Source organism: Bremia lactucae (assembly GCF_004359215.1).
Source record: "Bremia lactucae strain SF5 chromosome Unknown BlacSF5_NotPlaced_42_SHOA01000006.1_337800bp, whole genome shotgun sequence".
Lineage (NCBI taxonomy): Eukaryota > Oomycota > Peronosporomycetes > Peronosporales > Peronosporaceae > Bremia > Bremia lactucae.
Genome location: NW_027152055.1, coordinates 105,776 through 177,864, shown reverse-complemented (window position 1 = coordinate 177,864; position 72,089 = coordinate 105,776). Strand labels below are relative to the sequence as shown.

The 72,089-nt window shown below is 45.6% G+C and overlaps 7 protein-coding genes across 7 annotated transcripts; 3 read left to right on the top strand and 4 right to left on the bottom strand.

Moving 5' to 3' along the window:
• Window positions 1-12,328: 12,328 nt before the first annotated feature.
• CCR75_005986 (uncharacterized protein) lies at window positions 12,329-14,494 on the top strand (the record flags this gene model as incomplete). Its single annotated transcript, XM_067964060.1, has 1 exon — window positions 12,329-14,494. One exon carries the CDS (start codon window positions 12,329-12,331, stop codon window positions 14,492-14,494), a length of 2,166 nt encoding a protein of 721 aa, XP_067820930.1.
• Window positions 14,495-14,960: 466 nt separating this feature from the next.
• Window positions 14,961-15,407, top strand: CCR75_005987 (uncharacterized protein; the record flags this gene model as incomplete). Its single annotated transcript, XM_067964061.1, has 1 exon — window positions 14,961-15,407. One exon carries the CDS (start codon window positions 14,961-14,963, stop codon window positions 15,405-15,407), a length of 447 nt encoding a protein of 148 aa, XP_067820929.1.
• Window positions 15,408-15,447: 40 nt separating this feature from the next.
• Window positions 15,448-15,867, bottom strand: CCR75_005988 (uncharacterized protein; the record flags this gene model as incomplete). Its single annotated transcript, XM_067964062.1, has 1 exon — window positions 15,448-15,867. One exon carries the CDS (start codon window positions 15,865-15,867, stop codon window positions 15,448-15,450), a length of 420 nt encoding a protein of 139 aa, XP_067820932.1.
• Window positions 15,868-16,023: 156 nt separating this feature from the next.
• On the bottom strand, window positions 16,024-22,872 carry CCR75_005989 (uncharacterized protein; the record flags this gene model as incomplete). The annotated part of the gene is made up of 1 exon (XM_067964063.1): window positions 16,024-22,872. The coding sequence occupies one exon, from the start codon at window positions 22,870-22,872 to the stop codon at window positions 16,024-16,026; it is 6,849 nt and encodes a 2,282-aa protein (XP_067820931.1).
• Window positions 22,873-37,938: 15,066 nt separating this feature from the next.
• On the top strand, window positions 37,939-42,151 carry CCR75_005990 (uncharacterized protein; the record flags this gene model as incomplete). Its single annotated transcript, XM_067964064.1, has 6 exons — window positions 37,939-38,021; window positions 38,073-38,152; window positions 38,225-38,311; window positions 38,372-38,427; window positions 38,483-38,735; window positions 38,807-42,151. The coding sequence occupies 6 exons, from the start codon at window positions 37,939-37,941 to the stop codon at window positions 39,658-39,660; spliced, it is 1,413 nt and encodes a 470-aa protein (XP_067820714.1). The 3' UTR covers window positions 39,661-42,151.
• CCR75_005991 (uncharacterized protein) lies at window positions 39,759-42,176 on the bottom strand (the record flags this gene model as incomplete). The annotated part of the gene is made up of 1 exon (XM_067964065.1): window positions 39,759-42,176. One exon carries the CDS (start codon window positions 42,174-42,176, stop codon window positions 39,759-39,761), a length of 2,418 nt encoding a protein of 805 aa, XP_067820715.1.
• Window positions 42,177-42,820: 644 nt separating this feature from the next.
• CCR75_005992 (uncharacterized protein) lies at window positions 42,821-43,128 on the bottom strand (the record flags this gene model as incomplete). The annotated part of the gene is made up of 2 exons (XM_067964066.1): window positions 42,821-42,982; window positions 43,039-43,128. 2 exons carry the CDS (start codon window positions 43,126-43,128, stop codon window positions 42,821-42,823), a joined length of 252 nt encoding a protein of 83 aa, XP_067820712.1.
• Between the last annotated feature and the right edge of the window lie 28,961 nt (window positions 43,129-72,089).

The window sequence follows — 72,089 nt, the reverse complement described above, 5'->3', positions numbered from 1 at the left end:
GCACATGACCATCCAGTAGCGTTATATTCAAATAAGCTTGGAGTCCATAAGATAAATTGGCCTGCTCACGAAAAGGAGCTATTTGCTATCAAAGCTGGATTAGAAAATGGAGTCATCACCTTTATGGCCATCAGTTTGAGATCTTCACAGACAATAGCGCCTGCTCTTGGCTGCTTCATCATCCGAAATTATCGCCGAAGTTGGCTCGATACTGACCACCTTCGCTCAATATACGTTTAGCTTACACCACACTAATGGTGCTTTAAGCGTCGTAGCTGATGCGCTTGCGCGCCGGCCTGATGATACTGTCGTGGACAATATCCACTTTCATAAGTGCGATTTTAGTTGCTAACAACGAGGTATACGCTTACTTTGTTCGCCCTCGGTGCCAACTCTGCCCCGGGAGGAGGCTGAGACTCTTAGCTCTTGGTGCCCCCATATCTTTTGCAGCGTAATTCAACGATATTCTGCGAGTATCAAGCATAACTAGAACTCCAAACTTGAATTCAGTTTGCTTTATTCTGCGCTTTTGATCGTAATATTGCTTTTGCGAAGCTTGTGCTTTCGAAAGATTTCTGCGAGCATGATCGATGATCTTTGCTCGTTCTTCGATAAACTCTTTTGCGTATACGTCAAAATCCTTTGGTTGACTATTCCAGTACATAGCCTATTGCCATCCAGAGCGTTCCTTTTTCTTGCCTTATTTATTTCAAAGGGAGAATATTCAGTGGATGCGCTAACCAGTGTAGAGTGTGCATACTTCGTGCTTCCCAAGTCGGCCCAGTCAGTGCCATGGTAAGATACCATGCATCTGAGTGCGTCTTCTACCACAAGGTTCTGGCGCTCGGTCTGTCCATCGGCTTGAGCCCGATGAGCGGTTGTCATACTTAGATAAAACCGATGATCGTCATCAAAGACTTTTAACACATGGACGTGAACTTGCTATCTTGGTCACTGATGATAATTTCTGGAAGACCATGGTGTCGAACGACAGCATCGAAAGATACTTTTGCTATGGTGCATGCATCGTCATTAACGTGCATTGCTGCGTACTTCGTGCGCTTAATAAAACTTATCGACAACAGTTAGGATGGCATCAAATCCATTAGACACAGGAAGCCCTGTTATGAAGTCTATTGACACCACTTGCCAGCAAGCATTCGGTATTGGAATTGGCATAAGTAATCCGTTTTTTCGTTAATTATCATGTTTTCAACGTGCGTAGTTTTCACAAGTTTTGACATATTTCTTGACGTCTTGCTGCAACGATTTCCAGTAATACCACTGAGCAACTCGCAAGTATGTTCTGCGATTGCCCGGATGAGCAGCTATTGCCGAATCAAGATATACCGATATCACTTTCCTTATGCACGCAAAGACGTGTAAGCTTATTTGATGTGCGCAAAAACAACAATTCTTCTTGCTTGACAAACAACGAAATTGTTTCGAAGCTTTTCCATACTTCTATAAACTCAACATCTCTGGCGTAGCCTTGTTGAAGTAGCTTACGAACTTCTGGTGATAACTCGACATACGACGCTGTCATTAGGTAGCAACTTGTAGTTCGCGGCAAGAAGGTGGGACCATTCGAAATTATCAAACTAATTAATCCTAATGTGGCAAGGCTCAAGTTACCACAAGTATGAATAGGATTAATCCAACCTTGTAATGTTGATGTTCTATCAAAGTATGAGCCGACACCGGAAAGGTTTCGAAGTCGTCCGATACCTAAAGCATCAAAATTAGTGTTCTAATTGTTCAGCACCCTTTTTTGGAATTAACAAGTAACGATACGCATTCAAAGCATGGCACAGCGGATCATCTTCAAATTATTGATCGTCTCTTGAAGAAAAGCCAAATCAATCGTCAACCATACTGGCTCGTACAATGGCATGGCATAACAAAGGAAGATGCAAGCTGAGAAAAAGTGAAATATACCCGCCACGTCTCCCACTGGAAGGATCTCGTCACCGTTTCAATCAGCGTCAACGAGGAATCAGATCGTGGAGGATGTCAGGACCAGTCAACTCGCTGAGCCCTTAGCCACTCATTTCGATTTGTTTTTGAACATTCATTTTCTTTAATTCAATTTTACGTATGCGCCATCATAAAAACAAGTAAATGTTTGCGCAATTAGGAGAGATGATACTTAGTAAGAATAAGCTTTAGGATAGGTGATACCTTAAGGAGTATACCAAAGTATCGATTAGTAAAACTAAATTTCAATTCAGTCGTAATTTACCCTCATTCCTCACAGGTATCGCATAATAATTTTGGCTAGCTTCCAATCACTGACAGGGGGCTGATTTGTGTGCGCCGTGTCGCCTTGTTGACAGCAAAGCTCACATCGGATTGGGTGCAACGAGATAGCCACAGAAGCCTCCCTACGAGCGACTAGAGATCGTGATTCGTTTGCTCGTTCTCCGTTCCCCGGTACGCCTTTAAATACAGGGTTTTCGTCTGTGGCGTTGCTGTCGTCGCAAATGGGCGAATGTGCGCCGTTATCGTTGACAAGCCCATGCTAATTCAGAATTTCTTCGATAGTGGCTTGCTGGCCTAAGATGTAGACTCCATCATTAAGCACCACACGCATGCCCAAAATTTTCATCTCTTTAGGGTCCACAATTGATAGCACACTCATGGCAATGAAGAAATTATGAACCAATTCACTCTTTGGTCAACAATAAATTATCGACGTATACGTCCACGATACTATTTTCCGAATTACAATGCTTGTGGTAGAGACACATATCGCTCAAACATCGACTAAAACCAGCGTTAGCTAATTTCGCCTATGAACTCCCTGAATTGGTACCATGCCAGTAGCCTAAGGATAAAAAAAGCACTCGACACGAAATCGATCCGATTCCAGTTTCGTAATACGGTATCATGAAGCAGTGGCCATTGCCTCGTGAACAAGTATTAGCGATCGGCAAGAATTTGTCGAGCGGGCCATGCGAAGAAGTCAACCTCCCCACATAGCTCTCCAACCTTTTGTGTGCATAAAGCAACAGGAGGATGGCGGATTGTGCATGCATTCAACAAATTGAACGCTGCAACGGTACCGGTCCAAATGAGGTAACCATTATCCTTGATAGAATGTAAAAGAAATTCGATTATTTGCATATTTCCCCCTTTTTTGTCAATGGATCTGATGGATGGATTCTATAAGATCCTTATGCGTGAAGAGTATATCACGTTCACAGCAGTAATCACCCCAAGCGCAATGCTATAGGAGTGGCTAGTTATGTCACAGGGACTAAGTAATGCCCCTGCGACATTTAACAGACGTGTAACCAATCTATTCAGATCGGTGCACCGAGTTGTTTTGATGACGTCTTCGTTCATAGCAGAGCCTTGAAATGAAAGTCGGAAGTTTTAATACATCGCACCCACGTCCGAAAGTCTCTTACACTTATGCGTAAGCATAAGGTGCATGCAAATTTCAAGAAGTTCATATTCCCTGCAAGCGAAATATGCATCTTGGGTAATCATGGTGTACGCCCTGATCCGGAAAAGATCAAGGCGATCACCGACTGACCTGTGCCAGTGGATAGAAAGGCACTTCGAAAGTTTCTCGGCGGCGTACTTACACAAGTACTCCCGCAATTATGTCAAAACGACAGTACATCTGTCTTCGTTATTGAAGAAAGTGCAAGGTGGTCATGGAACGATGATTGTCAGCGTTCGTTTAAAATATATCAAGCAAAGCTTGCTGCAATCGCCAATCCTGGCGATTGCGGACCGACATACACCATTTCATGTGGTCTGTGACGCCAGCGATTTTGCAATCGGCTGTGCGTTATTTGCAATATGGCACATACGGCGCCGAGCCCGTCGTCTGTTATCAATCGTGTCAGCTTCAACCAGCAGAATGCATCTATCCAGTGCATGACAAAGAACTCCTTGCCATGAAATATGCACTGGCTAAGTTTAGGAACTATCACTTGGGAGGTAGACCTTTCATTGTTGATACGGACCATGCGTCTTTACGCACGGACGTAAATATTTCAAATCTCTCGCAAAGAATGGCGAGACGATTGTCTTTATTCGCTGAAAAAAATTTCTCCCTGGAATATAAATTAGGAAGACTTAATATTGTTGATGATGCCCTTTCGAGCCGGCCCAATTTTGAGCCGGTTGTGCAAATCAACAGTGAGCAAAAGGCCAATAAATGTTTCAATGTCAACATTGCTTGACGGCGTTAGCAGAGCTTGTCAAGAAAGTAAGACCGATAAAGAGCTGATGAATTACCTTAAAATCCATCCCAACAATCCTTATAAGGTTTGTTAAAATTGTATTGATCCTCAACAGATCGATTCACAACACGCAATGGGTTACAGTATGCAAGCCATTCCTTGCGACAAACCTCGTGTCGTCATCCTCACCCATACTGATACGCGCTTACGCATGATGTTTGAATGCCACGATGACCAATAAGTGCTCATCGTGGACGTGAAAGACCTATCTCACGATAAGTCGTGACTTCTACTGGCTGCGCCAGAATGAATCGTCCGCAAGTACATACGTGCTTGCGAAGTTTGTCCGCGGTTAAGCCAAGTTCTTCATCTCGTGGTCCGTTACAACCTCTGCCTGTACCAGTAGGGTGACAGCTCGTCAAAAGATCTCATCCTTCGAGGATGCAGTGGATCGTCTGGTTTGCGAGAACCAGACTCTATACCGAAACTATTATGCTTTAGCTCGGTATAATTAGGCTTTGGCAGACTCCTTAGGCCGTGCCAATGTGATTCGGAATCGGAAGAAGCCTCGTACCGATGGTAACAGCAGGGATGTTTGACATAAAACGTAGGATGCGTACGCATCTTACGAGGCAGGTCGATCGTGTCTGCATTGCCTTGGCCGTGCAGTACACGAAACGGGCCGATATATTTGGGCAGTAATTTATTGCTGGCCACATTCGTCAAGCTCGTTTTAAAGTGACTGATGTGTCCGTTCGTTCGGCAGTTGATCAGTCGCAACTTGCGCACAATTTTTCAACTGGTCAAGAGAAATATTATCGACCTTCACCGCTAACTCGCGGCGACGGGCTCGCTCATGGTCTATATTCACGAATAATATAAATTATTCCTCGTATACGTAATATTTTTCATAAAAACGGGACACCCGTTACATCACCGCCCCCCCCTTAACCAACAGTCACGGATGTGGAGTGACGGATTAATACAATTATGTACTTCCTCGTCATTTTTGCAAAATTGATGTCCTATTCAAAAACTCCAGCTTTATTGCATTATAAATTGTTCAAAAATCAATTCGTAGGCTAACGGTAACAACACCCGTGCGCGTCGCCTGCGAGGCCGCAAAGCTGGCATCTGCATGGCTCAGTGCAAATGTTAGCTCTGCAAATGTTTCATAGTAGTCGCCAATGCGTCTACTTGGCGGGAAAGTCATCTCCTACTCCAATTAGAGGTGATCACTCCTACTCTCATTGCAGGTGGCAGTTACAAGTCTCCTGCGGCTCGCATCGTAGGTGTTTAGGCTGGGTCGGTGTCATCTTCCAACTCGCTGTCAACTATTGAGACCTCCGGATCAACCTGGGCATGCCCGTTAAGCCTACGGACTCTAATGTGGTGATGACGGAGCTATTTGACGCTTCGACAGACCATTTGGTGCCGAGTCATCATGTGATGACTCTATGGAAGACGACCACTCTATTTATGTCAGTATGCATCACCAGGAACGAAATGCTCGTAAATGCTACTGGCAGTGCTAGTGTGCATCACCATGAGCGGTGTGATTGAAAGGATCGCTCCGAGAGCCATGTTAGCTTTAACGTTAACATGAGCCAACGGGAGAGGGACCGCAATATTTTGCGGTTCGCTCCCGAAAGAAGCCTTGGTTGCCCTCTAACTGATATGACTAACAATCGGTACCATATTCCGTTTTTCGACTTATCTAGGCTTCACGAGCCAGGTGAGGATGAGACGGAATTCTTCATCGGTGACTTTTCCGGCATTGTGGTACACTTGTAAGCGGGCAAAGGATGCCAAACCTTTGTTTCAAGCTTGGGCAGCATTTGTATAGAATATGCCAAACATGGGACGTGAGCTCTGGCTTGATAAATTGGATGGTTTCCGTGAACGAAAACCGGACCCTAGTCGGTGCTCGCTACAAGCTGAACCGTTTGTCTAGAGAGGCAGGGATACCTTGCCACTCGTGAGGGACTCATATGTATATTGTATAAGGGTGCAGGTCATGTCTTTACGGAGGCATACTCCCTTAAAGTTTATCATTAAAGGACGATCATCTCTTGTGAGATGCGCAGAGGAATTGAGAGCCACCAGTCCATTTAAGAGCGTGAGCGCTCGTTTTCTGATGAATCCTTTGTCGAGGAGGATTTGTCTCGCCATACTGCCGAACAAGACCCGAAACGTCTATCATCAGTTGAGTACGAGGTACATAACTATCATACGAGGGAGGATTTCCTCGCCAACGAACGAGACAACTCGTTCGAGCCCCCTTTACCTTACGGTAGTTCAAGAGGCGTTCAGCAAGAAAACGCTCTTCACCGCTCCTTCAATGGATGTGGATGGGGAGGTAAAATCGGGCTCGCCTCGTTTAACGAATCCAAATTTACATTGTGATTTGGATCACACCCTTTATTACTGGAGGGATCTCCTATAAAAGGAATTAAATGACGAAGTACATCTATCGATAATTTGACCTAATAGTTCAGTATTACTTAATTTGATAATATTGAAGCAATAGAAAAACAGTTCTATTGATTAGTTGATTTAAGTTTAAGTCAACCCCGCCAATCGTTACAAGACACGATTGTGCGGTGCCTGTATAAGAAGCAAATAGAAGGTTAGTACGGAACAGGAGACGAAGTCAAGGAGATAGTCATCGAAGGCGATTCAAGAGAATTTCAGAAGAATCTTCTGGACCTTCTCACAGGCCTCGGAGTTCGCATGGATACGTCTTGAGGCATTGCAGCAACGATGGGGTGAGGAGTAGCACCTAAATGAACAAGCAACTTTCGTCAAAGAACCTGCAAATTCTTTTGACGTTGCTGGATCAGTTGGGCACTCCGCACCACTGACCCCGACCGTATTTTAACGATCTACCTCGCCGTTGCGATTTCGCAATAGCGTCGGATCTGCGTACTCCGCTATTCCTAGCGAGAAGTCGGTCTTTTATCTCAGTGCTTTTAGGCACTGGCTGTGAGGCACTACACTCGCAGGCGTAGTGGCCCATTTTTTGACATATTTTCTGTAATCGTTTGTAACTTGAACAGCAAGGTTTCTCGCTCTCTACATAAAATAAATCCATGGGTTCTGGACATCCGTTTTCTTGTCGTCTAGGTGGACGATAAGCGCCAGAGTGGACATTAGACTGTTTAAATCTAAGGCCCTCCTGTTTCGCTGTAGAGATTGCTTGGTCTAGCGACTCAAGTTTAAGCCGGAATAGGTGAGTCTTAACAGGACCGTCTGTAAGAGCTTTAATTGACACAGTTACCTGTGTTTGTTCATCTACTGGATGACTCAGGATACAACTGACCAGGTATCGTGAATGCCGGGCATAAGCGTGAAGGTCACGCTTGCCCTGTCTCAGATCCAGGAGCTCGACTCGAGTCATGTATTCGGCCATTGGCAACTCAAATTTTTGTCTGAGCCGGGTCCTGAAGACCTCTTACGACCCAAAACAAATGGGTTTTGAAGCTTAAGCCCAAGGCCCAAGATGTGGCACGTCCGGCTCAGTTGGACATGTCAAATTTCACTTTCGTCGCATCATCACTGTTACGACGAGCATCTATGGCATCGTCTAGTTTGACGAATCATCTCAAAAGGGAGTCGCTGTCAACCGCCTAAAACTTAATGATTTCGACTCTCAAGCTTTCGGGTCGCGCGGAAAAGCCGGCCCATCAGCAGCGTTTACATTCTGCTGTCTCAACGGCTCTAATTGTTGAGCATCCTGTACTCTGAGCACACCCGCGTGTCGAGAGCCTTGTTGGTGAAGCAAGGCTACTTTTTTGGGGCTCCGTCGAGTTCATGTTGTATGAACTCTGCTATGGTCGCATGTTGTTCATCTGTGTTCAGAGGGAACAGCACGGCGCCATCGGCTGGACCACCTTTGATCTAATTGATGCATTCGACCGCTCTCTATTCAAGGTATCTCAAATCAGTAAACCCTTCACTTCTTGAGGGGTGGAAAGCTCCCACCTTCTTCATCCAACATGTCCAAGTTGGATGGAACGTGCTAAGGCGTTAAACGGACTACCAAGTGCTATCAGGTGTACGGGGCATCTTTTGCTAGTACTGATAACAGTACATGTCCACCTACACTGGTTACAGTGAAAGTTAGGTGCCTCAAAATTTCACGGAAAATAAGGTACAGAGGAAGGTTTCGATGGAGCAAAGAGGACTTAGCTCAGAGGTTCTAGACTAAGGAGAAAAAGCAAAACTGGATTAATATATCAAGTTCCTACGTAACGATCTTCTATCTACTACAGACTTTATTATATTAGTAACTAACTATGTATGGCGCCTACTTCCACAGCGCACAATCGTAACTTATGACGATTAACGAAGTTGACTCAAACTTAAATCAATTAATCAATAGATCTGATTTAATTGCTACCTAATCTGGTAATATTGGAACTATCGAGTCAAATTAGTGATGAAGGTAATAATTTTGTTTTATTATTTAATTCCTTTTATAGGAAATAATATCTAACTTTCCTCTTATAGAAAATAATATTTATTAATCCTCTCATAGGAATATTTTTTCATGTAACGGGACACCCCGTTACATATTACAATAATTGCTGCTTTCACATGATGCAGATACTAGCATTTACACGAATGGATCGCAGATCGGTAATTTGGTGGAGAGCATCAGTTAGCGAATATACCCTAACATCATACACAAAATTTGTGAGGTTTAACATTTTATAATGGTGTTTACTGTTAACTGCACTGCATTTATAGTGGTAGTTTCGGCCGACCACTGCCACGAGTCGCACGTAGGACGTTACTGGATGAGGATTGGGCATGCAATAGTACTGCGCAGGTAGGCGTCATATATAGTTAGCTATTAAATAACAAAGTCAGTAGTTGATAGTAGTTCTTTACAGCCTCACGAAAAAGTAATTAAGATGGGCGAGCTCTTTGCCGATCGTTTAGGAGCAGGACATGTGAGGTATTTTAATCTCCCAACTTAGCTCTCCGACTATCTGTGTGCACGAATCAACATCAGTATGGCGAACAGTGCATGCATTTACCAAGGTGAATGCTGCAACGGTACGAGATAAAGCGCCTACCGGAAAAGAAAATAATCATTGACGGTATGTCAAAGATATCCATATTTTTGTCCATAGATCTAATAGATGGGCTGTAAAAAATCTGCTGCGTGAACAGGATACTCCGATCACAGCAGTAACCACCCCAAGTGGCAAACTTTGGGATGCCGCAGGGGATTAGTAATGCTCCTGCTACATTCCTCATACGTGTTACCAATCTGTTGCGATCGGTGCAAGCTTTCGCACAAAATTACTTTGATGGTGCCGTTGTTCGTAGCCGAGACATTCAACTAAGTCGGTCTTATGGAACATCGTACCCGCGTCCGAAAGGTTCTTACGCTTACGCGTAATCATGAGTTGTATGGAAATATAAGAAGTGTAATTCGCTGCAAGCAATATGCCACTTCTTGGATAGATCGAAAAGAAGTAATGTGTACGCCCTGATCCTGAAAAAGTAAACGCGGATCAAAGGTTGGCCTGTGCCATTCGATATCAAGGAACTCTTAAGTTCCTTGAGCTAGCGGTGAACTTGCACCTATCTGACAGTGTAAATCTCCTGTTCACTCAAGAAAATTAGAGTGGTCATGGAACGCTGATCGTAAGAGTTGCTTTCCGGTATTTTGCAAAGGTTGATACATTCACCGATTTTGGCGATTTACAGGTTAGGATAGACTATTTCATTAACCTCTATACAATTTATGGTATTGCTTTGCTTATTTAAACTAATTTATCCGGTGTTAAGGCTTCAGCCAACTCAACCATCGGCGGTGTGCTGAGTCTTACCCCGACCTCCATATGACTAGAACTCAATACGTCTGGGGGTCAAACCCAAGTTGGGGTTATCCTCGCTGTTGATTGTTGCAGCTGCCTCATAATCAGGCCGGCGCGAAAGCGCATCACCGACGGCGGAGAGGTTATTCTCCGGGAAGAAAGACAATTATCTCGCCATTCTTTGCAAGACGTGTGGACTGCTCACCATCATGCGTATTGACGGATAGTCTGTGAACAAAGAACGGTAAATCTCCAAAAAAATTGATTCGAAACATAGTTAGTGCACATTTTATGGCAAGGTGTGACTTGTCATGCACCGATTAATTTCGCTCAGATAGTTGCAGCTGATGCAATTGCAAGCAGGCGACGCGCTCTGCGCCGTCTGTGTCATATAGCTTTAACGCGCAGCCGATTGAAAATTCGCTGGCGTCCCAGACCGAGCAGAGCAGCAATATGCTACCAAATTTTTCCGTTGCTGTTCAGTAAATGAGCAATAAAGGACGTTGTGATATTTGTTCTTCTCGTGGTCACGCAAACGACCTATCTTTGGCGGACGTCAATCGCTGCTCCTAGCAAGTCAGATATTTTTTTAATTTCGTCAATATTAGTTACGCCAACAGGGTCATAGCAGTGTAAAAAGTCTGACAATTTCATGTGCTGCTTCAAAGCTGCCGAGCTCGTGCAATTAAATTTCCAAAGAAAATAGTGCGCTTGCAGAGCCTGTAACGGGCTAACTTTTTTTGTTGCCCTATGTTACACAAACCCGTTAAGTACAATTTATGAGCTTAACGGGATGGTCACTTACTTCGTGTGAAGTATTTGAACCTGCCACTTGAGTGTGGTGCACAAATTGACCCACCCTTCTTTATGTGGTGCACATAGGTGTAATCACACTATAAGGGGTGACGGCTAGCGTCATCCGTAATCCGAGGTATTCCAAAAAGTGCGCTCGCAATGTAGGGATGCACATCTACAGAGGTGACATTCAATGATTGATTTAAAGTATTAGAGTAGTTCTTTAGACTGATTGATAAAACTACTCATTAGTTAACAAATGCGTGCGTGAAGCCGAGATACCGCTTCCGTGACGACACTTGTACTAAGGCACTTAGTTAGTTGGGTGAGGTCGCTTAGGCGCCCGCAAACTACATCACTGCACGTGAGAGAAGACGGTCAAACCGCTTCCTCACTGTGCCTGGAGGTGTGTGCTTAAGTAGAGCGTGACTGCTATAATAGCGCCCGCCTGCAGAGCCGGTCTTGCCTTCCACTTGACGCACGCCATGGCAACGCTTGAGCACATCGCAAGGAGACTGGAAAAATAGATTACGATGTGCTTATTCTTCTTTTTCACGGCGTAAAGTCATTCGAAACGAAGCTGGCCTCAAGGTGACGCACACAACCAGCGTGCGATGGACGAATTAGCCATCAGGCATTTAGGAAGCTAGCTGGACTCGTAGTTAGCTCTATAACCAAAATAAATATTGTTGTATTTTCTGCTACAAATGTACTGGTGGCTGGAGCAACGTGAACGTCGATTTATGCCACAAATATAGAAGCGGAAGTCTGCGCTTAATTCTGTTGTTTTATATATAAATATTCCAACTCGACTTACACGTTTTAATTAAATATATATAACACCAAAAATGGTGAATTTATTTTGCAAATAATCGCATTCTCTATCGCTGAATACTGCCGTGGTCGTACGTAGTACATGTCGATCCGATAACTAATAACCTCTTATACCACATAAGATCGGTGTCCTCCGGAAAAAAAGTTGTTAGAGGTATGACTGCACGAGCAATCACAAAGTAGAGCTTTTATTAAATAGACGAACATCTTGCTCAAATGCTCGCGCTCGTTCGTCATTCACTCCACTTGCAAGTTTAAATAAACGCGTCCACCTTATTTAACAAGAAGATTCGCTGCTCCAATAACGTAGTGCGCTCAAATTTTGTCAAGACCATCATTTTTATTATAAATAACATTATAGAGGTCCCGATGGCAATAATCAAGTTTTGTCGTCGGTGGACGTCAAGTCTTAATATTTAGCGGAGGTTATCTGTTTTCGAGGGATACGTTCTCAGAGGGAGGAGTGAATGAAAGTTCAAGGCCTCTTCTGTTCTTCAGATAGCGTGGATTCTTTTATGGGAAAACCCCGCTAGCTTTGGCATAACTATTAAACCCAAAGATCTCTTCGTACGACCCGATCCTTCTTACAATTCTCTCGCCACGTTCGTCGCATTACAAAGAATATCACATCATGACGACGCATTGCAATACTTATTGTAAACCCGAATGTCAGACGCGTCCTTGCCACAAAGTGCACGCAAGGGCCTGCGGAACGACGTGGGCGCGAACAATTGCTTTCTCAATGTCATCATCCAGAGCCTGTGGCACATCCGCAGCTGTCGCGTGCTTGTTTCAATGGGCGACCACGCCGTGCATCACAACAAGAATCCCAGCGCTGCTCGTCACGCATCCGAGACCGCAACGCTCTGTCTTTTGTGCGAACTCGAGCAGCTATTCGTCCTGTATCAGTTCGCCGAGCAGCCCGTTCTCGACGTCACGCGCGTGCGCATTGCGCTAGGCGAGACATTCGCCCTAGGTGCGATGAATGACGCCACGGAGACGCTCGAGACAATTCTCGACGCGCTCCATTCCGATACATTGAATCATATGCTGCTTCTGCGGCACACACGTGTACCACAAACAGCACATCAACCTCTCCGCAAGACTGAAGACATGTCGGTCTCTTTGCGTCACGACGCGATCGTGTGTGAGCCGCAGTGTGTCGCGCATCGCCTGTTCCAGATGAACTTGATGGAGCTCACAATCTGCGCCTCTTGTGGCCACACGGCCGAGCCCGTGATGCACACCAAATTTCTATATCGCGTCTACGCGTACGAATTGCTCACAAGTGCCCGCACAAGCCTTGAAACAACGCTCGAAGACGTGCTTCGCGTCGAAGCCCAATCTTCCAATGTCGCGGGAACCTGCGACGCGTGTGACGCCATGACACCTTGTATGAAAAGTCGATGGATCCTGACGTTGCCAATGGTCTTTGCGATCAGTCTCATCTGGTCAAGTACGCGAATGGAAACACAAGATCTTTACGACTGGATGGAGCTCTTAGCCGCCCAGCGATCGCTCAATCACGCGTCACAACAAGCATTGGATCTTGGTCGAATTTTTCGACTCGATTTGTCGTCGAAAGAGACGTCGGTATACGCGTTTCGAGGCCTCGTGTGCTACTATGGATGCCACTACGTTGGCTTCTTTGCGAGTCGAAGTATTGACGACGGGGTCGAGCGCGAACGCTGGTTTTTGTTTGATGATACGCGGGTGAAACTCGTCGGAACGTGGGCAGACGTGCGGTCGAGGATCGAGCGAGGCGCGTACCAGCCGACACTGCTTTTTTACGAACGCAAGAGCATTCAACTTGCCATGCTCGAGGAAATTGCGACCGAAATTCACACGTGGTGGGCTGCTGCTGTGCACGAATGTAAAGGAATGGAGGACCCAAGCGCGTTAACAAGCATTTTATCAAAGCCGTTGGTAGTGCCGCATGAACTCGAGTGTGGCGTCGAGGAGATTCTACTTGAAAAGAAAGTGCCAAGTAGGACTCAACTAGAGCCATTGCCGACAGTGGATACGAGTGCGATATCGCAGCGTGTATTCAAAGCAACGCAGGAATTGACACAAAAAGGAAGACAGTGGGGCGACCAGGAGGTTCATTTTCAAGTGGCACATCAAAATGCCCAAGAGACCCTGTCGAGACTCAATGGAATATTGTCTCAAGGCAAGAGCGAAGCACTTGATTCGATAAAAGAACGAGTGGCGCTTCCCATAGCCACGTCCGAGTCCATGCGCTCTAGTGTCTGTCAACGTGACTACTTGGTCAAGTATTCGGAAGATCGAAACACAGACGTGAATCCAAACAGAATTTTTGAAGACGAAAGCCCTGAGAGAAGGAATTTTAAAAGTGATTATCGATTCGATTCGGTAGCATCGATTGGTGAAAGGACTTTGGCGATACCGGAAACTCCGTTAATGATGTTTGATGTGTGTCTCAATGCGTCTGATGGTGGCATTGGATTGCTCTTGGAAGAGGCTGCAAAGACGGACACGTTTGTATCCTCTCGGTTTACAGGGAAAAGCTTTGTTGTGTCAGGCTTTGAGGTCAATGGGCTTGGGGCCAAGTTGCCCGCTGAAGCTAGTGGAGTCATCCGCAAAGGGGACGTACTGGTGGGCATTAATGGGCATTTGCTAGACACAGAAACATACGTGCAAATGCTCGAAATGTTGTTGATGTCGCCAAATCCTGTTCAGCTCACGTTCTGTCGTTTTCAGCCGTGGGCATGCCCTCAATGCACTCTTTTGAATACAAAAAACGACTCGTTTTGTGCGGCTTGTGGCCACGCACCAAGCGTGCCAAGCGTGGCAGGATTGCGGACGCATTGAATGAGAAAAAAAAAATCTGCTCATAGGTTGCGATGCCAGCCATGGCAGTGCTACCTGCAATATTTTATACGCAATAATTAGTCTAAAAAATGCTGCGATCCACAGTTACTTCTTAAATAAAGCAGCTCTCGCACTGTTGAGCGTAGATAGCATCTCCTCAGCAGTCAATCTTCATTTGCTCATAGAATTATCTTATCACAAGTGTAGCTGACGACTAGTAAGGGTTGACTTAACAAAGGTTGTCGCGTCGAGAATTTCAGTTAGCTTCGTTGTTACATAACCAATGCTCACGGCACCCCACTTCGGTGAACGGCACCCCACAATTAAGTTTCTAAATTTTCGCCGCCTTACTCTCGGCCTGAATTCATCTTCTTAAACCAATGAGTAACAAATTTGTTACTCATTGGTGCAAAGATAAAATTTAAGGAAGACTTTTATAAATTACATCATTCAAACACCACTTATCATGAGTAAAATCTTGCAGCGTGTGCACCTGTTGGGCCGCTTTTACCTCAATAAGTGGCAGTATGACGCCACAAAATGGCTAGACGATGTGTGGTTTGGCCGAAGCAATCGCCCACGAGTGGCCTCTGTCGCCTTCATGATCACGCACAGTACGCGGCAAAAGCTACTGGCTGCGGGATTCCCGTCTTCGGTCATCCGGATGCTACAGCCAACGATAGCGCAAAAGATTATTGCTGACAATATCATGTATGATCAATTTAAGGAGCTCCAGGAGCAGCATCAGGAGGAGCAGGCTGAGAGAGCAAGAAGGACTTCTGAGCAGATGGAGACACAGAAGAATGCACTGGCGATGGCCAAGGTCAAGCAGGTAGAAGAACGCATGGCACCATCAGCAGCGCTTGTAATACATCAAACCAGTGTAGCAGCGGAAAAGGATGAAAATAAGTAAATATGCAGGTCAAATCAAGAATGTTTTCCGTCTTGCATCATTACTTAATCGCTGCCTTCATCCGTGGCAGTATTTTGCCAAACGGGGTAAGAGCTAAAACCAGTACAAGTTGCAGCGCCCACCACAGCGCAAAGAAAATAAACCCAAACGCTTGGCGAAAGTCTGCTCTCTCGGTATAGTGAATCCAGAACGATGAGCTCAGTGCATAGAGCAATGTTGCTAACCAGTATGCACGGTAAAAGTAGCTTCTTAAATCGTCGTACTGCGAGTTTTTGTGCCACTTGGATCGGTACACTGCTGTTAGCACGCCGTATTCGAGCGCCTGAGCCATCATAGATGAAACCAGCACGATACCAACTACCGCGGTAAGTGCTGCAGCTGCTGGCGCTAAATACAGCGCAAGCCTCAGCGACTGTAGCGCGAGCCACGAAATCAGCTGGAGTGCTAGCCTCACAACCATCGCAATAAAATTTGCAAGGAAAAGTACGTTGACAATCGATATTGAGTCTGGCAGCAGTGTGAGTTCATAATTTTATATTTTTGAAGTACCTTTTTACGTAACACATTTTAAGTTTTGATACCTAATACAACATCAATGTCTTCAAGGTCTACCTACTTAATTTTCGTCCTCGTCTTGATCTGTGTCTTCACTTTGGACGACCGTTATCTTCACCTCATTCTCCAAGTCACAGCCAGCATAGCCATCGCAGATCACATAAAGCTGGAAGATATGCTCATCAACTTCCTCGGGGGCTGCAAATTGAAGCGCCACATTGGCTTGAGCACTTGCAAACGGCACTCGTTTGATGCTAAGGAGCGTATTCTTTTTTGAGTCGCCTAATACCACCCACCAGTTCTCGGCTTTCGCCACAGGATAGTAGCAAGCATTCACGAGACCCAATTCCTTCGCTGCGTCCTCAGTATCCTCTTCATCAACCCCTTCACGCTCTAACTGCACCGTCACACTAACAGTCGATCCTTGGGTCAAATTCTTCCCATCATGCTGCACTGTCGTCTGCACTGTAACATCCGGAAAAGCATTGCAAAACTTGGCAACAGTCGACATTTTCTCCGCGTCCAAAGGCAACAATTCAAAGCGGGCTTTGTCATCCATGCTTAAGATGTCTATGGGTGTCTCGACTTCCTGTTCGAGATCCATGTCACTCAATTTTTGAAGCATTTCTTGGGTAAAAAAAGGAATTTGCAGCAGTGGCGACTCACTGCTCCACTGTGCCTGCACTACCATCTGAGTAAGGTCCATCGCTGCCAATGCAGGCTTTAACCAGCCATTGGAGCTAATAACATCTACCATGGCGTGTACTAGACGAACGGCATGCTTCAGTATAAAGTCAAGATCCTGGCGCAGTGCTAGACTTAGACGGTCGTGTTGCTTGCTAAAGTGCATCTGCAACAATACATTAGTCTTCACATGAGCTTGTTCATAATCTCCTCCAGCAGCTACTGGAAATTTAAGCTGTTTTGCGAAACTTTCGAGCTTCTTGTCTTCCCCATATCGACTTGGCAAATCGCTAAACTCGGTAGCGGAGGACAGAATTGTCAGAAGCGCACGCACTTTAGAGTCAGCCTTCAAACTGCACGCAAACAGTTCGACCGTCGTGTATTTAATGTAATAGTACGCGGCAATCATGCCTAAATTTTGCGGCGCAAGACCCTCTTCACCCTCCCTCCCTTCATCCTCCTCCTCCTCCACGACTTGGATACAACGTGACTCCACTAGCGCATTGACACTTGCCTCGACCAATTCCGAAAGGTGATCAGACAAATGCACGTTCGTCGCGCCCTGCAAATTGTAGTAATTCGGATTCTTCATGAAGCGTCGATACATAAAGGTCCACGTGAGATAATCCACGGCATCTTGCTTGCTTTCGATAACTTTCGTCACAATCTCAGCATTGATGTGATCGCTCAAAAAGTGAGCAAGTTGTGATTCCACCGGAAGTGGGTCGTATAAAAATTGAGTGTAAAACTTCTTTTTCGAAGCATGGCAGTAAAGGACGCATTTGACAGCTCCCGAGGCAGCGTGGCTGGCATATTTTGTCATCTTTAACACATCTGCCAGCTGATAGTCCACATAACGGTGCTCTCGACCATCGTAGAATTGCGTGCCCATTATCACCACCATAAAAGCACTGGCCTGTGAACTCTGAAGATCCCAAGCCATAGACTGAGGAACAATCAGTACTTGAATTTTGCCAATTGCAAAGCGCTTTAGTACATACTCGCGGTTGCGCAAGGACATTGTATCGGTGCAATATCCAACGCCATTCTCCATCGTATGAAGCAGTGCCGTATCTTCCAGGGGCAATTCCACTAAATCGTCACCAGATGATGATACAAATTTGCGTGGGTCATTTTCCGCTAAGGCAAAAGTGATTAAATCAATCGCGCTGAGCTGAGCTTGCTTGGCTGAAGGCACAAAAACAATGACGGGTTTCTTTGCTGCGTGATTCGCGATCGTATTGTACAACGGCTTTGCCATCGCCAGCATGCGAGAAGAAAAGTCATTAATCTCAAAGCCCTGAACGCGAATTTCCAATGGCTGAGGTCGGACGTTAGGGTGAAAATTAAAGATCCCATCCGATGCGCTCGCGCCGAGCCACTCGCCGACGTCGCGGGCGTTTGCTATCGAATTGCTCATTGCCAAGATCCGCATACGCTCACTCTGCTCTCCGGCCTCTCGCGTCTTCTTCTCCATACCAGCAGCTATGAAACGCATCCTCGACATCACAACTTCAATCGTAGGGCCATAGTCACCGCCACCAACAAAGTGAGCTTCGTCTAAAAGCAAAAGACAAATGTGCTGGATACGTTTCCTCTGCTTCCACCGTCGAGACAGCACGTCCCACTGCGTAGGAGTCGCAAGCAAGATGTTTGCGCTTGCGAGCAAACGCAAATCTGCAGTGGAATCACCCGTGAGCTCCACAACGTGTTGTCGCCAAAAGCTTTCTTCGCCAAATTTAGCATTCCAGTCATTGAACGTATGGTGGCAACTCGACTCTTTGGGATTTATATACACAATCAAGTGATCCCCAAACTCGTCGCTCGCTGGATTAGGTTGGCCCAGGGAATGCAGGGTCTTCATAATAGCGAGCTCTGCACATACGCCTTTGCCACTTCCTGGAGGCGATGCGATAAAAAGGTTGCAATCGGACTCGAGCAAGCGTGGTAGTACTTGTGTTTGGATTGGATTAAAGCGTTTGAAGCACCATGGATTTGAGACGTTACGAGGAGCCGAAAGTGATCGAAGCACAGCTTCTGCAATCTTTTTCTTGCCACCTACGAGCTTCAACAGAATGTTATCTACATAAAGTGGCCGAAGGTCCAATAACTCAGTCGAGGGAGCATTTTTCTGCGGCAGAATGAGCTTAGAAAATGACACTGGCAACGAGCTTTCACAGTGAATCCATTTATCCGATATAAGCTTGATATAATACAGCGGCGCTAGGGGCTCAAGCAGTGGCATTGTGAAGCTCAAATACGTTTCACGCGAGGCGAAGCGGCGCTTGATGAGTAGCCATTCATGGTGGAGAATCGTTTCGCCATCCACATCTTCAACAAAGACCCAAAATCCCTCCGCGTTACCGTGAACATCCCGTGTAAACTCAAAATCAGGTGTCACGACCAAGTCTACCTTGAGCATTGAGCGAGTTATTGGCTGCACATGAGCTGATAGCTCCAGTTTTGGAAATTGATGAATCATCTTGTACAGCTGCTTGCCATACTGCGGATTATTAATGAGCTGGCCCAGATCAGCAGGTTCTAAGTCATTGTACTTTTCCCATGAAATGTCCTTCTTTTCGATTCGCTTTAAAATTGTCTCCGAGATTCCGGGAGCGAATTGACGAAGAGGTGAATGCGAGAGCCACATACGCTTGTCGACCATTTTGCAGAAGCTGAGCATTCTTTCCGCAAGCGAAGCCCAGCTCCTTGTCAAGCAAATTTCGAAGAGGGCGCGGAAAATACGTGCAGCTGATTGATGAATGTGAGCCATATCAGCCAACAGTGCAAACCCATCTAGCTTTAGTCGCGAAATGTACGCTTGCAAGAGGACATTCACCTTGGCTGAACCACTCCCAGCGACAACACCACCGAGAGCAGTTGACACCAAAGACTCCTTGACAGGCACAGGCACACGTTCCAATAGCTTCACAAGCTCTAGCTTTTCTTCAGACCTCACTATCACGTACTTGAATTCGTTCGAGAGCGAAAAGAGTCTTAATATCTCAATATCAGACATACGCGGCTTGAGATACTCATTATAAGTTCTAATTGAGTCGTGAGCAATATAGTAATGGCTGGCCACACGACCTAACGCAGTCACTTGAAAGACTCCTGAGCGCCGCTCGTACTTAATTAAATTGTGTTTTGCGAGCAACATCGCAGCAGAGTGAATAAGATCGGTGCGGTACTGCAGCAGCGTCGGATCAGCCTTACGGGCAGCGATGGAGATGCCGTAAAGCGTTGGATTACGTAGCATGCGGATAAATAGATACGTGTAGCCTAGCCATGTGGCTGCTTGCAACACATTCTGCACGCTACCGACCACAATTTCAGCATTTAAATTGTCTGCAAGCTTACTCATGAGTTGAGATTCAACCGGGAGCTGCTGGTTCATCAGCGACAAATAATACGTCAGCTGCGAGTGCTGCGTAATAATGATACCTTCTCCCTGCGTATCAAATTGCACACGACCGGCACGGCCTAACATCTGTAAGATGTCAAGCGGGCTCAGCTCGCACCAATTTCCTTTTTCAGCATTATAAATCTGCGTGCCCTTGATAATGACTGTGTGCGCTGGTAGATTAACACCCCATGCCAGAGTTGACGTACTGACTAGCACCTTTAAATGTCCGTCAGCGAACGCATTTTCAACGAGTGTACGGTCTTGTCGCTTCATGCCGGCGTGATGGATTCCAAAGCCATACGGAAGAAGGTCCTTTAAGTCATCATTGCGCATGATCTTTTCCGCTTCTTGCAAAAGAACTTCGCTCGAGGCGGAGTTCGGTTTAATTAAGCGAGCGAGGGTGTCATTCTCCACAAACAAGTCCCGCAGTGCTTGAGCTGTCGACGCAGTTTCTTTTCGTGAATGCACAAAAATAAGCACCTGGTTGTCGAGCTCGGCTTGTTCGACCACTTTTTCGTAACATATCGCATTCATCAATGCAAATCGCTTAACTGCTTTTTTCTCCATAATGCCAATATACTGTTGTTGCAACGGCACCGGGCGATAGCTCGCGTCAAAGTAAAACAGGCCTCGAGCAGGGTCGACTCGAAGAAATGCCGCAACATCCTCGTAATTTGGTAGCGTAGCCGACAGACCCACGAGACGCACCATCTGTTGCGTGACTTCCACATTTCGGATCGTGCGGGCAACCAGAGCTTCAAGCACAGGGCCTCGAGTATCGTGCAGCAAGTGGATTTCATCAATAATTACCAGGCGTACGAGTTGAGTGTACGCTCGATCGTCCCCAGACTTTCTAGTGATAATATCCCACTTCTCAGGAGTCGTGACAATAATTTGAGTATCCAACAGCTGTTCTCTCGACAAATTCTGATCACCAGAGAGCTCTCTCACTTGAATATTGTAAGCGCTGGACAGTCTGGCAGATAAATTAAGCACTACCTCTTGCACAAGGGCTTTCATGGGCGCCACATACACGATCTTGAACGAATTCAAATCAATATCACCCGTTTCTGGATCGCGAGCTTTCATCACTTCATGTAGAATCGTAAGCATGGCGACGTTTGTCTTCCCTGCTCCTGTAGGAGCACACAGCAGCAGGTTCTCACTCGTTTCAAATGCCGCAGGATACATTTTCGACTGCACACGATTCAATGATTCCATACCGGCGAACGCACTCTGCGCCCATTTCGGAAGCGTCGAAATCTTGATTCGCGCCTTCGCTTCACTCACCGCCATCTTCGTTCGAACAGCAGGAATGTGAACTTCTTCGTACCCTTTCTTCTGAGCTCGCCACGTGCCTTCAGGCAACCGACACTCCCGATTGCTCATCAAGTGTCCACCTTCTTGGAACGCTAGAGACTCGACATCGACATACCGTTGCGGCTTTGTCTTCGTGACACCGTCTTCAGCTTCTATCCCGGCATCCGTGCCCTCCTCGTTCCCATCATTTGTTGCATTTTCACTAACACGGTGACCACTAGGCTTTTGTTGCAATCGTCGAAGTTTGTTCGCCTCCGCACGAGACGTGGTTTCCATGGCTCCAATCCGATCCTGCATCCACGAATCCGCCGACGCTGTCGACTGCAATTGGTCTAAAATAGCTTTGCCTTCCCCATTTAGCAGCGTCTCATCCTGCACGATCTCGTCTTCAATCTTCCGTCGCTCATCATCATTTTGTGCTTGTTTCAGCTTCGTACAATACAACACCTTGGCTCGATTCTCCAGTATCAACTTGATAAATTCAAACTTGTCGTAATCCAATAGCAGCACCAATCGATTTTCACACGAACTAAGGTCCGCTTCTTTTAAAATGCTCAGCACTTCATCCGAGAGCTTCGCACTCACTTCAGCGTCTTTATAAAACTTCGACAGCTCTCGCTGAAGCCAAAATGCATCGATTGCATGGACATCAAGTTGATACTTTACGTCTTGATCGTCCTCACTATCGTGCCCTGCTTTTAACTTCATGGCTTCGCGACCAGCCGCTGTTCCGTCCTCATCGTCTTCCTCTTCGCGTATTTCATCTAAATCCGACTCGTCGTCATCCTCGTCGTCATCAAATACTACCGCAACTCCCATTTCTTTGTCCACTTGTTCTTCACCTTCCATTTCGGTTTCGCCTTCACGTTCGTCGTCACCAGTCTTTTTCTCGCTTGACTCGGGTGTAAAGTCGGTAATTCGCTTGCTAGCTGCCACCAAGTGACTAAATGCGTGTGATGGAAGTGTTTTCAGCAGCTTTTGAACTTCCATAAGCTTCTCATTGTCCCTGTACGTATCATTCTTGACAATCGAAAGCACTTCTTCCGCCGCGCCAGCCAAGATCTCCCCCGGTTGGGCGCCTATGTGCTGGGCCACAACATTCAAAATTTGCTCGTAAGCCTCCTGACTCGCGGAATTCTTTGGTCGATATGCAGCCGACTCGAAAGACGAACTTTCTTTTAAAATGTTGCTTCTCGCAGCAACCAAGCCGCCCGTGGCCGTAAAGATCAAGCCGTCACCGCCCTCATCAGCGTCCGCGTGCCGCTTCTTCTTCTGCGACTTGTGTTCGCTGTTAATTTCGGTACCGCGGCGCTTGCGGCTGCTTTGTGGTTTCGCTTTCTGCGCGCGGTCGCCCATGCGATAGTTAATCTTTCCGGCCAGTGACTCCACCTCACCGGTCGGCTCATCGGGACGTCTCCTAGACTCACTGTCTGCCTGCAGCACCAGGTTTGAGTTCTGCTGGTACGCATACTGCCGCGAGCGGGCTACTTCTTCGGCCATTAGGAGAAGCAGGGAGGCGAAATGCGGACAACGGATCCAAAGATGGGTGGAGGATACATAGATTAACCGTTCTAAAGGTTTTGCGATACAAGAGCAGTTCGAGTTTGTCAAACTTCTTCTTACAAATTCTAAGCAGAATGGTAATTTGACGATTAAAGAGCAGAATGAGATTTCTTCGAGTTCAATCTTGCAGTGCGCGACAATATATATCAACCGCTGTTCTTTGCAAATTTAATTCTTTTCTGTCTTTTTCTATTGATGGCCGAATTCTATGGCATTAAAATCATTTTAATTTATGGATAATACGCGTGTCAGGCACCAGATAGAAACTGATGGCCGAATTCTATATTAAGGTAATTAGGGCATCGATCAAGCTCTGTTCCCCTTTTGACTCTAAAGCTCCTAAGGCTTGCGCTGCGATAAATATAAGCTTGCGAAAGCAAAGCTCACACTGATTATAAATTCACGCTACTTAGTGCGGAAGAGCGCCTCCGAGAGTCCATTGAACTTAGGTATAAGATTTCTGGACTTTGACAGTATGGAACGCTGTCTCGTCCTTGATTTGGAATCGAGATATGATCTCATCATTGGTATGGCCTGGCTTGAACACCATGACCCATGAATCGATTGGAGGTCTAACACCTTACGCGTCACGCGCAATATTCCTAGCAAAGTTTTGGACAGTCATAAACCCACCTTTGCTTGGCGAGAAAAGCGCTACTGGCGCGGACCATTGACTGAGTTTGTCAGTGTTTTAGGCATTGAAATGTCCGACTTCATAAACTCCAATGTTTTTACATTAATTCTGAGCCCGACTCAGAAGAAAAAAGTGGAACGGCACGTACTCCGTAGAGTGACACTCGTTGTAATAACGATTCACTGAATGCTGAAAACATTGTTGGCCTAAGGCCGAGTCATCAAGGGTGCAATATCCCTGAAATACGTGGAGTGACACGTCTAAGTCCATCATGTGTGGTCGGCCGAGGTGGCATCACACTGAGTGTCAGAAGAGACGCTATTGGCGGTTCATCAGGACCTTAAGGCAGCAAAATCCCTGAGACACGTGGGGTGGCACGTCTGAGTCCACCGAGTATGGTCGGCCGAGGTGGCACCATACTGAGTGTCAATAATAACACTATTGGCGGTTCGCCAGGGCATTTTGGGTCAAACCCTTTAGACGCACGTATAGCGACACGAAAACGTTCGCTGGTAAAGGAAGTTGAGTTAACTAACATTGTCGGATGTCGAATTAAACACCATGTCTGGTATAGAACCAATACAGGCTGGAAAAATCGGGGACGTGAATGTCCCGGCCTCTAAGAGGCGTATTGTCTCTACTTCAAGACAGGGGAGACATGGAGCGTTTATACCCTCACAAAGTGATACCTCTGAGCAATTACACACGCTTGTGAATGGTGTAACCGGTAGCATTGAGGGAGAAATTAACCTTGCGGTAATCCTTTCGCTACATGCTCTTTTAGGGCTAGACGAAATATTTCTATCCATGAGTGCGGTCGATCCTTAAAGGCTGGCGACTTGTCTGAGATGGAGAGGCGTGCAAATAAACTCGGAAGTTGACAAGAGCATGCTTCGTAGCAAGTAACTCTTCGTCATGAATTGGCTAGTTCTTTTTTGCAGCTTTAAGCTGTCAAGACTCGAACACGTTCACGCCCACTAAGATCTGTTTGTTACAGAGTATTGCCAATGGCAAAATCCGCAGCGTCACCGACGACACTGAAAGGCCAATTTGGATCTGGCAGTGCCAAGATCGGGGCATGGATAAGACTACTCTAAACTGCTTGAAAAGCATTATGTTCTGTGCTAGTTCAGCACCATTTAAATTCCTTTATAAGGAGATTAGATGATGGTCTCGCCATATTAGCGTAATTTTCGCTATATTTGTGTAAATAATTGGCGAGACCCAACCACTTACGCAAATTCTTTGGTGTTTAGGAACCGGTCAATTTTCTATGGTTTTTACATACGCGAGATCCGCTCTAAGGCCACACTTCCCAATGAATCACCCTAAGAAAGGAATTTCTTCTCGGCCAAAAATGCATTTCGATGCATTGGCATACAATTTTTTTGTGCGCATACACTCGAGCGCTGTTCGCAAATGTTCTAAATGGTTTTCGATTTCCGACCGACCCTGGCCCGCACGACTATGGACAAAAATATCATCAAATAAGTATGTGCATAACCTCGATGAGGGCGAAACACCTGCGTCACTAGACAATTAAATGTTGCCGGGGCGTTGAAAGCCCTTGTGGTATAACCAACCACTCCCATAGCATACCGCTTGGGTTGCTAACCGCTGTAAGCGGGATATCGCTAGCTCGCATGAGCATTTGGCAGTAACCATCGACCAAGTCAAGCGCACTGTAAATTGTACATCCCACCATATTTTTCTAAAGAACGTCCTTTCTAGGAATGGGGTTTGTGCTGGTATACTGGCAGCATTAAGCTTAATATAAGCATGTACAGGTGCCATTTGCCATTTAACTTTTTGACACAAAATGTCGGTGTCGAATGAGGAATTTTGCTCGCTCGTACAATTTCCGCCTCGTGCTTAGCACGGAAGAAATCGACAATGACGTCACTCTGTTTCAATGTCGTGTGACACAGTATTTGTTTCACGGAACTAAGTCAATTTCACGACGGACACCTCGATCCGGAGGTAAAACAGATGGTGGATTGGTACATAGCACATCTTGGAATTCCTTAATCAAGGAATAAAATGGATTTGTAGGATCTTTAAGGATCGATGACCCACTCCGCGCACTTAGGGCAGCTTTTGTGTCATCCAGGACAGCTTCGCCCAGAAGTGACGATGAGTATAACTCAATCATAGGTCGAATGACCAACTTAGCGGCTGTGTCAGTTACCATCGACGATGAATGTTCAGCAAGGCTGTTAATCGATCGCGTGTTTCGATAAAACGGTTTGCCAGTGGCAATTGTCTCTGATCGGAAACCCCGTTTCACGGTTTTCCGATAAGTTCTTAACTCTGAAAATTAATTTTTTTTCGAGTGCTTGACACCAGATTGGACATGTTTACCGCGGACCATCCGCAGACCGATCGTCAAACTGAACGTGTCAATCGCTTCATTGAAGACGTTTTACGTAGTGTGTGCTCAGACACCAAAGCGCTGGAGCTCCATGCTCCCAGTGGTGAAGTTTGCGTTAAATAATGCTGCACATGCTTCTACAGGCAATACTCCGTTCTATGTCAACGGTCTCACCAACCCACGCGTTCCGTTAACGATTCCAATGCGTGGCTCAGGGCTTCGTGGGGGTGAATCAGCCGAAAGACTTGCTGGTATCAGCGCTGTTACCGTTCGAAAATAAGTAAGCGAGTTTCTCGCGACGCGATTTAGTGTCTTAAGTCATGTAAGATATACGATGGCAGATGGTCAAGACAAACAAAAATAACAAGCAGACGCCAGACAATAGCTGTATTAATTCTTATATGGTCAAAGACCTAGTTCTATTAAACGCTTACTTGGTATCCGCGGTTTTCAGGACTAAATTGCGCCCACGCTCTAATGGACCAATTTCGATCGTGGCCAATAAGGGCCTAGCTTACACGCCAAACCTTCCTAGCAAGCTGCGTATACACCCAGTGTCTTACGTTGGCTTGCTTAAGCCATAGCGGGACCCTTTTCACGTGCACTTAAAGGCACTTGCGCTGAGACAGGCGGTCGTGCCGCAGATTACTGCATCCTCACCAGGATATCCAGCTGGCCCTCTAAACGAGGTTGCTCCAGCACCGAAAGACAGTTCAAAACCACCTCAAAGGAGGTCTTAACCCGAGCAAGGACCTCACGAAGAAGTTGCACCTCCTGCTTTAGAGCACTAAATGCCTCCGCCGAGATTTCGGCCCCCTCTTGCGCTGCTTGATGCGTGGGGGAACCTTTAGTTTCACGTGGAGAAACTTTTAAAGCGACGTCGTGGCAAGGTTGACCGTACAACCATGGATCGTAGCCGCACTGAGGCTATAGATCAACCATATCCCACTCCTAGCGGTGGGAAGCGTCATTAGACGCGAGTTGACCCTGAGCTTGGCGCTATAAATCGTCAACGGCGTACGGGCAATCTTGCCGAAGAGGTACCTCAAACTCCCAAAGGGTTTCGAAGAGGGGTACCCCAGCCACTTCACCAGATATTGGTATTGGCCCGAAGCATTTAAATATCGACAAGACATTTCTTCGTTTTGTGGCCTAAATGCCGAATTCAATGGCCTTTGACCTTAAGCTTGGCGAAATCGAAGCGAAGCTTTCGTTCCAATCGAACATCAGCCGCAACCGCAGACTCTCTGATATTTCAAATATTACGAAGACGGCGGGCCTGGTGGACCCAGTATTCAAATGAGACTTCGTTTCCACTCCTTGTTTCGTTTGGAAACAAAACGATCGAAATTTTCCTCATGAAGGTCACAGAATCCCCACGGACTTGATCACGTAAACGCGTCAGAAACTGACTTTGCGTCACTACCTTTGGCATAAGGTATAGCTCATGAAGAGCGTCGTGAGCAGCGATGTCCTTCGACGTCCTCGCCGGGTCACCGGAGATCCAATTGGCCAAGCTGTGACCCGCTATCTCTTTGAGACACTCGTCCGCACTCAGCGAAGTGAAGCTATATTCACTATGAGCTTTAGCTTTTGTTATCTCGGCAGCTCGACGACGAGCTGTCTCCCCTTTGAGGATTGCCCGCTCTTGCTATTCATCGAGCGGATTTGTAATGATGTTGGGCTCAGGATCCCGTGTCCTACTCAATGCAGTTAAGACATCAGCGGCACCATGTTCTGGGAACGGATTCGGGGCCCGCCGACGTTCATCCGGAGGAGAAAACGTGACAGAGCGCCGCTCTTTCTCCTCCTCTGATTGAGAGTGACTTTCAAACTCTACCATTCCCTCATCGACGAAGAAGGTGGAAAGAGTCTGTGGCTCACGCTTGATTGTCATGAGACAAAGGAAAAAAAAACACACACAACCAAACAGTTAGCTGTTAAGGTTCCAACCTTAACGAGGGAATGAAGCGAATGTTGTCACTCGGTGTCAACCGTCTGATGGGGGGAGGGTGTAGTGGGGCACACATCGGTTGGAGAACCGTTGTTATGCTACATTTACTATATGGGTAAAATACCCGTGTATCCTATTCTAAAATAGTTAATTACTTAAATCTCATGTATTATGGGTAACAAATGTGGTCACCCCCAGATATAAAAGTTTGGCGGCCGAATTTTTTTTTTGAATTAGCTAGGGTAAGGTTTTAGATTAAATAATTAAATAAGGTGTAGTTCCCCTTTTGATTTTAGTAAAGCGTCAATTGCCTGCAAGAGATAGAAGCCTTCCTAGGGTATGTACTCTTGGCACTAGTTGTCAATTGGATCTATGAACCCCCGAATCCCTTGAAGTAGGAATCATTAAGCTTTAGTAACTTGTACGACTTCCTGAGTTGTTAAACTGATTAGTTCGATAATACTAAGAGACTCTTTGTGTCTATAAGTCTCCCTCTGACTTTAGGAGCGAGGTAGCTCCGCTTCAGTCATCACCATAAGACCTCCATAGAATATTTACATCAAACATTATGTTGAATAGACCCAGACGGCTAGCTCCATGTTGGACTCTACCGACGTCAGTGTGCCAAGTGGCTAATCATTGGAACTGGGGCCAGGAGGTACGTGGATCGATGCCCGCGGAGGGCGGCACGATGACACAATGCCGGAGATAGGCAAATAAACAGACGGGCAACCATTCAATGGATGGCTGCCCTGCCAACCCGCACCGAACGAGTGTGATAGTTGGGTAGGAAGAGGGCCTGTAGCCGAAATTCCTCGTACTGTACTGAGGGATGCCGGGTTCCAATAAGGGAACTTCGTCAAAGATGATTTTTTTGTCGGGCTCCCTAGGCCTAGCTATGTATGGCGCCCGTTGAGCCGGCCTTAAAACGCCACACGTTCAAAGCGAGTCTGCTGCGAATAATTAATATATCGTATGTAAGCGGTGACAATTAACGTTACCTTTTTAACAAGGAACAATCTCTGCGAGGAACCCCGCAACGCTGGAGCGCTGAAGATGAAGGTGACTTTCAGATTATTCTAAACATGCAGTTGGCGAGCCAAGATTACTTTTGCGTCGCTTGGTCGCATTTGCGCTTTCGCTTTACAAGTTTGTGAGCGAGGTGATCATCACAGTGTTTGTCCTGAGAGAAAATTCAGCTGCATTCTCGGGATTCTATGGCTTTTCACCATATGACAGACGTCGATTGGCTCAACTGAATGGCGAAGCCGCAAGACATTGACGTCAATTTTACGCGGCTTTGACATTGAATTAGTTATCTCCATGGAGAGAATGTAATCAGTCGCGTGAACGCTAACCACCAGGACGCGCGTTTTTTTTAAATAACGATAGCAGATTGCTCAGCAAGCCCCAGCGGCTCCCGGATCAAGGTGCAGTGCCATCAGACCCCGGCGCTGAAAAACTAGGAAGTGGCTTGAGCTTCTTCAATGTTGTCAGTGGGCGGTGCTGCCTTGCCGCCGGTAATCGAGCAGCGGCTTTCAACATTGCTTGTCAGGACTGAGTAGATGCTCTCAGAGTAGGCGTGATACATCGCTCAATATTAGTATTTCGACGTATGGCATCGAGGGCGACACACTTGCGAACTATATCAATTCATCTGCGCGACATTTCACGTTTCTAATGCTTTTCGTTTCTCACGCAATGAGCTTTTGCTGCTGCTCGTTCAAAAATTTCAAGCTCAAGGCATCAGCTGAGGGACGCATCGCAAGTCATTCTTTCAAAGAGCTAACAATGTGAATCTTCAGTCCTCGTGACATGTCAGTCGGATGTTTCCTGACATTTAACGTAGATGTCTGACCTAACCGTTGGCTGGTTGATGGTAGCAGATGAACTCTTGCCTTGACGTAAATATATAAATTCCACTCTCTTTTTTACCATCTCCTCGAAGGCCTTCTATTAAGACCTCTGGAGCCGATAGCTCCTCTGCGAACATATGACGAAGCGACGGGGTGAAAGCATGCGAAAGTTTGAAGATGCCATTCTCCTTATTAGTGAGAACAATAATGCTCGCACTAATGAGGAGAATGGCATCTCCAGGGAATGGCGGACTATGAAAGTCACACTCCATCGGATGATGAGGAAAAAGAGCTTCGGCTGCAAAGAGTATTACATTATGAAGCTCGCCGTCCTCGTCAGTCATTTCGCGATAACTACTGGTCTCAAAATTGTTTGCTTTTCTCATTTAGGGATCTTTGTGAATGCAACCTCATTTGATGACTCGTATATAAAGTGCTCCCAACGTCTACGTGAAAATCTTCGACTTTTCGCTGTGCTGCCCCAGAATGTCAAAGTTATCCCAGACAAACAAATGCGCGATACTTCAAGCGAGGGATGGCGATGTCATGGCAAGACAAGCTGGCGGCGGCTAGTGTTACTCTCGAAACGTGTAATGAGATGGTGCTTTACTTCTCCCGACTTGAAAAGCAAGAACGACTGACAAAGATGAGCTCAACACAAAGGACGCGGATTTCATGCTAGGACCGACAAGGAACACGCGTGTAACGAGAAGAAGAATAACCCTAAGGAAGGTTATCCGAGCAACAACACTTGCTCCTACAAGATCGGGACAAGAACGTACCAAAGACTGAGGAGAACATGAAGTGGTGTTCATACCACTAAACAAGATCACATAGTATTAGCGAGAAGAAAAGGGAGCAAAAGAAGCTGGAGGTCATGGCTGACAAAAAATAAAAACAAGAACTTAACGATCTTCAAGGAGGAAGATACATGCAAAAAGATGAGTGCAAGGAGGAAGTGTCATGCAGCGAAGACAAATACACGTTGATTGGACTTCTTCAACGGGTGCCGGAAGATCTCTCAGCGGCACCCCGCATAACTGTACAGCTCCGGCGTGGTTGAGAAGACTAAAAGCGGCGCGTAAAGCATCTCGCTGTCTCACGTTCCTACGGATGACTGTTTTACAAAATGAGAAATTCGTTCTTAAAGAGCGGGGTGGTGTAACGGGCTAAAGTTGTCCTACAATTAATAAACCCATTTAGTACACAAGTGTGCTTTAGCGTAATGGTAAACTACTTGGAACTACTGCACTTTCGGTGTGGTGAAAATTGGGATCCTCCTTTCTGTATGTGAAGCACTTAGGTGCATTCCTTTTGGAAGGGATTACGGCTAGCGTCATCCGTAATCCGAGGTAATCAGAGTTATATGCTCGCATGTGGCGGTGCACAGCTACATATGTGGCATCTTTTGATTTGAAAGGTTTAATATTTAATTCGATGAAATATGAATCAGTCTCAAATCTACTTCCTAGTTACAAGTGCACACGTGAAGCCGGATTACCGCTTCCGTGACGACACCTGGCATAAGGTTCTTAGTTCGTTGGGTGGGGTCGCTTAGTTGCTCACCAACTAACCGCGCACCAACAAAACCACTGCACGTGAGAGAAGACGGACAACCCGCTTCCTCACTGTGCTTGAAAGTGCGTAGCTGCTACAGTATTGCCTCCTACACCTCAAGTCACGAGTACTGTCGATAGTATTTTAAGATTAATCTCATTATTACGCACCATGAAGGCAGATATGGTGGCAAGCCTCGAACAAAGCTTGGCGTAGAAGGGTTGGACGTGTCACGTGCGCTTCATGATGAATTGCGATCGCTCCAATCCTAGAAGGACAAAATTTTGAGATTCTTCCACTTTATTTAAAGAGCCACTTTCGGATCAGGTCAACACTGAGTCCTGCAGCTGCCCAAAGAAGACCGCGAATACGCAAGGAGCGGTACCACGTAAGATTTTAACTTTACTCGCGATCCATTTTGACATTGCAAATATAATTCCGTATTTTGTGTCATGAAAAAGTCACACGGCATATATCTCAAGCCGGAGCGTCCGTTGCTGCTCTTCTACCTCGTCGTGCTGATAGGCTATCACGTGCTGACATGTTTGAAGTCGGCTGTTTCCTTTGAATCGAAGCCACCGCCCTGCTCATCCCCGATGAGTTGCGTCGAGATCCCAAGGCCGTCAGAACACGAGCTGTTGACCTCTACTACCGAAGAAAAGTCGGCTGACAATAGTGATTGGCTTAAACGTCTAGCGTTCGAGGCTATAAAAGGGTTTCTCGTTGTGAAATGTCCTGAATTACTGCTCCACCTGTAACGGGGTGTATCGTTACAATATATTAACACTTAAAGGTTGTTAATAAATATATTATCTAAAAGGTAGATAATATTCTAGAATATTACTTTACATTGTAACATTCGAAAACCTTATTTATTAGAAGATGTAGGCCTTTATATCTTCTTGTTCTGCTGCCCAGTCAGCACTGGACGCGTGCAAAAAAAGAGACAGATAAGACTTTAATTCATGTTTTGTATTCGTATACATTTAAGTTAGTAGAAAATTGTTAGAAACAAAGGAGCTTTCTCATATTAAATACAGTTTACTTTTAACCCTTATTAAAGCAAGTGTTTTAATGGTGTCTTCCTCTGATACACTTTTCTGAGTGACATAGAAAGGAGTGCGATCGAACGAATGATTTCGCCCGTAGGGAATGATGCCATCGTGGCCATGCTTTCCGGTGAACGAGAAGCCGTCCATTCAGCCATCGCCAAGTTTATACAAAATGAACTTGACGAGGCGAAGGAGAAATAGCCTTGCTTGTTCAGCAAGGCTCTCAACAGGCAGAACTGTTGAGTTTAAAACAGGTACAGACCCCTGTACCTGGGATGGCGCACACGCGTCGTCCCGAAACCTTAAAGATTGACATCTTTAAGTATAGGGAATTCGAAGAAGACTCCCTCTTGAGATGGTTTGTCGAGTTGGACGATGCCATAACGGCACGACACATCGTCGACGAGCAAATGCAAGTCGCATTTGCTCAATAAATTTGGCAGGTCGTGCTAAAACTTGGGCACTAGACCTCAAGCTGCGCGACTCATATGTATTTGGCTCGCTAGAGGCTCTTAAAGCCCGGCTCAAACAGACGTTTGAACCGCCTACGGCTGACTTTAGAGCTTGATCAGAGCGTCTAAAACTCAAGCAAGGCAAGCGTGATGTGAACGATTATGCTCAGCATATACGACTCTTAGCGAGTTATATCACGAACAATCCAGTTCACGAACACACGTTTATTACGGTGTTCCTGCAAGGTCATACGGATAGTCCCCTAAAGTCCATCTGTTCCGCTTGGAACTGGATTCGCTTGAAGAAGCAATTACCGTTGCGGAACAAGAGGACTTTAGTTGGAGACAGGCTTAAGCTAGTTCGTCAGCGTATCGTCGACGGAGACGACAAGAGCTTGGAGGACCAGAACCTATGAACCTTTTTTACGTCGAAAGCGAGAGACCTCGCTTGTCGAACGATAAGCGATTGCAGAGATGCAACCGCTAGCAAACATTAGGTCGCTACGCTCATGAGTGTAGTGTCCCACACCAAGTAGCGAGGAGTACTGAATATACTTATGGACCGAATGCCAAAAAGGGCAACGGTCTCGGGCTCGACGTTGTTGCGAAACCGCAACAGCGAGGCGGACCGCCACAAAACGGTTGGGGTCAGTATGGGCGCAACGCCCTACTGATCCAGCAACCACAAGAGAATTGCAAATCTATTGACTAAAGTTGCTTTAGACACACAGTCCTATGTGTCTTTGCACCTGGTGATGAGGGATACCTCATCACCTTGAGATTAAAAGTGATAAATGATTTGTCATTTGGAGCCCTAGTGGACTGTGAAGCGTCGAATAAATTTATTCATCGCCAGACGCTAGAGGGTCGTAGGCTCAAATATGTTGAGCGCGAGATCCCTCCAACGGCGTCTAGCGACAGGCGCATCAATGACAGTGATGAAACGCGTAGTGAGATTTCACTACACGTTAAAATATTAACAGTACGGTGATACTTTATCGTACTTAATTCGGATGAAAAATTTGATGTCATCCTAGGTTTACCTTGGCTCAGAGAATATGAGCCAATAATTAGCTGGAAGCATCGATCCGTAAAGATGCCTGCCACTTGTTCATCAGATGGCCATCTGATGAGAATGTTATGGAGCGTCCACAAGCGTCTGGATGCACTAAGAGTTAGTGCGATGGTCTCACTTATAGTACGGTCGTTAGTACAACTGCACAAGATCACAGTGTGATTATTAATCACACTGTGGAGTCAGCTGCCGGCGGCAGTGCGATTGCACAGGCAGCGCCGAAGGTCCACCACTCGAATAAGTCGAGTGGATTGGGACATGAATGTTCGCCTTGCGGGCGACATCCAATGAAGATACCGGTTGTCCGAAAGGGACAACACGATGATCTCAGGTCGAGCAGAGAGTCGCCCGCAGAGGTCTATATTCTTCGGGAACTCGCATGGAATTACTTTAGGGAATACATCCCTGAATTCAATCAAATCTTTGTATCAAGGGTTTGTCTTACGTGACTCCCAGGACTGAGTAGTATATTCAAGTCTTCACATCGAGGACACATTCGTCAAACGATGAGCTGCTGAGAACCCGTTCGTTCCCTGGAAATTTTTTCGCTGACCGAATATCGATTACGTAATCGTCCTCTGTGACGAGAACGCATATCTGCTTGATTCTGCAACTACGCAGATCTCTCAAGAACCGTTAAGATTATAGGGTTGGTAATTGAGTTATCTCCGAAGTTAATTTCGGAGGCGCATACAAATCAAGAGTGTAAGCGCCTACTCTTGATTTGTAATTAACCAAGACATTTTTTGGTCTCGGTATCTACCTAGGACCTTTTTTCACAGATTTATCTCTCGGAATGCTTAAGTCTAGTCACTTTAGCAGTACAGTTTGAGGAGATTTCTCGTTAAATACGTCAAGACTTCTTCCCTCAACGTCTTCCGACTGTGATGGCGCTATCACAGTCGGGACACTCGAAATGAGATCGAGCTCAAATCCGGCTTGAACTACTGTGTCATGAAGCAGTGGAAACTGCCTCGTGAACAAGTACTTGCGATCGATAATTTCTATATCGATCGAGTAAAATCGGGCCATGTAAGGGAGTAAACCTCCCCATATAGCTCTCCGACCTTCTGTGTGCGAAGGCCACAGGAGGTTGGCGGGTAGTCCACGCATTCAACAAACTGAATGCTGCAACGGTACCCGCTCAAACGCGGATACCTAGAAAATACATAATAGTAGATGGTATGTCTAAGAGTACCAGCTTTTTATCTATGGATCCGAAAGATGGATTTTATCATATCCTTATGCGTGAACGGGGACATCCCGTACACAGCAGTGAGCACTCCCAGTGGGATGCTCTGGGAATGGTTAGTAATGCCACCGGTGGTAATATTCTAAAAGCTTATTTTTGGTTGATATAGACCATTGTATCTACTTTCTCCGCGGTCCATTCAGCGCTGGACGCGCGCAAAGAGAAAGACAGGTAAGACTTTATTACATATTTATATTAGTTTATAATTAAGTTAGTATCAAAAAGATAAAAACAGAAGAGCTTTATTATATTAGATACAGTTTTAAATTAACCCTCTTTAGAGCAAGCGTTTTAAAAAGAATATTTTTCTGCACGTACTAATGACGTGTGGCACCACTTGCACTGAAGCAGTGCGAAGTGGACTTGTACTGAAGCGGGTACAGGTCGACAGTGCCCCGTTACAGTAAACGTGGGCTTTTATTCCTTTGTCATGCCTTTTCACCTATGGGATGTCTCGACTACTGCACGTACACGACGTGCAGAGGAAGGTTCTAAATAGCTAAGAAGTCTTAGCTACTCAAGATAAATATTAAGGCTATAGATCAGAGAAAAAGTAAAATTAAAATGATATAATACGTAACGATGTTCTATCTACTACTTATAATGTTTTTAGCTAACTATGTATGGCGCCTACTCGCACACCGCACAATCTTGTTTGGCGGGGTTGATTCAAACTTAAACCAACCAATCAGTAGAACTGATGTACCAAATTTGGTAATATTGGTACTATTAAGTTAAAATTAAAAGAAATAATTAATTTGTACTTTTCTATTTATTTTCTCTCATAGGAAACAATATTAATTATTCCTCAAATAGGAAATAATGTTTATGTAGCGGGATACCCCGTTGCACGCAACCTACTTAAGGAACAGTGATACGAGTCCCAGCCTCTAAGCGAACAGTGATTGTATCACTTTTATGCGCTTTAAGCGCCTCGCCGTATTGTTGATTTCCTCCAAAGGAAATACGTCGAGCATAATTGCAAGACGCTCCTAAGTCAATTAAAATTGACCATGGCTTTTAAAGCCCTTCACAGTCGCTTGAGCGGCTGACAAGCCATGCTTGTACTTATGCCCCGTGCCATTGCGCACCAGCTAATTAGGACTAGGTCCTATTTACTCTCACCTCCTAGAGGTTCAACAGAGCCAGGTCTCTCCAGTAGGCCGCCCTTGCATCTACTGGGTATCGATCTTTTCCCGCACCGTACCAGATTTCTGGTATAGGTCAATTTGGTGCTCTTTCGAGCTTTTCGCGCATTTCGTAGGGGACACGCCGGACTTAAATTTATCGTGCTTCCACACACATAACATCTACGGATGTTCTTATGCTATTCTATAGCTTAAAAAGCCTCCTCTTCTTCCTTAACGAGGATTAGATCCATGAGTTCCGGTCTATTATACGCTATTCATGTGCTCGAAGAGCTTCTTCGGTAAACAGGCATGCTAGCGCGAGCAGACTTCAGCTCGAACTCAGCGCGCAGCGCTATAGCTACTGCCTCTTCGACAGTAGCAGGATGAGATCGGAATAATTCCGTCCAGGCAACGTTCTCACTGAGACCCCCATAAAGATTGTTACAACAATTACTTCTTGCACCGGGTCTTGATGCATAGATGCAATGAGAGTTCTCAACTCCTGGGCAAGTCCCCTAGGCCTGTCGAGTCGCTAGGAGCCGTGCTCGCATGCGAAAAGCCTGATCAGGCGGTGCAATCATGCTGGTCATTTGCTGTTTCAGCGAATCCTATGAAGGATAAGCGTCGTTTATGGACAAACTGCACGATAGTGCCTTTCCATCGCTCTACCTCCGAGTTTGGAAATGGCCATAGCCTCCTTTTGTCGTTCTGTTAAGAACAAGGCGGAACAAATCGACATCTCCATCTGCTTAATTCAAAAAGGGAGACTTCTCGCTTTTTTCACTCAAGTTACTTCACATTGGAAGCTAGAAGGCGAGCCTTCGGGTCTTAATCAGGTACAGAGATGTACAGGGTTGGTATAGATGCCGCTAAGTGATCTTGTACCTGGACGATCAGGGAGGTCTCATATCGCATGAAGGCTCCAATCCTTGAATGCAGGACCTCTGGTCCCTGGGAGATAATGAACTCCGCATGTTCAAGCCCAAATTTGAGCTTGTCATACGCAACGCGTTGCGCCTTTGAAAGTTTGGAATCTCTTCCATTTCAGTGAGAAATTAGTCTTGTAATACTCAGGCGTTGATAGACTACGAGTGCTTACAGGTGTAGCGGAGCTGCCTCGCTCCTGAACTCGGCAGACTTATAGACTTAGAGAGTCTCTTAGTTCTATAGATCTAATGGGTTTAACAACTCAGTGAGTCGTACAAGCTACTAAAGCTTAATGATTCCTAGTTCAAGGGATTCGGGGGTTCGTAGAATCAAGTGGCAACTAGTGCCCAAGAGTATATACCTTAGGAAGGCTTCTATCTCTTGCAGGCACTTGACGCTTTAAGATCAAAAGGGGAACTGCACTATTTTTTTATTATTTAATCTAAAATCTTACCCTAGCTAATTCAAAAATAGATTTCGGCCGCCAATTATTATATCTGGCGGTGACCACATTTGTTACCCATAATGTATGGGATTTAAGTGATTAACTATTTTAGAATCGGATAAAAGGATATTTACCCATAAAGTAAATAAACACAACAACGGTTCTCCAACCGATGTGTGCCCCATTACAGTGAGGGAACTCACGATTTTGGCGCGTCTTCCCGACATTTATGGCGTGTATGTCGACCACACAAGATTTGAGTAAAAATGAAAAGCTTCAATGAAAATTCATCATTTCAATGATAAAAGGACTCTTCTACAGCGAGTTCGACAATGTGGCGGGACCTGTGATCCTATTTCAGGCGCCCGAGAAGTACCCCTAGTTATCTAATTCGAACTGTAACGACTAACTAATGATGTAGCATTATTTTAGTGTTTTGAGCAACGAGGTTTTTGACAGCGTGTCTGGTTACATAATTATTGACAAAGCTCTGTGCGGAAAAATAATCACGGGTGCGAGATTGCTCAGTTTCTGACCATAACTATGTGTTGTGTTCTCATCTACTTGTGGTTATCTAATTAAAGTCCGAGCGCAGCAAATGAAGATCGTAGGGTACCCCGTGTGTATCGAAGACGACAAGTATCATCGCAATGCGCTGCTATTTAATATCGGTGAGCTGTAAGAGCATTTTTTTGGTACCCAGTTTTAATAAAAATATTATGGTGAGGCAGGTTTTGTGTTCAACGAGTACGTGGAGACGGCACCGTACCGACCAATTCTACGAAAGGTTGGCCACTCCCGCTTAATATGCACACGTACAATAATTATTGCTTTTTCTGTAGTTGGGAGCTTTGGTAGAAGGGATGGAGAAAGAAAGTGGATTTTTGTACAATGCCGACAAAAAGGAGCTGCTAAAAACAATTTTGCCCCAAATTTTGCGGGACTTGACGCTTCATGGCGAATGCACTATCCCAGTGGATGCAGCGAATATCATCAATTTAAAGCTCTTTCCGACTTTGCAAGATCCTGCGCCAGTATATGAATACCAGGTGCCAGTGCCGATATTAGACATTCGTACCCTATTCGAAAACAATGGTACGCCCTATAATCCATATGAAAAAGTAATAATTGCGAGGCAATGATTCGTAGCTGGCTTACCATAGCAGAATGGGACTTGGCGCTGCAGCAGATTGTGCCATATATCGACGGCGTCCGGTATATCAAGCGCATCAGTCTTGAAGCTGACGTCGAGATTGCCATTGTCAAAAAATGCATTCGACAGCTTTTATATTACAACTGCGTCACACTGATTGACATTTTTCTCCATTCCAACATTTACGCAAACACGACCAAAATTGCCCAATTTGCCACAGATTCCAATCTTCAAGCCGAATGCGGCGCCTACGTTGTCAAAACCGGGCATGCATCGCCATCGTTTGCACGTATTTTCGCGCTGTATTGCTCCGTGCAGCCCAGTTTGCGCATAAGTGACTTTTGTGTCGTGTACTTCGAGTCCCTGGCGCTGATTGATGTTCGGCGATTCATCACGTTTGGTCTCATACACGGATTTCTAAGGCGCGTACATCGCTATCCCATCTACATTGACCGCAATGTGCCTGGTTCGAGCACACCACAGCCGCAACAAACCCAGCAACCGCAGCATCAGGTACAGCAGCAGCAAGGCGGACAGCACAAGAATCGCCCGTATGCATTGTCGTCAAACTCTCCATCCCTGGCCGGCCTAAACGCCGCTGCTACTTCATCGACACAACCAGGAGGGGCGACGAATGGCGGCGTGAGTAGCAATGGGACTGTCAACGGAGCTGGAAGCAATGCAGCCACTCTTGCGTCTGCGAAACGACATCTCGCAAACAAAGCTTATCAGCTGGAAAAAGAAGTGCTTCGAATGATGGATGGGAGCCACCACACGGATGAAATTTGCACCAAATTCTTGATACGCTACACGGATGTGGAAACGATGATTCAAATGACGCAAAAGTGCTTTGTTGTGCACATGTGAGCTCATGCTCGAGCCCGCATTACAAAATGAACCCATTGCACCATCATTTTTAAATGCTTGTCAAGTCAATTTTCAAAAACAATTCCATTCTATGTCCGTTACTCCATCCAAAAGCCCGAGATCTCCATGTTCATGACCAATGTCAAATAGTTCACCATTTCTTCTTTGGTATGATACAGCGGCAGATCAATCCGATTAAAGCAAGTGTGACCCTTGGGCATAAGGCCCGTGGGCGGAGCACCACGATGTACAAATTGTATCGTAAATCGTCGAACCCGACCGTCACTGCTCGTGAGGGCTTTAAAGCCCTGAACTGGTACACGAGACGTTCCAGTCGCAAATTGTAACAACCGAGCGCGCTCTTCACTCGTGAACTCACGCATGCAGTCCCAAAACCACTTCAGCACGCGAGATTCCACCGGACTTGGTCTCTCCAGCTTTATCCAGCGTACCTCGCTATGTGTATGCCAATCATTCACGTCAAGCTCGGGTATTCCCGAAAGCAGTAGATCAAATTCTTGGTAATCAAAGACAGTAATTAAAAACTGCGGCATTATGTCGTAAAAGCCCATTAGTAGCGCCCCTAGTTGTTCTGAAATGCTCTCAAACATGTAATGCTTGAGCAGCAACTCTAAGTACTCCTTCTTATTGTCGTCCGTGACATCGCGGTCAGCACCACCTGGCACGAGCTCAACTGTGTGGGACTTGCCCTCCGACGTAATGACCTGCACCGTAAAGTCAATCGCGAGATGATCAGCATGATCATTATGCTTCATCCACATGGCATTCCTGTACAATTCTTCGTCGAGAAACTCCAAGTCGGAGAAAGATATGGGCACACCAAGCACATGTTTTATCAGCGGGAGGGCGAGGGACATTTTCATATTATACCCTTCAATCAATGCCTTGGCCAGCAATCTTCCAATACATTCATAGTATTCTAAGTGATTCGGTACCTTCGAGGCCGACGCAGGGTTAATCCAGTAGCCCATATTCTCCCCTTTGGTCGCAATGAACAGTCCAAAATCATCATTAAATAGCGAATCACTCAAGACTTCATACCACTCTCGAATCAGCCCCCCAGCGTCTAATCCAGGCTCGTTCTCAAAATAAATGCGTAGACGCTCCCAAAATCGACTAGGCGGACACTTCAGAATCTGTTCTAATGAATCAGTTACAACGAATTCACGACGGACAACAAATTGAATGTGACCCTCTTCATAGCTTCGCCACCGCTTTTGTACTTGTTCAAGAAACCAGCGATTCTTGTCTTGAAACGTTAACGAAGCAATCTCCTCGAGATCATCTTCGCACTCTAAGCGACGATTGCATTCAGTATTCAAAGATGCAATGATCGTTCCCGCGGGAGTCCATTTAAACCCGCCATCCCCATCCTCGTGGCGCACGTAGCCAGTTGAGACCGTCGATATAGCCGTATCGTTCGACTCAAGAAAGCGACGGTCTTCGATTCCACTTGGCCCACGAGTGCTTGCGAATGATTCGGTACCAATCAAGCCTTCCCGGTCTTCACTAATCTGTATCAGGCCACGAGACGTCGCAAACGGATTGACGGTACTCCCTGAGAACGTGTTTTTGCTACTGCTGTTTGAAAAGCCAAGCTTCGATCCCGTATTCGCCGGATTATACGGATTTTGCATTGAATAAAACGCCATGGTTGGACGCTCTTCTGCCTCCTCCAGTCGTTTTAAGGCCGTGGCGCGTAAGAGCTGGAAAGATGGACGGCCCGCGTCGTGAGTCGTCGACAAGAAGGAACTGTCAGGATGTCGTCCTTCCGACTCGGCAACGCCAAAGTCGCGCAGCGCACGGGCAACGATCTCATTGTCTTCCCTCAAGGACGACGAAGACGACAGGTGACTGGTTCTCGACGTCCGTGAAAAGTCCTCGCCGCCGAGAATGGCCGTCCCATTCGGAGGCGTGTCCAGTCCACTGAATGCGGTATCGCTTCCCGTTTCTTTTCTTTGTATTCGGTCGTCATGGTCGTGTGGAGCATCGATGCGCACCCACCGCATGACGCCATCGGACCCACGTTTTCTCTTCCAGAGATGCCGACGCATCGCTGCCTTTTGCCTCGTCGTAAGATCCATTTGCTTGAGTCGTCGGACGTGAAAGCTCCGCACGCGTGACTGCTGGTTGAGCATGCTCTGGCTAAAGTTCTTCTTGTGCAGCCCGGACCCGCGCACGAGATTGGACGGCGTGGTGGCTGTGACGATGCGTGGAGTGCCGCACATGACACAGCTTGTCTTGCCTGGATGATTGTCGTGAAAACAAATCGAGCATGGCCACTCTTCCTCCCCACGCTGTAGAAAACTGTCCACGAGGTGATGTCGCATCATGTTATTGTTCTCATTGTCTCGAGCGAGGAAGCGTTCGATCTTGCGCGCATAGCTCCAATAGTACCAGATCGAGCCACAGAGTATTAGCAGCGCCATTACGAGAAAGATGTACACCAGCATCGCCATCCCAGGGCTCAGCTCCTGCCCAAAGATGGTCGTCATCCTGTCCCTTCAATGTCGATGCGAAATGCCTTGAAACCTAATTTCTAGAATGAAACGTCATATGAAATGTAGCGGTTTATTCGGACTGACTCGAGGGCTTTCTAAACCGTAACTATTACAGAATGCGGAGCTTATACGTCGTCCCCCGCCCTACCGATTCACCTTTAGCGCATTTCGAGTGCAGCATCGGCCTGACGAATGGCAGTTTCGTTAGACTTATACGTAACGCTTTCATTACTGCGCTCCGCTGTTGTACCTCGTAACGCCATTTTCATTTAAATGGATGTTGTTGTTGCTGCTTTGTGCATTCATTCTTGCGGAAAAGCTTGTTGCCAGTGGCGAAATGTTTTCAATACTCTTCGCCGCAAAAACACAGATAACGAGCACACAAGCGTAGGCGCAGTAATAGCATCAGATACAGGCGATAACAACATAGGATGGGCGATCACATACTCGGGCCGACGCGCATGAGACTTTGACGCGACATATATATCGCCTTTTTATTAGAGTATATAATTGTACATATAAATAACCGTGAGTCTCGTACAGAACTTAGAAGGCGCGAGACGGAAGAGCAAGCAATGCAGAGCTTAAGATGTGCTATTCCTAAATTTGGAATTTTAATAAATAAATCTCGTGGTTAGTCACGACTGAACTTCCGTGCTTTTGATTAAAACGAAAAAAAAAACGAATTGAGGGGCACGCATGGTGGTGATATTCTCGTTGCATTGTCCGACATCGATCGATCGCATTAACGCTTTTCCACCTTGGCAATTAGTTGGGCGACTACGTTGGCCTTCTTTGTGCTGTACAATACAAAAAAAATCATAAGGATAATGGCAATATTTGACGTGTTACGTACCAACTCTTTCCAAAAAAATGGTATTATCTTCAATATAACTCGCCGGGGCAACAGCGATTGCACCTCCAGTTTCGAATCACCTTTCCTCATTGCAAGGATTTTTGTCTGCTCTTTCGGATCTTAAGTGCCTGGGGTGACGATCTTGAAAAGAACTTCGTCCAAAAGTTTGCCCGCTTCATCACCGTAAGCAAGGCGAATGTATATTCGCCAGTAATCCAGGAGAACTTCTCGGCCTACCTCTTTTGTAAACGGGTGTCCCGTATCATACATATTATTCCTATGAGAGTAATGATAAATATTATTTCCTATAAGAGGAAAAAATAAAGAAGTACAAAATTAAGGAGCCGGTATAGCCAGCCACACACCCCTTTTGGTATTGACACACCCCTCCCCGTCTGTGTTAAGTATAGCGCATCCAAAAGTTATCAGTTATTCCTTCAAAATCGTCTTTAGATCGCCCTATTGGCCTTTTGAACATCACCCCCCCCTAAATTACATAAGGGAATCGCTATAGCCACACACCCTAATTATCTACATTAAAGTAATGTAATGGGTGTGACTGCCCCTACATCAGAAACCGCGTTTTCGTTTGGGAATGTTAAAAGTACTGTTCTAAATCGGTGAGAATAGGCCAAGAGCGACCGCACTTGATTGGCAAGGCATCTAAAAAAGAGCGAAAAGAAAGGGCAGCAAAGACTGGAAATAAACTGCAAGGTCCGAGGTGCGCTCTTGCCATGCATTTAGTTAGTCTTAGGACGTCAAGCTAAGGATGAATTTATTTTACATAACTTCAACCAACTTTTGCGAAAGTGCACGCTTACCTTTCAAATAGGCAAATCTTAGTGCTCTTTTTTATACCCACCATGAGCGCACGCAAGCCACAATTTCCTTCTATTTCAGTTTTTGTCGGCTTTCGCTAGTAATTTTTTCTGATGAAAAGCATCTTGCAATTTAACAAAGAATTAACGCATTCATGAGAATTCTTCTTGCAGGCCTTTCGAGCTACTGAAGATTTGAAGGCCTGCATGAAGGTTTCTCAATATAAATTCTAGCTACCAACAAGTTGCTACCTTTACGCTGCTCTCATAAGTAAAGAGGCGGATAATTAAGGGGTGTGGCTAAACCAGTTACTAAATGTAATTTGGGGGGAGGTAATTATTGTCAGCATTTGAATTAGGTATTTTTATTTTAATGAGCGAATGGGACAAATAAAGCAGACGTTACAAATAATAGTAACTTTTCAACAAGTATTAACGAATAGAGTTGAGAATAACCAATTAACGAGGAACATGTCGTTTTCTAAAAGTAAGTGGCGTGCAGACGCAACACTTAACGGGATGTCCGTCACATAAACATTATTTATATTGGAGGAAATAAATGAAGAAGTACAAAATTATCGTTATTTATTTATAAGACTTAACAGCTCAAATATTACCAAATTTGGTAATATTGACGTTTGTTGTGTTAAGTGGTTGATTTAAGTTTATATCAACCCTGCCAATTGGGTGCGCAACAAAGCGCCTTACAGGTTGAGTCATTAATTTATTGAAGCCATAGATGGACGATTGTTTCTGTAGCGGAGCTACCTCGCTCCTAAAGTCAAAGGAAGACTTTCAGACTCAGAGAGTCACTTAGTTCTATTGAACTAATGGGTTTAACAACTCAGGGAGTCGTACAAGCTATTAAAGCTTAAGGAATCCTAGTTCAAGGGATTCAGGGGCTCGTAGAACCGAGTGGCAACCAGTGCCCAAGAGGATATACCTTAAAAGGCTTCTATCTCTTACAGATCAATACGCAAGCCTTAGGAAGGCACTTGACGCTGTAAGATCAAAAGGGGAACTGCACTTTATTTAATTATTAAAATTTTAAAACCTTACCCTAGCTAATTAAAAAAATAGTTTTTGGCCGCCAGAATTATATCTGGCGGCGACCACATTTGTTTCCCGTAATAAATGGGATTTACGTCACTAACTATTATAAATTAAATAAAAGGGTATTTTACCCATAAAGTAAATGTACCACAACAGCGGTTCTCCAACCGATGTGTGCCCCATTACACCCTCCCCCATCAGACTTTTGACATCGAGTGACAACATTCGCTTCATTTCATCTTTGAAATTGGAACCTAAACAGCTAACCGTTCGGTTGTGTTTGTATTCCTTTGTCTAATGACAATCAAGCGTGAGTCACATACTCTGAGCACCTTCCTCGACGATGAGGGGATGGTGGACTTTGAAAGTCGCTCTCAATCAGAGGAGGAGGAAAAAGAGCGGCGTTCGCTAATGCCTTCTCCTCCGGATGACGTCGGCGGGCCCCAAAATCTTTCTCAGAACGTGGTGCCGCTGATGTCTTAACTGCATTTAGCAGACACGGGACCCTGAGTCCAACATCATTACAAATCTGCTCGATGAAGAGCAAGAGCATATAATCTTCATAGGGGAAAGAGCTCGTCGTCGAGCTGCCTAGTGCGGACGAGCGTCTCAAAGAGATAGCGGGTCATAGCTTGGCCATCTGGATCTTTGGTGACCCGGCGAGGACGCCGGAGGAGATCGCTGCCCGCGACGCTCTTAAGGAGCAATACCTTACACCAAAGGTAATGACGTGAAGCCAGTATCTGACACGTTAACGTGATCAAGCCTGTGGGGCTTCGGTGACCTCCATGAAGGAAATTCCGATCGTTTTGTTTCCAAACGAAACAAGGAGTGAAAACGAAGTCTCATTTGAGAACTGGGTCCACCGGGCCCGCAAACTTCGTAATATCTGGAATATCAGAGAGTCTGCGGATAGAGGTGATGTTTGTTTGGACAGAAGCTCGCTTTGACTTCGCTAAGCTTAAGGTCAAAGGCCAGTTACGTTCGGCGTTTATGCCACAGAACGAAGAAAGCCCTAGCCGATATTTAAATGCTTGGGTTGACCGTACAAACAAGAATCGAAGCCGCAATGAGGCTTTAGATCCACCTTATCCCACGTTTAGTGTGGGAAGCGTCGTTTGACGCGAGTTGACCCTGAGCTTGGCGCTCCAAAACGTCAGCGGCGTACGGGCAATCTTGCCGAAGAGGTTTCTCGAACTCCCAAGAGTTTTCAGAGGAGGGGTACCCCAGCCACTTCACCAGATACTGGTATTGACCCTCACGACGATCTCGCTTTAAAAGTTTCTCCACATGAAGCTGACGGTTCCCCCGCGCATCAAGCAGCGCAAGAGGGGGCCGAAATTTCGGCGGAAGCATTTAATGCTTTACGGCACGAAGTTTAAATTCTTCGTGAGGTCCTTGCTCGGGTTAAGAGCTCTTTTGAGGCGGTTCGGGACCGTCTTTCGACGCTGGAGCATCGGCAACCTCGTTTAGAGGGTCAGCTGGATATCCTGATGAGGATGCAGCAATCTGTGGCACGACCACCTGTCTCAGCGCAAGTGCCTTTAAGTCCACGTGGGAGGGTCCCCATATGGCTTAAACAAGGCAACGTAAAAACACTGGGTATGTATGCAGCTTGCTAGGAAGGTTAGGCTGTAAGCTAGGCCCTTCTTGGCCACGATCGTAAATGGTCCAATAGAGCGTGGGCGCAATTTAGTCTTGAAGACCGCGGATACCAAGTTAACGTTTAATAATTCTAGGTCTTTGACCATAAAGGAATTAATACAACTATTGTCTTTGGCGTCTGCTTATTATTTTTGTTTGTATTGGCTATCTGCCATCGTATATCTTACATGACTTAAGACACTCAATCGCGTCGCGAGAAACTCGCTTACTTGTTTCCGAACGGTAACAGGGCTGATACGAGCAAGTCTTTCGGCTAATTCACCCCCACGAAGCCCTGAGCCACGCATTGGAATCGTTAACGGAACGCGTGGGTGGGAGACTGTTGACATAGAACGGAGTATTGCCTGTAGAAGCATGTGCAGCACTATTTAACGCAAACTCCACCACTGGGAGCATGGAGCTCCAGCGTTTTGGTGTCTGAGCACACACTACGAAAATTGTCTCAATGAAGCAACTGACACGTTCAGTCTGGCGATCGATCTGTGGATGGTCCGCTGTGAACATGTCCAATCTGGTGCCAAGCACTCGAAAAATTGATTTCTAGAATTTACCCGTGAAACGGGGATCCCGATCAGAGACAATTGCCACTGGCAAACCATGTTGTCAAAAAGCGCGATCGATAAACAGCATAGCAGTACCGTCCCTATCAATGGAATCCGGCACGGCCGCTAAGTGAGCCATTTTGCTCAAACGGTCAGCAAAGACCACTATACCGGAGTTACCGGCTGAATCTTTCGGTAGCCCAAAAACAAAATTCATACTAATGGACTCCCAGCAACCTATGGGGACGGGAAGACTCGCCAGTGGCGCAGCAGCATGTGCCGAGGGCTTAGCCCGTTGGCACGTTTTGCATGTGCGAACATATGTGCTGACCCATTTAAAAAGTTTGGGCCATCAATAACTCTGGCTTATAGAGCCGTAGGTCTTTCTCTACCGAGATGACCACGTGTGCCTCATAGAGGATTTGGTACCTCAAATCCTCATCATGAGGAACAACGACACGCGGAGGGTCCGCGATGTCTGTGCATGCGCGAGTACTTTTGCAAGTCTGCCCCATAGCCGAGAAACTAACGAAATCTCTTTACATCGACTGGCACAGTCCAGTCGGTCATCGACATGATCGTTTAAAAATCAGGGCTAACGCCGTTTTTTACCCATGATGCATTCAAGAAGTACGATTTCGCTTGCAGCGAACATGCACTTCGAGATTTGCACACAACTTTTGCTTGCGCCTAAGTTTAAGAACCTTTCAGACTTGGGCACGATTTTCTTCAACGTCCGACTTTCAATGCATATCTCTGCTGTGGAAGAAGACATCGCCAATATACTCGTTGCGAAATCTCGCAGCGATCTTGACAGATTGGTTACACTTCTGTTGAATGTTGCAGGATTACAAGCCATTCCTTAGCATCCCGCTTGAAGTGGTAACTGCTGAAAACGGAATATTCGATTCAAACATATTGATTTGATAGAATCAGTCCATCAGATCCATTGACGATAAGATGGTTTTCTTTGACAAACCACTAATGATTACGTCGATTCGTGATATCGGAGATTTTGCCAGTACCGTTGCAGCGTTCATACATGTACAACCCGCCACCATCCTGTTGCTTACGCGCACGGAAGGTCGGTAAGCTATGTGAGAGGTTAACTCCCTCACATGGCTCGTCAATACTTGTACACGAGGCAATGGTCATTGCTTCATGCCACAGTATTTGGTAGTAGTTTTTAATATCAGGTCGTTTTCGTGTCGAGTGCCTTTATCCTTAGGCAACTCGTACGGCTTGAGTTCAGGGAATACATCCTTGAATCGATCGAATCCTTTTATAAAGGATCAGTCTTCGAAAGACTCTCAAGATTGGGACGTAAAACGTTCTATTCGAGTCTCCTCATCGAAAACTCTTTCGTCCATCGACGAGCCCAGGAAATAGTATTGCCGACCGAATATTGGCTACGTACTTGTCATCTGTGACATGTACGTAGATCTGCACGACTTTGCCACTACGCAGATCACGCAAGAAATTTTCGGTTCTAGCGTTAACAATTGAGTTATCTCCGAAGTTAACTTTGCAGGCTGCCTCGAGCTGTAGTTACGTAGTTAGTGGGAAATTCTCTAATTTAAAATATTTAGCTACGTAAATCCCATTTATGATGGGAAACAAACGTGATCGCCGCCAGATATAAATCTGGCGGCAAAAATCATTTTTTAATTAGCTAGGGTAAGGTTTTTAGATTTAAACATTAAATAAAGTGCAGTTCTTCTTTTGATCTTAAAGCATTAAGTGCCTCCCTAAGGCTTGTGCATTGATCTGTCAGAGATAGAAGCCTTTCTAAGGTATATCCTCTTGAGCAATTGTTGCCACTTGGTTCTACGAGCCCCTGAATCCCTTGAACTAGGATTCCTTAAGTTTTATTAGCTTGTACGACTCCCCGAGTTGTTAAACCCATTAGTTCAATAGAACTAAGCGACTCTCTGAGTCTATAATTCTTCCTCTGAGTTCAGGAGCGAGGTAGCTCCGCTTCACCTGGTAGCACTCGTAGTCAATCTACGCCTGAGTCTTAGTAAGACTAATTTCTCACGAAAATGGAAGAGGTTTCAGAATTGTTAGAAACGCAACGCGCCGCTTATATGACAAGCTCAAAACCTTATTCAAGCTTGAGTACGTGGATAATTATCTCCCAGGGACCATAGGTCCTGCATGCAAAGCTTGAAGCCTTCATGTGGTATGAAGCCTCCCTGGTTGGTCAGGTACAGGGCTTTTAGCGGCATCTATGCCAACCCGGTCCATCTCTGTACCTGACTCAGAGCCAAGGGCTTGCTCTTTAACTGTAAATGTGAAGCCATTTGAGGGAAAAGAGGGAGAACATCTCCCTTTTTGGATTTAGCAGATGGAAATGTCCATTGATTCCGCCTTGTTCTTAACCGAACGGCAAAAGGTGGCTATGGCCATTTCCAAACTTGGAGGTAGAGCCATGGAATGGGCACTATCGTGCAGCACGTCCATAAACGACGCTTTTCTCTCATAAGATTCGCTGAAACCGCAAATGATCAGCATGTTTGCACCGCCTGATCAGGCTTTTCACATGCGAGCACGGCTCCTAGCGACTTGGCAGGATAAAAGAACTCTAGGGGATTTTGTCCAGGAGTTGGGAACTCTCATTGCATTATGCATCAAGACCCGGTGCAAGAAGCAATTGTAGTGACCATCTATATGGGGGTCTCAATAAGGGCGTTGCCCGGACGGAGATTTTTTCGATCTCATCCGGCTACGTTCGAAGAGGCAGTTGCCATAGCGCTACGCGCCGAGTTTGATTTAAGTCTGCTCGGGTTAGCACGCCTGTTTACCAAACAAGCTCTTCGAGCACATGGGTTCCGTCTAATAGACCGTAATCTATGAATTTAAGCCTCGTTTTAACCTGAGAAGAGGCTCTTCAAGTTGTGGAACAGTATAAGACCATCCGTAGATGTTATATGTGCGGAAGCATGAAACATTTACGCTTTGTCTGCCCTCTTCGAAATTTGCGTTAAGCTCGAAAGAGCTCCAACTCCGACCTATACCAGAGATTTTGTACGGTGCGAAAAACCGTCGATACTCAGTAGGTGTGGGGCGCCCTACTGGGGAAGACCTAGGCTCTGTTGAACCTTAAGGAGGTGAGAATAAAGAGAACCTAGCCCCAATTAGCTCGGTGCTCAATGATATAGGGCGAGAGTACAAGCCTGGCTTGCTAGTCGCTCAAGCGACTGTAAAGGGCTTTGATAAGCCGTGGTCAATTTTAATTGACTCAGGAGCGTCTTGCAATTGTGCTCGACGCCTTTCTCATGAAGAAAGTCAACAATATGTTGAGGCGCTTAGAGCGCATGAAGGTGATACAGTCAATGTTCGCTTAGCAGCTGGGACTCGTGTCACAGTTCCAAAGTTCCATTGAACTGAGGTATAAAGTTTCTTGACTTTGACAGTATGGAACGATGTCTTGTCCTTGATTTGAATTCGATACATGATCACAACCTTAATATGGCCTGGTTAGAACACCATGAGCCTTGGATCGATTGGAGGTCTAAGACCTTAGGCGCCACGCGCAGTGTTCCGAGCAAAGTTTTGGAGAGTCATGAGCCCACCTTTGCTAGGCAACAAAAGCGCTATTGGCGCGGATCATTGAATGAGTCTGTCAGTGTTTTAGACATTGGCATGTCTGTTTTTAAAAACTCTAATGTTAAAAACATTAATTTTGAGCCCGACTCGGCAGAAATAAGAGGAATGGCACGTACTCCGTCGAGTGACACTCGTTATAATAACGATTCACTAAATGCTAAAGCATTTTTGGCCTAAGGCCGAATCATCAAGGGTGCAATATCCCTAAGATACGTGGAGTGGCACGTCTAAGTCCACCGAGTATGATCGGCCAAGGTGGCACCATACTGAGTGTCACTAGTGACACTATTGGCAGTTCGCCAGGGCATTTTGGGTCAAACGCTCCTGAAGCACGTGAAGCGACACGTAAACGTTCGCTGAATAAGAAAGTTGAGTTACCTAACTCCTTGCCGGATGTCAAATTGGACATCATGTCTTGTATAGAACCAATACAGGCTGGAAAACCCGGGGACGTCAATGTCCCGGCCTCTAAGAGGCGTATTGTCTCCACTCCAAGACAGGGTGGACACGAAGCGTGTATAGCCTCACAAAGTGATACGAGTGAGCAATTCCGTACGCTTGTAAATGGCGTAACCGGTAACATTGAGGGGAAGTTAGCCTTGCGGCAATCTCTTCGTTACATGCTCTTTTAGAGCTAGACAAAATGTCTATCGATGAGTGCGGTCGAGCCTTAAAAGCTGGTGACTTATCTGAAATGGTGGTCATTCGACCTATGGTTGGATTAAACTCATCATCACTTCAAAACGAAGCTGTCCTGGATGACACGAAAGCTGCACTTAGTGTGCGAAATGGGTCATCGATCCTTAAAGATCACGGATCCCTTTTATTCCTTGATTAAAGAATTCCAAGATGTGGTATATAATAGCCCTCCATCTGTTTTACCTCTGGAGGTGTTCGTCATAAAATTGACTTGGTTCCGGGATCCAAATACTGTGTCACAAGACAATGGCCTTTACCAAAGGAGCAGTGTGACGTCATTGACAATTTCTTCCGTGCTTATCACGAGGCTGGAATGGTACGACAGAGCAAATCTCCTCATTCGACACTAACAATTTGTGTCAAAAAGCCAAATGGTAAATGGCGCATTGTACAAGCTTTTATTAAGCTTAATGCTGTCACTTTACCAGCACAAACCCGAATTCCTAAAAAGGTTGTTCTTCAGAATAATATGGTGGGATGTACAATGTACAGTGCATTGGACTTAATCGATCGTTAGTACCAATTGCTCATGCGAGCTAGCGATATACCGCTTACAGCGGTAAGCACCCCAAGCGGCATGTTATGGGAGTGGCTGGTTATGCCACAAGGGCTTTCCATCGCCCCGGCGACATTTATTCGTCTAGTGACACAACTGTTTCGCCCTCATCGAGGTTATGCACAGATTTTTTTCGATCACATTTTTGTCCATAGTCGTGCGGAGCAGGGTCGGTCGGATATGGAAAACCATTTAAGCCATTTGCGAGCAGTGCTCGAGTGTTTGCGCACAAACAAATTGTATGCCAATGCGTCGAAATGAATTTTTGGCGCAAAAGAAATTCAATTTTTAGGGTACTTCATTGGAAAGCGAGGCCTTAGAGCGGATCCTGCTAAGGTAAAAGCCATAGTAGATTGGCCGGTTCCTAAAAACCAAAAGGATTTGCGTAAGTGGTTGGGTCTCGCCAATTATTTACACAAATATAGCAAAAATTACGCTGATATGGCTAGGCCATTACCAAATCTCCTTTAAAAGGATACAGAACGGTGCTGGACTAGCACCGAAAATAATGCTTTTCGAGCAGTTAAGGATAGTCTTATCCATGGCCCGATTCTGGCACTGCCAAACCCAAATTGGCGTTTCAGTGTCGTCTGTGACGCATCAGATTTTGCCATTGGAAGTGCTCTGTTACAAACAGATGTTAATGGGCTTGAACGTGTTATTGCGTTCGAGTCTAGACAGCTTTAAGCTTCGGAAAAGAACTATCCAGTTCATGACAAAGAATTACTTGCTATGAGGGATGCTCTCGTCAATATCAGAGTTCATCTGCTCGGCTCTAAGCAGTTTGTGTTTTATACAGATCACGCGTCATTACGCACGGCGACTAAGTCGCCCCATCTCTACAAGAGAATGACCCATTGGCTATCCCTTTTTGCGGAATACAACTTCACGGTGAAGTATGAACCCGGCAGGCAAAATGCTTTGGCCGATGCGTTATCACGCAGGCCGGATTATGAGCTTTCTCATTTAACGATTATCTCGTCACTTATTCCTGAATTATTCCGTTCGGCTTACGCCAAGAAAGAACAGTATGTAGCTCTGCTACGAGCTTTAAAGAACTCGGATTCTCGGGTCTTAAATTACCAGCACGTTTGCGTGCAAGCTTACATCGATTTTCTATCGATAACAACATGTTGCTTTATAACTACGCCGAAATGAAAGTACATATTTCTTGTCAACAATGATATCAATGGTCGTGGAACGCTAATTATCAGCGGTTTTTAGGGTATCAAGCAAAGTTTGATGCAATCCCTTATATTGGTGATTGCAAGACCAAGACACGCAATTCTTGTCTGTTGCACTGGCTATTCGAATCAGCCATCCGTTTATGCCATTTGACACAGACGGCTTTAAGCACGTCGTCCGCTATCACTCGCGTAAGTTTCAACTAGCTAATCTTTATTGTCCAGTTCATCACCAAAAAGTCCTTGCCACGAAATATGCACTGGCTAAATTTCGAGTCTATCTCGTAGGAGATAGATTGCTCATTGTCTACACGGACCATGCGTCTGTACGCACGGTCTTACAAAGTGCATCTTTCGCAAAGTATGGCAAAATCGCTGTCTTTTTTGCGAAGTATAACTTCTTCGTAAGATTTAAAGTACGAACACCTAACGTTGTCGCTGATGCGCTTTCGCACTGGCCGTATTTTGAGCGGGCCGCGCCAATCAACCGTCTAGATATGTTCACCTCTTTCGAGAATTCCGTTGTCAATATTGCTTGGCGACGCCAGAAGAGCCTTTACAGAAGACGAGGCCCTTTAAGATTTGATGAAACACTTCAATTTTCCACCACAACAATCCATAAAGATATTGTCAGCATTATATCAATATTTATCTGTTCAATACGCAACATGCTATAATTTACTGTAATAGACAGCCGTTATTAGCTCCACAACTCGTGCCGTCATTCTTCCTCACAATGATCTGCAACTACACATAATGTACGAGTGTCGCGATGCAGGCATCGTGGTCATGAGAGGGCTTATCGTACAGCAAGACGCAAATTTTGCTGACCTCGCCACTTTAAACTTATACGCAAGTACATACTTGCTTGAGAAGCTTGTCAATAGGTGAAGGCTAGATCAGCATTCCGTGCTCCGTTACATCATCGGCCTGTTCTGGCAGAGTGTTGGCAGTCGAATCATGGACTTCGTCTTAGGCTTCCCCAAAAACGCTTACGCGAATAATGGTATTGTGATTTTAATAGACCGATTGGGAAAAAAACTCATCTTGTCGCAGTCATGGAGTTAAGCACAGCCGAAGGCTCTCTCGTTTCTTGTCGGCACGATATTTCGACTCCATGGGTTACCCCGTGAAGTGGATTATATCTCGAGACACCGTTTCATGGCTTAAGGTTGGTAAATCTGCTTTTAAATCACTTGGCACATGTCCATTTTTAATCATTTTAAACGAGATGGTCAGACAGAACATGCAAATGTTTACGAAAAGATATATGGAGGATGCATACTCGTTTACGAGTTAAAGTGTGTCTTGCCGATGGCAGAATTTGCCATCTACAATCCGGTGCATGCATCAACAAAATTACACCATCCTTCGTGAATGGCTTACGCTATCCACGCAAACCCTCCTAGTTAAAGTGTATCTTTAGTTTAAGGAGGGAACTCGCCCGAGCAAAGACCAATCTGGCTCTTACTCATCACACATAGACTCATACCTCAATCTTGAAAGATAGTGATGTTGATTCGGTCAACATCGAAGAAGATAAACTTAGTACTAGCAATAAAGCTATTGCTGACATCGATAGTAACAACTCTGATATATCAATCAACTCTTTGAAGAAGAGAATTGTATCTCTGCAGTGCGCGCGGATGCACTAAAAGCAAAAATAGAGTCGAGTCAGCAGGACAATTCCTGCAGGCTCGAGAGGGAAAGGTTCGCTTCGTGTTGGATTCCATCGTAGATGCGATGGACCGACAGAAACGGAACACTGATCAAAAGGGAAGGGCAAACGTACTTTTTGTTAAAAGCTATTGTTTTTGACAGGTCGTGAAGGTCAAGGGCAATACCCTGTCGCACGGTAAGTAACAACCGTACCTGATTGTCTAACAGACTTGACATCCTGACAGGTGTGACGGAGCGGGATAGACGTGAACTATAGACGGTATAGTTGCAGTCCTTTCCTTTTGCATGTGTAGGTATCAACGAACGAGGAAAGTAAATGTTTGATATATATCACTTTTACTTCTACCTCCTCTGTAACACTGCTACCAACTTGTACAGGTTATGAGCCCTACGGATCGTGTCGGCGGCGCAGCTCAAGGAGCCTCACCCGCTGTGGTGGTCGAAGGTCGAGGAACGACCGAATACCACCAACGGCAGTGTCCGCGGAAGTACTGGACAAGATGCTCGCCATGCTTGGCGACTTGTCGGAGCGGATGGGTAGGATGGAAACTTTCCAACACGGACAAGTCGGTGGCCAATGCGAGGAATCTGCCGAGTCGAGCGTCTTTGGTTCGGTTCTGAGTTCAAGGGCCGGTTCGACACTCCAGGCTTTGGAGCCTACCCTGCCATCTAAATCTTCACCGAACGACTCGCTGGCCACCTATTTTGGTGCCCGACGACATGCTTTGGCCGGGGATCGCATGGTCGACGCGCCGGCCCAGGCCAATGTCAACCATGGAATGGCTCAGGTACTTAAGCCTGGAATTCATGGGCAAGCCATGCCCGCGGGAGCATACTCGGGTATGCAGATGCTAGGTCCGGTGCTACCCAACCTGGGCAGGTGCATCAGGGTGTACCGGATGGACGTCAAGGGAAGCTGGCCTTGCAACCTTTCGACTGCAAGGAGCTATACCTCGGACTTGGTAGTGGCTTCATTGAATGAAGAAAAGAATTTGCTCGACAGGTTGCCTTTTCAGAACGCGCCTGCGGGTTTGCATGGCCTGAGGACATCAAGATTGATGCCCTCGGCCAACACCTCGCTGGTACGGCGCAGAAATACTATCGGCGGCAGGTGGAAACTTGGTGGTCTGGGAGTCCGACCTTGGAGCATGCATTGCAAAATTTACTTCAGACCTTCAACACTAAGATAACACCTGTCCAAAGCATGAAACTGTTTACTGCAGCCCAGTCGTCTCAGCGTAGCTAGACGGAACATTTTCTGCATCTGACCGCTGCAAGCGATGCGTGTGGAGGCGCGGACAACCTTGTGCTGGACAACATCGTGCATTATGCCGATCTGTCTATGCGCACGACCATGTTGTCCCGCCTGAAATTAAACAGGATTGACTACCTTCGTCAAGCTGAAGAGCTCTTTCAATTTGCTAAGTCAACGGAACTTGAAGTTTGCGTGAAGAATTTAGGTTAAGATATTGTAAACATCGTCGAACCGAAGAGCCAACCCAAGAGAACCGAACGGAACAAGAAACAACATGACCCGCAACGACCCAAGCAGTTTTACCTGTGTGGCAGCACCGGCACCTCAAGTTGAACTGCCCAGAGGTACTTAGAAGAAACAAGATGCGGATTTTGTCTTGGCACTTCCAGGACATCGGACGATTTCACCAAGTCACTGGGTGTTGGACAGCGGCTCAAGTCGTCATCTGGTTAATGACTTGAGCTTGCTGGAAGATGCGGTGGACTGTAACACCGAGTCTTTTACCGCAGCGTCGGATAGTGAACCACTTCGGATCACCAAACAAGGAAGCGTCATGATCCGGGTCAAAGCACTTAGAATAACTAAGACCATTCATCTTTTCGATGTCAATACGCCTCCAATTTGGAGTGTAACATCATATCGTTTGAGGAACTCGAGTCAAAAGGATGCGCTCTTGAATACCGAGAAAGGAGGCGTGTCATGGTATCACATTCTGGTGGGACACCTATCATGGATGTTGATTACATCAACAGTGTGCTGGTCGTTGAAGTTTTCAATGGAGTTACGACCGAGAATTTTGGTGGATTTGGGTCACCAAGAGAAGCAATCATTACGCTTGTCGAAGACATTACAAACCATGCAAAGAACGACACTCAACACGGAAATTTGTTCTATTTTCATCAGTGTCTAGGTCACCTGTCCTATGACACCATCATCAAAACGGCACGGGACCCCGCCTCTGGTATCGAATTGACTGATACCACGCGTGTCAAGTGCTTAGCCTGTGCACAAGGCAAGCAGACAAAGAACTGACAATCGCGAAAGGACAGTGGCCTGAACTCACCCATTGCCGTTATCGGCATGTGGTTTGTTTAGACCTAAAGGGTCCCATGACCCCCGTGATAGGCTAGGCAATCGATATTTGGTCAATTTTATTGACCATAGGTCGAACTATTGCCGGGTTTTCCTAGCGAAGACCAAAGATTCCGCTGCGATGCACTTCAAGCATTTCTTGGTGGCTTTTAAGCGTAAATTTAATTGCCGTAAACACGTTCTACGTACAGACGGTGGAGGTGAGTACAAGCCTCTGGACATTTCTTGCAAGGAAGTCGGTGTCTCTCGTCTGGTGAGAGAGCGTGAAAATCAGGCCAGCAATGGTAAATCTGAACGCATGCATCGCACCATCATGAACATGGTGCGAAGCATGGTGTTTGCAAGTGGGTTACCTTTGACGTTTTGGGGTGATGCTGCAGAATATGCAGCATACATCCTAAATCGAAGCCCTACGAAGGCAAACGAAGGTGGCATCTCACCTATTGAGATGTTAACCAAGAAGACACCCATTTTAAGGGTTATTGTGGTTTTTGGATCTCCATGCACCGTGCACCGAACGATCTCGAACAAGCCGTTAGGTCCTCGGGGAAAACATGGGGTCATCATCGGCTAGAACGACGAGATGAAAAGATATCGGGTTTCATACCGATGGAACGTGTCGTGGTGGTGAGCCTACATGTGAAAAATGTTGAGACACTGGATAACATGCAAAGGACAAACGTGACCAAAACGTTACATGGTACCGAAGGTCACGAGGAGCTCGGTGACCAAGATGGCACGAGCAAATCAAGGGCAAACCATCGGGATGGACTCGTGATCCACACATGACACGGTCACGTCAGACTAACGAAGACACATCAAGTGATGATATTGATACACACAAGAATGTCGACATGGTCAACGTTGTTCGAGATCCAAACTATGATGAGGCCGTACGGAGCGACAGCAAGGACAAATATGCTATGGCCATCAAGGACGAGCTGGATGCACTGGAGACACGGAGTTGGGCCGTTGTTGTTCCACCTGACAACGCCCACATACTACGTCTTCAAGGCAAAGACCGACGCCGAAGGGAAAGTCGAACGATACAATGCCAGACTTGTTGCGTGCGGGAACGAGCAGTTGAATGGAGTCGACTACATCTTAACCTTTGCCGCAGTTATGAAACTCGGGACAGTCAAGGTGATTCTGGTCCTCTCACACAGATGGAATGTACCGGCCGGGCACGGCGATGTGCCGAACGCATACGTCAAGGCTAGTCAAGAAAAGGACCTCGACATCTACATGAAAATATCAAGCGGTATGCAAGTTGATGACGACACTTTTGGCCATCATGGAGTGGACGGGACAAAACAACTCGTGCTGTTGCTTAAAAAATCATTGTACGGTTTGAAACAAGCAGGAAGATTATGAAGCAAGCTACTGCACTCCAAGTTGACTGAGCTAAACTTCAGACAATGCACGACGGACATGTGTCTATACGTCAAACGAACCGGCACAGATGTAACGGTCGTCGGTGTTTACGTCGACAATTTGCTGGTGACTGGAACGTCGAATAATGTCGTCGGACAATTTTTTAAAGACAGGGCGTCTCTTTAGATCAAGGATAGGGCGTCTCTCCAGATCAAAGGACCTTGGCATTGTGAACATGTTCCTCGGACTGAGGGTCAAGCTGTACGATAAGGAAGGCTACGTGTTAGACCAAGAGGTTACTATCGATTCACTGCTGAAGGATCATGGACTGACTACAGCTAACGGGGTTCGGTCACCAATAGGAGACGAATGCAATGACGTCGATGAGACGAGCTCGGAGTCCCTGAAGCCGACCGCCAAGGTTGGAGGTGCAAGTGTCAAGGCTTTCCAGTCACTCGTCGGAAGTTACTTTGGATCGCGCGTTGAACTCGACCGGACATTTGTTTCACGGTACACCGGGCGACGCGACAGACTCACAAGCCAACAACCAAGAAATGGAGAACGGCGAAACGAGTCGCAAGATACCTGAAAGAGACAAAGAGGTTGAAGTAGTGCATTAACATCTCACAAGTTATGGACGACGCAATCAAGATTGAAAGCTGGAGTGATGCAGATTTTGCCGCGGACAAGTCGGACCGCAAGTCGGTCACGGGATACATTCTCACGATGGATGGTGCTGTCGTGTCATGGGCGTGCAAAAAGCAGACGGGTGAGTCGCTGAGCACTATGGAAGCTGAGTTCATTGCGGCATCCCGCGCTGGTCGTGAGCTGTTGGGGTTGAAAGAACTGTTTTGCAAACTAAACATGAAGATTGTTAAGCCGATGCCGATGTGGATGGATAATTTAGCCGCAATCAACTTACTGAATACCGAAAAGAGCTCATCAAGTGCAAAGCATGTGGATATTCGGTTCAAGTTCATCTGCCACTACGCTCAAGCAAATCAGGTTGAGCCACGCTTCATCAAGTCAGAAGAGATGATTGCTGATCTCCTGACTAAGGCACTGGCGGCACCAAGGATGAAAGATCTACGTGCGATGTTCAATTTGAAGAACCCTCTAGATACGGTTGAGGAGGAGTATTAAGAGCTATTATTTTTGACAGGTCGTGAAGGTCAAGGGCAATACCCTGTCACACGGTAAGTAACAACCGTACCTGATTGTCTAACAGACTTGACATCCTGATAGGTGTGACAGAGCGGGATAGACGTGAAGTATAGACGGTATAGTTGCAGTCCGTTTCGTATGCATGTGTAGGTATCAACGAACGAGGAAAGTTAATGCTTGATATATATCACTTTTACTTTACCTCCTCTGTAACGCGACTACCAACTTCTTTACACTTTTATCTGAAGTTAACGGTCTAGTCCTACTCGCTACTGACCACGGCTAATCTACCAAACAATGTTGTGACTTTTGATCCGTAATTGCTTACTATACTTTACCCTTCCAGTATGAATGTCGTGACGAGCTGCCGCTTGCCCGTTACGATAGGCTTAAAGCGTCCGTTCGGTTGCCAATTGCTCAATTCCTCTATCTCTTAACCGATCAATTATAGACTGTTCACCGTCGTCTGTATGTCATAATGTACATTAGCCGAGAGTCACGACTTTGCTCATATTGGTGAAAGCTCGGACCCGGCAAGTAAGTTGGACCGGTTTATCCCCCTCCTCAGCCAGTGATGAGCTCGAATGGTCAGAAGTGCTTTTTAGTTGAGCACTTCATAGACGATCGTAAGGCGAGGTGGGTCCGAACGAGTTATGTCGTTTAAGGTCGAGGAAATCCTTCCTTTCATGATAGTTGGGAGGTCGAAATTTACCTACACATATACTGCGTTAATGGAGCCCCCCTTGGCACTGTCGCGACTTCTGACTTCCGAATTGGCGTTGTGTCTCAGACACTTTGCTTGCTCGCTGATTTGTCGCAACAACTACAATCATTGGTGAAATGTGTGGTTGTTTTACAATGGTCAGCCATATCTGCCGTGCTAATACCTATTAGAGCCGTTAAGCATGCTAAAATCTTTAAGTATAAAGGATAGCCCCTGCTCGTCATTTGTTTTTCTGATGAATCAATGCTTCATTTAATGAGCAATGCTAACAGAGCGCAAATTTCTGGCGATCGAGAGTTATCGTCAACTAGAAAGCCTAACGTATTCCAATAAGATCCCCCTTGGTATTTTTAAGTTTTGCAATTGACCTCTAGAAGCATCGAATGAACGCATTTCCGTGCAACCTTTGATGGATCGTCTTTAAAAGGTGCATAATTTCAAAAGTAAATATTGATATTCAAATGAAGCCGCCCAGTTTCACAAGCTATAAAGTAGGTATAAATCATAGAAATGCCGAAGCCCTAATAATTAAGCTTTGCAGATCGATTACCGCTTAAGAAGAGCAGAAAAAGGACAAACAAGATTGTAATATTGGGATAAGGAAGCTTACTAATGGGGAATTATTAATTTCCCTGAAGATAACCGTTGTTCTCTCCTCATTTTGTTGAACTCCCCTCAATTTGTAATTATTGGCATTTCTTACGCATGCACAGTGCTAACGTGGGTTTGGTTCCGTTATGTCACAATCCAGTGCATGTGCTCTGTTTTACAAAGAGCAAGAGGACATAACTCACTAAGATGTGAGAGTGCAGCTACGAGAACCGCAGGACCAGGAGGGTACAGTTTATAAAATGGTATGTTCTTGTTTCATGAACGACCGTATACAGTGACTTAGTTGGATCAGCTCACAGAATATAAGATTTTGGCGTCATAAACGAATCGTGAGCCATGAAGAACGCGAACTGGACTAAATGAATGCAAATTGAGCACAAAATAAATGACGCCGAAAGGCAGCGAGTGGGCAGTGCTATCATATCACATTCACGCTAGGCTTACGTTAGCACTTTGTATGCATAAAATAGCGAATCATATCAAATTATGGGGAATTTGCAAAGACTGCAGAGGAAGATTACGGGTGTCTAAGTAGTCTTAGCTACCAAAGGTTAGTTCTAGGCTTTAATAATAAAGAAATGTAAATCTGTATTAATATTTTAAGTTCCTACGAAACGATCTTATGTGGTGGAATTTCAGCCATAATATGCACATGGTCAGCTGATAGTACCCCATTAATAATTTTAATACCTAATGCTTCTGCTGCTTTCGCAACTATCTACTACTGACTTTATTATGCTTATAAGAAACTTTGTATGGCGCACAATCGTATCTTGTGACGATTGGGGGGTTAATTTAGACTTAAATAAGCCAATCAATAGAGCTAATGAATTACTGCATCAATATTACCAACTTTGGTATTATTGGTATAATCAAGTCAAAAAAAAATAAAGATAATTATTTGTACTTCTTTGTTTTTTCCCTATTTCCTTTCATAGTACATAATAATAATTATTGCTCTTTTAGAAATAATACTTATGTAAACCACCCCTAACCAACAGTCACTATAATTACTGGTGTGGGGTGAGAGGAATATGTCTTTCCCTGTAAATTATAAATAATGGTGTTTATTTAAATTCCAATTTTGTCACATTATTGATTTTTGTTCAATAACCAATTCGTTTGCGCATGGCTACCTGCAAGTCGGTGCGGGTAGCCCATGAGGCCGTTAAGCTGGCAGCTGCAATGATCATTGCAGCTGCTGGTAATGCAAATGTTTCTGTTGGCACATTTGCGTCTACGGTGGAGAATAAATTACCTCGTACACTTATTTTAGAAGACGGTGACAAGTAGTGACTGGTCCAAGTCACCGTCATCGCCTGAATTAGTGACCAACGGATTACAGGGCCGAGTCCGTTAAGCCTTTGAGTTCTAACGTTACAACCAAAAAGGTGATTACGAGGTTGTTCGACTCGTCGGACTTCTTTGGTGGGGAGTCATCTGATGATGAGTCCATGGGCGACGATAACTCTGGTGACGTAAGTATGCGTCTCCAGGAACTAAGTGATCGTGAAGGGGGTAGTGCTGTTGGTGGTGCTAGTTTGCATCACCAGGAAAGGAGTGATTTTAGGGATCGCTCCAAAGGCCAAATTAACGTTAGCGTTAACAAGAACCAACAGGAGAGGGACCGCAATACGTTGCTGCTCACTCCTGAAAAGACTAAGAGTAACCTACGGTAAGGACAACGATTAATATGATATTTCGTTAATCTTCTTATCCAGGCTTCACAAGCCTGATGAGGATGAAACGGAATTCTTAATCGATGCCTTTTCCCGCATCGGTGGAACTCTTGTAAGCGGGCAAAGGATATTAAACCTTGTTCCAAACTTGGATTGTATTTGTCCAGATCATAAGCCGCGAGGCCTGACTTAAAAACTGGATGTTTTCCATGAACTGTTCGGAAAACAGACCAGAGTTGGTGCACGCTAGAAGCTGCACGGTTTGTCCAGAGAGGCAGTGATACCTTGCCTCTCGTGGGAGAGACTCATTTCCATTCTGTTATACGGGCGCTGGTCATACGCCTAAGGAAGCGTTCTCTCTTAAACGTCCTCATTAGATGACACTTATCTCTTTTGTGATGTGCCTTGGGATAGAAAAACGTCAATCTTTTACGAGTGCGGGATGCGCTCGTTCTCTGATGGCCTCTTTCGAGGAGGATGGGTCTCATCAAACTTTCAAACGAAACCATAACCAGTTGGGAAACAGGTTCCTAACTATTAGGCGAAAGTGGATACCCTCGCCAACGAACGAGATAACTCGTTCGAATCCCCTTTTCGGTGGTTTGCCAAGAAAACGCTTTTCACCACTCGAATCCGTTCATGGTTGTGGAGGGGGAGGAAAATTTTGATTCGCCTTGTTTGACGAACCCGAATCAACATCGTGGTTTGGATCGGACCCTTCACTATTTGAGGGAGGACACTTATCACGAGCAATTCCGTCGCCGGGAGTTAGCGGTGACGGTCAATAATATCTCTCGTCACCACTTGAGAAATTTTGCGCTAGTTGCGACTGAGCAACTGGCGAACTAAAGGACACATCAGTCTTTTCAAAATGAGCTGGTAGCAGCTCGTCAAAGGATCTCTTCATCGACGGAAAGAGTGGATCGTCTGGTTCATGAGAACCAGACACTGCCCAAAAACTATTATAATTCGTCTCGGGACCATCAGGCTTTGGCGGATGCCTTAGAGCATTCAGGTGTAATCCAGAATCGGAAGAAGCCTTGCACTGAAAGTACGGGCGGAGACGCTCAGCATAAAACGTAGGATGCGTACGCATCCTACGTGGTGGCTCGATCATGTAAGCATTGCTATGGCGGTGCTATACACGATTTGGGCCGATATACCAGGGCAGTAATTTATTACTGCCTACATTTGTTACGAAGTGTTTTGGCAGCTTTACCGAAGATAGAAGGACTAGGTCGTTAATGTTAAATGAAAGAATTTTCGCTCCATTTTTGCTAGAGTTCCGTTTTTGTCGATCCACAGTATCAGCGATGTAATCCTGTACGAAACGGAACACTGCTTCTCTAGCCAGCACGAAATCTCCTGCAGACTTGGTTTTGTTTTTGTCTTCAGTGCGAGTGGTGTGCACTTCGGAGATGTCATTCTCCTCATTAGTGAGAGCAATTTGCTCACAAATAATATTATTGTTTTCGAAGCTGAGTATTTCAGCATCGTTATTAAAGTCAGTAATAGATTATTGTTATTACTGATTTGTCTACTTCAATGTTGATTTAATCAACATTAAAATCCTTCGCATTGACCTTGAGGCCAATGCGTGATGAGTAAGAGCTTGAAAGTTCTTTGCTCGAGCAAGATCATCCCCTCTTAAACAAGAGGCACTCTCAAACAAGGTGGGTATACGTGGATGGCGTAAGCCGTTCACAAAAAAACGGTGTATGCTTTGTAGACGCATGCACAGAATTGATGATGGCAAATTCTCCCATCGGCAAGAACTCGCCCCAACTCATAAAAATGGAATGTATCCGTGAAGCATCTCGTCAGGGATACGGTTTGCACGCTTCGTCCTACCATCTGTTCAGGATCAACAGAAGTTGACATTTTCAACTGTGTTCCAAGTAATTCAAAAAGATTTGCCAAAATTTCACCGGATTTTAGGGTCTAGATCTGAGTCCAGTTTACGGGATAATCCATATAGTCGAAATATCGTGTCAACAAAGACACGAGCACAGCTTTTGGCTGTGGTCGACCCCGGCACTGCAGCAAGATGAGTAATTTGGTAAAACGACCAACAAAAACATGAATATTATTACCTTGTGAACGTCGTCTGGAAATCCGAAGACGCAGTCCATATATACGAATTGCCAACACTCTTCCTGAACAGTCAGAGGTTGTAACGGAACACAGGATGAGGTACTGGCCTTCACCAGTTGACAGATTTCGCAAGCACGTATGTACTTGCGGACGAACTCATACTGGCGTGGCCAGTAGAAGTCGCGGCTTATCGTGTAATAAAAAAATTACGTTCATGATAACCACTTATTAATGCATCGTGGCCTTCATACATGATTAAAATCATTATAGGTGCGGATGACGACACGAGGCGTGTCGCCTGCAATGGCTGTGTAATACTGGAACCCGTTGCGTTTTGTGTATTTATCTGTTGAGAATCGCTACAATTTCGACACTTTGAAGGATCATCCCATTAAAAGCCGTGTTTTCTTAATAAGCTCTTCTAACGTCGTCACGTAAAGTTGACAACAGAATACTCATTGTTGCAGCAGTGGCTTATTCTCACTGTTGACGACACAGCCTCAAAATCGGGCCTGTGCGACAGGGCATCAGTGACGACGTAAATTTATCCTGATTTTACTCCACAGAAAGTTATACGCGAAGAAAGTCAATCATTTCACAATTCTCTGCGAGAGGTGAGGCCTGTTTACAGCCGTGTGTTAAGACGCATAGTCTTTATATATAATAAACGGTCTATCTCTCAAGCCACTGCATGACAAGGAGTTCCTTGTCATGCAGTGGATAATAACGTTCAGCTTCACAGTTGATTAAAGCTGACGCGACTGATCAGCTTCAACCAGCTGATCGCAACTATCCAGTGCATGACAAAGAACTCCTTGACATGTAATATGCAGATGACGCGCTCTGCGCCGTCTGTGTCAAATTGCATTAACGCATAGTCTATTGCAAAATCTCTGGCGTCACATACCACATGAAATAATCTGTTTTGTCCGCAATCACCAGGATTGGCGATTGCATCAAGTGTTGCTTGATATTATTAAAGGAACGCTGACAATCAGCGTTCCAGGTATTTCGCTTGCAGCGAATACACACTTCTGTGATTTACATTCAACTTGTGCTAACGCATAAGTGTAAGAATTTCTGGACGTGGGTACGATGTACTTCAGCGTCCGACTTTCCTTTCATGGCTCTGCTATGGATGAAGACATCATCAAAATATCTAGGTACGAAATCTCACACCGATCTTAACAGATTGGTAATAGATTTTTTAAAATTTCACAGAGGCATTACCAAGTCCCTGTGGCATGGCTAGCCACTCCCATGTCATTCCGCTTGGGGTGCTTACTGCTGTGAATAAGGGTCCTGTTCACGCATAAGGATCTGATAGAATCTACCATCTGGTCCATTGACAAAAACGTAGTACGCTTTGACATACTATCAATGATTATATCTTTTCGTAGTATCGGTGTTTGAGCCGGTACCGTTTTAGCATCTTGTTTATTGAACGCATGCACAATCCGCCACCCTTCGTTTTTTTAAGGCAGGTAAAAGGTCGGAGAGAAGAGGCTGAGTCTCTCACTTGGCCTGCTGCTAATCGATCAGAAAAGAGTTTGTCGGTCGCTATTACTTGCTCACGAGGCAATGGCCATTGCTTCATGACACAGTATTTCAAATTTGTATTTTTTATCAGGTGGATTTCGTGTCGAGTGCCTTTACTCTTAGGCAACTCGCACGGTACGGATTCAGGAAATACATCATCGAATTCTATTAAAATTTTATATAAAAACTTATCGACAAAAACTCCCAGGGATTGGGACGTAAGACATTCCATCCGAGTCTTCTCATCGAGGACACTTTAGTCCATCAATGAGCTGCTGAGAACCTGCGCGTTCTCAGAAAATCACAACTGCCGACCGAATATCGGCCACGTAGTTGTCACCCTCGACAAATACGAAGACCTGCTTGACTTTGTCACTACGCAGATCACACAAGAAGTGTTTCGATTCAAGCGTTGGCATTGAGTTATCTCCGAAGTTTATATCGGAGGCGCTATCAGATCAAGTTGAAGCGTCTACAGTTGATCCATTGTTTTCTAAGACATTTAATTTTTCAGTTTCCTATTTGGAACTTAATTTCAGAGGTACCTGGGAACCTTTGATTACAGGTTTCTGGGGAACACAGTTACCTGTGTGTGCTCATCATCGGATGACTCACGATACAAGTGACCAGGTATCGTGTATGTTGGGCCAAAACGTGAAGGTCACGCTTGCCCTGCTTCGGATCCAGTAGCTTGGCTCGAGCCCTGAATGCGGCACGTGGCAGCTCAAATGTTTGCCTGAGCAAGGTCTGAAGGACCTCATACGACCCAAAAACAAATTTGTCGTGAAGCTTGAGCAACAAGGCCCAAGATTTGGCACGTCCGGCTGAGCTAGACATCCAAATTTCACTTTCGTCGCATCATCACTGATACGACGAGCTTCTATGGCGTCGTCTGATACGACGAATCATCTTAAAAGGGAGTCGCCTTCGACTGCCTTAAGCTTCGAGGTTTTGGTCTTAAGGCTTTTAGGTCGACGCGGAAGCGTTGGCTGCTACCAGCATGCAATCGCTGCTGTCTCAACATTGCCAAAAAACACATAAAATGTTTGTTCATCATATATATATATATATATATATGCAGATGGCCTTGTCAAGACTCAATTGTTTATTCATCAGCATAATTCTTGCTATACTTATGCAATCCACCAACTTAATGGCAGAAAGACAGTATCACAAAAACTTCCTTGAGAAGATTACGCACTCCAATTGTTGAGCTTCCTGTTCTCTCAGCACCTCCGCGGGCTGACAGCCTTGCTGGTGAAGCAAGAATACTTTTTCTCGGGTCCCGTCGAGTTCGTGTTGTATGAACTCGGCTATGGTCGCGTGGCATTCATCTCCGCCCAGGGTGTACAGCACGGCGCCAACGGCTGGCCCGCCTACGACCAAACTCGTTCGTACGATCGCTCTCCATTCAAGGTCACTCAGGAAGCAAACATTTCAAGCGTTGTACAATAGCCTTCTGGAGGGACTAAAAAGCTCCCTCATTCTTCATCTAACATGTACATGTTGGATGGGATGTGCGTAGGTCGTTTAACAGACTACAAAGTGCTACCAGATGTAACGGCAGCCTTTGCTAGCACTTTTAACTGTACTAGACAATTTCCACTCATTACAGTGAGAGTGGAGTGGCTCGGGTACTCCAAGTACACGACGTGCAGAGGAATCTTTCGGGTAGCTAAGTAGTCTAAGCTGCCAAAGGCTAGTTATCAGGCTTTCAGAATAGCGAAAAGTAAAAATGTGTTAAGCTATAAACCCCGACGTAGCAATCTTCTATCTACTACTGACTTTATTATGTTAATAACAAACTATGTATGACGCCTTTGTAATGGGGTACTATGACTTGTCCTACTTCAGTACAAGTGCACTTCTTACTACTTCAGTTGCGAGTGGTGCCTTACGTCACTTCACGTACACTAGTACGTGCAGAGGAAGACTTATCTGTAAGACAACTACCTTAAAGAGGGTTAAATGAGAACTATATTAATATAATTAAGTATCTCTTCTTTCTATCTTGTAAATGCTAACTTAACTATAATCTAATACTATACATGCAATTGAATTCTCATCTTATCTTATCTGTATCTCTTTTTTGTTTATCTCTACAGCTGATTGGTCTGCGGAGTAAATAGATATAATGGCATATACCTATTTATGGATAAGATTTCTGAACATTTCTATATAAAGTAATATTCTTCAGATACTATCTACCTTTTCGATAATATATTAATTAACAACCTTTAAGTGTTAATTTCATGTAACGATACACCCCGTTACATCACCCCTCCCTTAAACGACAATCACTCTGAGTGTCATTGGATGGAGTGGTCGTCATGTGACCACTTAATTTTTAAAACGATGTTGATTGGTCAGAACGATTATTTTAAAATTTCCATCGCATAAAGAATCAACTAACGCTGGGTACGATAGTGCGACGCCTTCGGCTGCGATTCGTGCAGCCGCGGGTGAGCACTGTTATCTAGCGGCAGACGGAACGTCTTCCGTAGTATCTTCTTCTCGCGCAACACTAGATGTTGTGGGAGCACGTGGTGATTCACCACGTGAACACGACCCCTTTTTGGAGGTCGACTACGAATGCGGTTGGACGAAATGGCCGACTCGGGGAGAATATAACAGTCGCATGATAGATGTCAGGCGGCTGACTATAAGCCTTCGAGTGAGAGGGCCCATTCTGATAGACGAGTAAATAGTCTATTTGGTTTCGACGATGAGGATGATCCCTCATCGCCCGTTTCATCTTTCGTACGATCACCTGCACCTGTTTTTGTGCAAGGTGATAACGATGGCGTAAGCCATCGAATTAAAAGTTCTTGTGGTAGCCATGCTTTAGTAATTACCACTCAGGGGAGAGAACATAGTAAAATGTCTCATCTCACCTCTGAAAAGTAGCTGTGGCTTTTGCCAGAACGGCTAGTCAATAGCTTTGTCTGGAGAAACTACTCCTCACAAAAATAGTTTCTTATTCAGTGCGACAAAGCTACATGGCCTTGATCTTAGCGCGAAGGACTTTCGCGCTAAAAGAGACTTTTGTCTCGATACTTTTCTTAAGCATCGATTTTTTAGTGGCAACAATAAGCCAGATAAAGTCTCGCTTATTCAAGCTTGGAGCGCGTTCATTCGCAATGTCAAAGACATTGGACGGGAAGCCTGGCTTCAAAGACTTAACGCGAATCGTGTCAAGTTTGAGAAACGAACTCCAACCGGTGCAAAGTATAAATTACATCGGTTGTCACGTGAGGCTGGGCTTCCATGCCTCACGTGGGGTGATCCCGTTCCGTGTTGTGTTGAAAACACGAAGATAGTAAAAGGGGATGTCTATTCCCTTTTTTCACCCTGGGAAAGGGCTCGCAATCTCTATTGAGATGCGAGATGCGATTGACGTTTTGCAATCAAATTACTTGCGCCAGGGGTGCGTGGTTTCCGATGGACCTCCTTAATCATCGGATGGGTCTCGTCATACTGACGGACGAAGCCCATAAGTTAGCAACCAGCTGGGAACGAGGCTCTTAGCTGTCATGTGAAGGTGGATAACCACCCCAGCGAACAAGATAACTCGTTCGCTGCCCCTTCACATCACGGTGGTTCTCGATACGTTCCACAAGGAAACGTTGATCACCGTGGGAATCCACCAATGGCTGTGGTGGAGGAGGAAAAATTAGATCCAAATCGTGTGTCTGATCTAATGTTGAGGATCGACAAAATCGATCACTTTCCCCATGGTTTGAAGGAGGGACTTGAACACGAGCGCGGCAAGCGTCGCTGGTTGGAGCAGACGGTGCTGGCTCACCATGTCGAGAAATTGGAAGACCGTTCGAAGAGTGTGTACTCCATGTTGGAGTACCGACGGATATATCACGCTCTTCGTAATGAGCTGTCGTCAGCTCATCGCAGTTTCGAGGATATTTGGAACCAGGATAAGAAACTCCAGGTTCAATATGAGAATCTGGTTCGCGATCACAAGAATCTTTTAGGGATTCTTAGAAGGGTGGTCAGATCCGTCCTCGGAAGAAGCCGCGTACTTATGGTACGGGCGGAGCCGACCAACGTAAGACGTAGGATGCTTCGCATCCTACGTGGCAATCCTATTGTGCAGGCATTACCTCTGCGATGCAGTACACGAAAAGGCACAATGAACTTAGGTAGTAGTTTACTGCTGCCCACATTAGTGATTACACGCTTACGTAGGTTTACCGTAGAGAGTAGCACCAGATCATTAATATAAATTGAATAAATATTTGCTCTTCCATATTTGTCTGCATTCCGTTTCTGACGTTCCACTGCGTTAGCAATTGAATACTGAACAAAACGGATCATTGATTCTCGAGTTAGCAGAAATTCTTCTGCTGACTCATTTGATTTGTCTTTTACAGTACGCTTTGTGCGCACTGCCATGAGACCACTTTCATTTTCGATGCCGTTTTCTTCGACATCGACATCACTCGCGTCGTTGTTATTTTCGACGCGTGATGAGCATGAGCCAGAATTGGATTTGCTCGTGCGAGTCCACCCCCCCTTAAACTAGGGGATCCCTCTAATTGGGTGGGCTTGCGAGGATGGCGTAAGCCATTCACAAAGAACGGTGTATGCGTTGTAGACGCATGCACAGAATTATTGATGGCGAACTCGACCATGGGTAAAAACTCGCTCCAATCCGGATACGATTGGACGTAACCTCAAAGTATCTCTTCGAGGACGCGATTTAGGCGTTCTGTTTGACCATCCGTTTCTGGGTGATCGGATGTTGACATAGTCAGCCGTGTTCCGCGATATCGGAACACGGATTGCCAGAACTCCGCTGTGAACCGTGGATCTCTGATCGAGAGCAATTCATGGGGTTAACCGTGGAGTCTGAATACCGTGTCGATAAAGACAGAGGCACAGCCCGGAGTCGTAATCGTCACCGGTACTGCAGCAAGATGTACTATCTTGCTGAATCTGTCTACTAAAACAGGGATTCCATTGTTTTTGTGATCGGCTTTGAGAAATCCGAAGATGAAGCCTATGGATACGGACTGCCAACACTCTGCCGGAAGTGGGAGATGTTGGAGAGGTGAACGGGATGAAGGGCCAGGCTTCAGCCGTTGACATACCTCGCAAGCACGAATGTACTTGCGCGCGAACTGATACTGGCGCGGCCAGTAAAAGTCGCGACTTATTGTGAGGTAAGTCTTTTCACGTCCACGATGCCCACTTCTTGGTGCATCGTAACACTCGTACATGATGCGCAAGCGCAAATCATTGTGAGTTGGGACGACGACACGTGGGGTGTCGCCGGTAACGGCTGTGTAATACAATAAGCCGTTACGCGTTGTATATCGATCGGATGACGATCGATATAAAGCCGGTAAATCTTTAAAAGATTTATCGGCTGGATTCGTTAAATGTACCATCAAACATAGAAGGTCCTTATCTTCTTTGTAGGCTTTCTTTATTTCATCAACAAAGGTTGATGACGGAACACTCGTAGTGAGTGTTGCAACAGTAAGATCACTTTTACTGTTGGGGTGCACTGCTGACTCGAAATCGGGTCGGCGTGATAACGCATCAGCGACGACATTAAGTCGTCCTGGTTTATATTCGACGGAGAAGTTATACTCCGCTAAGAAGGATAGCCACCTCGCCATTCTTGGCGAGAGGTGTGGGCTATTTACGGCCGTGCGTAATGACGCATGGTCCGTTTATACGATGAACAGT